The following is a 72,089-nucleotide window of genomic DNA, read 5'->3' on the forward strand; positions in this document are numbered from 1 at the left end:
GTGTGGGGACTAAATTTTTGCCCAGCGAGACACAGAGGTCGTTGCAGTGATGCCTTGGCTTCGAGTGTTTTTTCCGCAAATTTGTCGATGCTTGCGAGCCGGATAGGGAGGTCGTTGGTCTTGCCATAGTAGACACCATTGTGATCATAGTTTGGGTGGAAGTCGGGCTACACATTGATAAGAAAAATGTGATCGTCATGCATGCAGACCGCTACAGTAGCGTTCCATGCAATTTGCTTGACGAATTCAAAGTTTTCCTGTGACTAGACTGTGATCGTGATGCCGAGTCTAGTCAATGGATTAGATGACGAGGAGGTAGATAATCCATATCTCTTCACAAGCTACCAAGGCACATGAATGTCCGATCATTTACCTACTGCGTGGACCTAGCCTGCTACAAGCTCCAAGTGCTAGTACCCCTCTGGCCAACCACTTCTACTGCTAGTCATGGAGACGGAGCGACCCAAAGTGCTCGCCTCTCTCGCCGCACTTCTACTGCTGCTGCTGCTGATGGTCGACGCGCTCACGCCGGAGACCGGAGTACAAGCGAGGGCACTCCTCGCCTGGAAAGCCAGCCTCAGCAGCCAGAGTCAGCAGGCCCTGAGGTCCTGGGAGAACACGTCGGCGCTCTGCAGCTGGCACGGCGTCAGCTGCACGGTGCACCAGGGCCGGCCCGTGATCAGCGGCATCACCCTGAGGGAGATGCAGCTTAGAGGGACGTTGGAGTTGCTCAACTTCACGATGTTAACGACGCTGACAAGTCTCGACCTCTCTCACAACTACCTCTCCGAGGGCATCCCTCCGGGCATCGAGACTTTGGAGGAGCTCCAAAGTCTGCTACTGCAAGGCAATCAGATAAGAGGCTCGGTACCACTAGATAAAATAAGTAGCAATCTTGTGACCCTCAACTTGTCAATCAATCATTTAGTTGGTCACATCCCTTCTGAAATAGGCCACCTAACTCACTTAGTCACATTAGATCTGTCTAGCAATAATCTTTCCGGCTCAATCCCAAGCAACATCGGTGGTTTGACAAAACTCGTCACCTTGAACCTTTGCCAAAATAAACTTTCAGGGCAAATTCCACAAGAATTAGGTTACCAAGTGAACTTAGAGGTCTTGGATCTTAGTGAAAACACACTCTCAGGTTCCATCCCAGACATCTTAGGGAATTTGACAAAACTCAACAGCTTGTACCTTTGGGACAACAAACTTTTCGGACAAATTCCACAGGAATTAGGTTACCTTGTGAACTTAGAGGGTTTGTCTCTTCAAAAAAACATACTCTCAGGTTCCATTCCAAGAAATTTATGTAATTTGACCAAGCTCACTTTCTTACGCCTTTGGGAGAACAGACTTTCTGGTCAAATTCCGCAAGAATTAGGTAACCTTGTGAAGTTAGAGAATTTGGCTCTTCAAGATAACTCACTCTCTGGTTCTATCCCAATAACCATAGGGAATTTGACAAACCTCACTCTCTTGTACCTTTACAAGAACCAACTTTCAGGACCGATACCTCAAGGAATTGTCAAGTTATTGAGTCTGGTTAAGTTGGACTTCGCTTTTAACAACCTATCAGGTGCCTTGCCATTCAACCTTTGTGTGGGAGGTCAGCTACAACATTTCTCTGCTACTAGCAACAACTTGGTTGGACCCTTACCATCAAGCTTGCTAAGTTGTAAGAGCCTAGTAAGGGTTCGACTTGAACGAAATAACCTTGAAGGAGATATCACCGGGATGGGAGCTTATCCAAATCTTCTCTATATTGATGTCAGTTCAAATAAATTGTTCGGCAGATTATCTCATCTTTGGGGTGAGTGCTACAAACTTACTGTGTTACGTGCATCAAACAACCACTACTAGAAAAACCCCTACTAATGGCGCACCTAATATGGCCATTAATGGCGCATCTGTGGTGCGCCATTAACAGCACGCCATTAGTAATTTTTACTAATGGCGCACCACCTGGTGCGCCATTAGTATCTGGTATACTAATGACGCACCGCGGGTGCGCCATTAGTATAGGCCAGCGTGCGCCATTAGTATGCCTCCCAGGGGCCATGTATACCCAGGTGCTTTGGCATACTAATGGCGCACCACCACTGGATGCGCCATTAGTAACCGCGGCATACTAATGGCGCACAACCCTGTGATGCGCCATTAGTATGCACTGTCATACTAATGGCGCACTGTCATGTGATGCGCCATTAGTATGAATATTAGGTTTTTTTATTTTTTTATTTTCTGTTTTTTGCACAGGTTACAAAATGTATAATTTGACAAAATATAGACAGCACACATCAACAACAGATTCATCGAATACAATAGAAGATTAGTCTTTGAATACAATTCATCATATTAGTCTCCGAATACAATTCATCATATTAGTCTCCGAATTAAAAAGACCGAACAAAGATAGAACATTATATTACAAGTCTCGAGACCGCGAGTAGCGAGTTTGTCTTCACATTACAAGTCGATATCGATCATCTAAACTGCCATCACATAGAAGAGAGCTGCGGTCATCACGATGAGCATCATCACGATGAAACTCGTCTTCATCCGGTTCCTCCAACGCTCCCTTCCCTCTCCCGCTAGATAGCGGGCGTATCTAGATTCGGCCTCGGCCCTAGTGGTGTACCCTTTGTAACTGTTACCGCTGAATCGATGAACCTGTCTCCGACACTCCTCCCAGTCATCGTAGACTCCGGGAACCTTACCCTTGTACACGACATACGTCGGCATCGCTATGCACTAGCCAAACGAAACGTTAGTACCAATTCACAGACAATACATAAGCAATATATAATTATGCAACAGAACGATCGGAAGAGAAAAGCAAGACATTAATAGCATCGATTACATCTAAGTTGAACGACTTTCGAAACCAAAGAGACATACTACAAGTTCATTAAAGTTTAATTACAACATGAACCAATCGATGTTTCAGAACTAGACAACTCGACTCAAGGGACCGGAGCGTGGATGAAGCCGCCGTCTATCGTGGGAGTCATGAAAGAACGGGCGTTGTCATCCTGCATTTGTAGCATTGTGTCGATGTCACTGTTGGACGGTTGATTTCTGAGGTAGAACTGCCCCGAGGTACGAAGGACATCTTGATGGATGATTTCCGCAAACTCCGACTGGATGCGAAAGAATTCTTGTCGGAGATCCGCGTCCTGGATTGCCGACACGCTCGCGGCCCAATCTTTGAGTTTACTCGGTAGCAGAAGTTGATGATGGTCCCGTACGATCGCCCGCATGTGATGGATGGCGTAGTAGGCACCCTTCTGACCGCCAGGCGGCTGCTTGACGCAGCAGAATGTCGTATTGTGGGAGAACACGTGCTTGCCGTACTTACGAATAGGCCTGGTGAAGGTGCCTCCAGATTGGGCATAGCCGGGGAGAACATCATCAAGAACCTTCTTGACATTTGTGTAGTCTACGTTCGACTGACGGTCCGGGTCGAAATACGTGGCCATGAAATATTTGGGGCTTAGGAGGATGAGCGTGCAACATGTGTCATTGCAGAAAACACGGAATGTTAAAAGAAAAACGATCGAAATGTAAGAATTCATATGTTACGGGCCGGTTGAGGGGAGGACTTACTCGGGAAAGTAAGGCACGAGAAAGTTATCCTTATCTTGGTTTGCCAGAATGACGCCTTCGAGGTAAGAACTCGCGACTTGCCGGTCCCCAGCGCTGCCCAAGATCTTGGCACGCATGTAGAAGGGGTCGACTATCACGATGTCCGGGGTCTTGTCGCGAATGATGCGCATCTCCATACTCAGCGAAAATAGCCGAACGAAGGTGTAGTGCAGCGGATGAAGGTTCAACATAGCGTGGATGTCATCAAAACGCAGGACGATCGTACGCCCGATGGAGTTATCCACAAAGCCCTTGCCCTCTGGCACCTTGGCCGCGAAAACCGGGTATGCCACATCCTTCTCCCTAAGACGCCGCTTCTCCAAAGCAAGAACACTGTCATGCAGACTCCGCATAGCACCGGTTGCAGCATTGAGCATATTTGTCGGTAGCATCGCCCTACCCGCCACATGCACCCTCCTCGAGATATCCTGCGGTGAAGGTGGCCCGTCCTGAGCACGGATCGTACTCAGTGCCGGCTGGCTCGCACCCTTCTTAGTCTTTCTTTTGCGTGCCTTCTTCTTCTCCTGTAATGGGACCGAGTTCTGCTCACAGACCGCCTTCTTGAGTGTGTTGGGGCTGATAATATTTCGCACCTCGCCTATGTGAGGCTCGGTGAAGTCGGCAGCTGGAGGCGTCTCCTGAGAGCTGAACGCCAGACGGCGCCTGTTGCAACTTGGCTTCTCCGCGGGACGAGCTAGATCGCACACGTCTTTTGTTGGGTTTGGTTCTTGAGAAGGAGGCCCCATGAAGTCGCCATCGTACCCATGCTCGGCAAAGTACTGATCGACGTTGCCAAATGTATCATCGTCGTTGTCGTCGTCGTTCTGATCCTGTGCCATATGCATGTTTGGATCCAGTGGCATAGGGATGTCCGGCACCGTTACGGCGGTCTTGCCATGGGGCCGACTTGGCGCCGGCACGACTGGCGGTGTTGTCTTTGGGGTGGTGTCCCCCGCCCCCAAACGAATCTGGCTCTTCGGCCAAAGCAGGGGCCAGCTCAGGCAGGCGCTGAGGGTCATCACGTCTTCATCGTCGGCCCCGACGGGTCGAATCGGAGGTAACAAGTCGTCGCAGCCTCGCAGCACCCGAACCAGTTGAACCCTAAACAAGTTGGGTGGCATCTGGGTACCGTGGAACAAGGGGTTGCCCGGTTGAACGATTTTTCCCTTGGCGACATCGACCAACTCGTTGTTCACGAAGTGGAGGAGAGTGCACGGAACGTCGGCGGCGCCCTGCGAAAACATGTAGGGCGTCAGGGATGCCCAGTCAAAGGCAAGGAGATGAAGTCCTCGGCCGAGAGAGGCTTAATTAGTTACCGTGATGATGGCGTCGAGCTCGGCTAATGTCGAGGCACCGCCAACGGCGGGCGTGCAGTTGACGGAGGGGCCGCTTGCTGAAGAGGTGCCGGCCGGCGTACACCCGGGTGCATTAAGCTCCCATGCCGGCGTCGGAGACACCAATGCCGCCTCCGCCGGAGGCACCAATGGCCCCGCCATCGCATTATGCGAGTTGCTGGCCGTGATGCTAGGAATCGGGGGCGGCCCTTGTTGGCCGCCCGCAATCCACGCACTCAACCCCGAGATCAAGGTAGGCACAAGGGCGGTGATCGTCGCTCCGAGTCGTTGTTCCACTTGCTCTTGGACAATCTCCGGAATCCGCGCCACCTGTGCCTTGAGTTCTTGAACCTCTCGCGCCTGGCTTTCCGAGCTGGTCTTTTTCTCCTTCCGCACACCAGCGGTATAGTATGACCCCCATTTTGTCGACAAGCCTTTGCCGGCCACACGACCAGCTGACGTCGGCTTACTGAGCTTATCCTTGTTCTTCATTACATTCAACCCCCTATTTAGAGTGGTGTCCCAAGGGTTGCTCTTAGTCGACCCCGCGCTACTGCTTTCAGTCGCCTGCGGAAGGAATGTGAACCATTTAGAAATTTGGCTTCATTAATTAGAATGCAACCATATGGAGCTAATTACGCGGGGGTGTATTCCTTACCAGAACAAGCTCAAGCTGCCTGGTCTTCGGATCCGTGGTAAGCTCCTTTGTTTTCGGGTCCTTCTTGTACCGGGCCCTAACAAAGTTCCTGGTCTGCTTGTCACCGTATTTATCGAAGAGGGGCGGTAGGCCTTGCTCGGCACGGTCCGCCTCCTCCTTGTCCCATATAGGCTCCGCCACTCTGTAACCGCCAGGACCGAGTGTGTGTTCCCCTATGTTCAGCTCCCGCATTTGTTTCCCCCACTCACTTGATTGGGAGCTTGCGGTGCTCGAGCAATTGATCTTGAAGTCGTCGTAGTCATCTTTGGTGATCGAAGGATTTTTCTCCTTGATCTTCTGATAACTCTCACCTTTCTCGATCATTCTCTTCACATTGCTTTTCCAAGTAGACAGGGCCTTGCTCATCTTCGTGAGGGCAGCATTGTTCACTTTATTCCCTTTGAGGCTTGTGTTTTCAAATTCAGCGGGGAACTTGTATCGTTCGTGCAGCTTCGTGAAGAGGAGGTTGCGCAAATTCCCTCGGTCAGGATGCCTCAGGTTCTCGGTGTTGATCGAGACGGTGCTCCGGACAATGCACCCGAGCTGAAGCGAGTACCCCTTGACTATTCGTTCGGGCGCCGTTGGATTCCCGTTGGAGTCCACTTCAGTAACTTCCTCCTTGAGGGTGCGGAGCACGATCGGGCGCCGGTCCTTCCGTTGCCTCTTCGGTTGGCTGCCATCTGTGCGTGCGCCGCCATCATCAGTGGTGGCATCCTCGGCGGCACCATCAGTGGTGGCATCAGTGTGGTCATCCTCAGCGGCACCATCCGTGGTCTCAGGATCGGTGGGGAAGGCGGCGGCCTCATACAAGTGAGGTTGTTCCTCCATCTCCTGGGACAGCTCCCAGAATGCCTTGCCGCCCGAACCCCCGGCCTCATCGTTGTGGGCCATGTTTCTCTCTAAATAGAAACAAAGTTTGGTCAAAAAGTTGGTTATTGTCAAGGAACAAGATCATGGTCTCATCATTTAGGGTTTGTCGACACCGAGGCATCCTAAAATCTAAGCTTTTATCATTGAGGGTTTTTCGACGCCGAGGCACCCTAAAAGCCTAACCTTTCATCATGTCGGTTTTTATCGACACCGAGGCACCCTAAAAGCCATGCATTAGTCACAAGTACGCCGGGGCACTTGATCCTACTTAATTAACTACTAAGATACCCCGGCCCATGCATTAGTCACAAGTACCCCATATGTCCTATTTTTAGCAAAGTCATGCTAAAATTCACGGAAAATTTCAGCATGACCTTTGCTGAAAATAGGACATATGGAGTACCCGAATTTGCCGGAACGGAAGTTAATCGACATTCCGGCAAACTCAAGGGCCTCTCGGGGTACCTGCAATATCATCACGACATGATGGTCGGAGACAAAACCCAGCAAACTAGCACCACAATGTGCCTCTACTTTCATATGGATGAAAAGGCCACAATGTGCCTCTACTAGCATCACAAAAAACCCTTTGAGTTAGAAGATGGTATCCTCCATTTTGTACATCTTTGCAACCGCACGGAGCTAATTTTCTCCATGCATGAAACATGACATATGAACATCAGTATGCATTGATTTATGAAAGAGACAGCCTAGCATGGGCAGCAAGAGCCACTCAGGCTAGCCAAGGAGACTGCCCATGAAACCACACCCCAAGGTAGAAGCCATCATTCATTACAAATTTGAATATATGATATTCCAAAAAATAATCTGTCTACAAAATGAGATACATTCCGTTTGAACTACCAAGTTACACAAAGAAAATGCACCTAAGCACCAAGAGGAACTGTTACAACTCCATAAGGTATATCCAAGTCACTGCTACTCATATTCAAAAAACCTAACTCCAATATATCAGAAAGATTGTAAAACATTATATCTCCCTGCTGACACGAACTGAAAGCGTAACAAAAATACCTATTATTCTAGGCAGCTGCGTTGCTAGTGATTCGGTGTCGTCGCAACTGGATCCCTCCCACTCGACCTGCGATCTTCTACAAGGAAAAAGTAGCAGCTCAGTCAACCACCATATAATTATACAAGGAAAAAATGCTACTTGGCACAAGTGTAAACGAGAAGCTTGAGGTAGCAGCAGATTGAAGTGATAAAGTGCAAAGGAGAAGCTTGAGCTAGTAAACAATTTCTGAATGTTATAAAGTGGGGAAAGTAAAATAAAATTCATGACTAGTCATGGCACTAGAAAAGAGATGAGATTTCACAAAACCAGAGCCAAGCATAGTCCAGAATGTCAAATTTTCAGTTAGTTAATTATTACTCTGTGGCATTGCCATACTTAGCCAAGAGTCCCCATTTCTTATATTCTGTGAGATGCAGTCATCTTTTACTCCAGTTCTTATAGTATTTTGGAGTACATTGCCTGTTATGCTGCTTGCAAGGTTAGCATAGGTTCAGAAATGGGGACTAAAAAACAGTAGTGATTTTAACAGTAGTGATTTTACACCCAGTTCAACAGTGATCTGATCCAGTTTAATCTGATCCAGTTAAAGTCTCCAAATGGAGTACTACAGCTCCTGCACCTGCTTCTATTACGTTTGTCTTGATAAGGAAGATTATGTTTCCATGTATAGTTCTAAAGGACTACCAGAACACAAAGGCACCTGCTTCCATGTATAGTTCTAATGTGAATTTTATTTTCTACTTGTAGCCTTGTAATCTTAATTTAAATAAATATAACAGGGGGTGTGGGGCTTTGCCCTACTGCGCAACTCAAAACAAATGAACTGAATCGCATGAACATAAGGCATAAGATAAATTTATCCCCATGGAAATAGAAAACATTTTGAAAAAATCACCAATTTCACAGACCATTACAGTTGTATCAACATCACAAGTAAACAACAATTTGTTTTCGTATTTTGAGCTTTGGACAGAGTTCTAATACATGAATAAAAAGTGGTATATTATAGTATTTCACAAAGTTTCTGGAACTTGTTGAGAAGAAATCATGCACACGGAGTGACATATATTAACACTAAAAATGACTAAATATATACTAATCAGCCAGCTTAACTGGCAGGATTTTCCCCAATTTTTTTGACAGAGCAGACACGAACACTAAAACAAGTTCAACACTGCAGAATGGAAATCGCATATTTTTTGACAAAGAATTCTGCATCTAATCAACTACTCTAGGTATGTACGTACATGGCAGACAAAAACACCTAGCAATAGCAACAAGAGAACATAGTTTCGTCCCTTAGGAAAAAAACACGCCAGAGCATGAGAGATGGAGAGAGCAGAGAGAGAGAGAGAGGGGGGGATGATACCTTGACGAGCTCCCCTGATGGCGTGGGTAGTAGGGTCGGGGCAGCGTCCCGGGAAGAACTAGGCACACGCGGTCCGAGGTGCATGCAGCCTGCGCGCGAGAGGAACCAGCATCATCAGGGAACCTTGACGGCGGCACAATCGAATCGAACAAAGGGGGAGGGGGAGGAGAAGAGGACCTTGCGAGACCTTCAATGGCGGGGTCGTGGCAGAGAAGAAGCACGCGAGCAGCGGCGTGGTCGATGGGAGCAGCTCGAGCAGAGGTGGCGGCGGATCTGGCCAGCGTCGAGGGCGGAGGGGCGGCGGCGTCGGGAGAGGAGAGGGGAAGGGGATCGAGGGCGAGGGCGAGGGAGAGAGAGGGGATCGAGGGCGAGGGCTCGGGCAAGGGAGAGAGAGGGGATCGAGGGCGAGGGCGAGGGCGAGGGAGAGAGAGGGGATCAGAAGTAGGGGGGCACAATACTAATGGCGCACCACCCCTCGGTGCGCCATAAGTATATACATGCTAATGGCGCACCTCGACCTGGTGCGCCATTAGTATTTTTTCGAGCCAACAGGTTATCTCCCACATGACCTTATCCACATCAACTCCCCTCTACTAGCTTGACTGGTCAGGTGCCCGTTCTCACACCAGGAGGTCCTGGGTTCGATTCCTAGGCTCCACAAAAAAAAAATTATGCATTTAAAATGTTGTTTGATACTTTTTTGTGTTTAAATATGTTCAAACTTGTTTAAATCATAACAGTAATTTTTTTTATAAGACAGTAATAATTTTTTTTAAAAATATCATCAAACAGTAATGCCAGTGGAGCGGGGGAGGGTGCGGGGGGTCTGTGGCGGCGGTTGAGTAGGGGAGGGGTGCGGGGGGTCGGCGGCGGCGGTTGAGTAGGGGAATCGAGGGTGCGGGGGGTCGGCGGCGGCGGCCGGTGGACCGGGGGGTGCTCGGCGGCGAGGGGGACCGGATCTGGCGAGGTGGGATAGCGATCAAGATGGAGGGGGATCGAGATCGAGTGTCCTTGAAATTTAAAAATATTCATGATAGTTCAAAAAGTGCCCATGAAATACAATCGAGAAATGAAGGCTACGATTTAAATACAATCGATCTTAGCTAGCTATCTGTTAACAATCTTCTTGCCCTTCTTTTTCGCAAATGGAGTTCTTCTGTGGAACGGACGTCCTTTAGGTAGGGTGGTCCTGCTTCTTCTTGTGGTGTATGCTGCTACTTCATCATCGTCGTCATGTTCGATCCTCGGGTCGCCGTACTTGTCAAAGTCTTGCTCATTGGCTACTCCATCCATTCCGATGATCTTCCTTTTGCCTCTCCTCACGACAACACGACTGGTCTTTGACGGGTCGGTAATGAAGAAGCATTGGTCCACTTGGGAAGCCAGTACCCATGGCTCATTTTTCGCGGTGACGTTTGCGCCCGCGGTCTTGGATTTGGCTTCGGGTATAACCATGGTGGTGAAATACCGGTCTTCTTTTAGGACGCTCTTGGCCCATCTGACACGGAACATCGGGACCTTCTCTCCAGCGTAGCTCAGCTCCCAGATCTCCTCGATCCTTCCGTAGTATCTGTCCTTGTCGTTACCGGTGTAGGATTCCATCGTTACCCCGGAGTTCTGATAACCATCGCTCTTCATGTCCTTGGCCTCGGTGTAGAATGTGTAGCCGTTGATATCGTACACCTCATAGGTCATCAGGTTGTGCTCGGCGCCCTGTGACAAGGCGAATATGAGTTGTTCTTCCGCGGAAGAATCCTCATGTAAAGGGTACGACAGAAGCTTCTGCTTGAACCAACGCGTGAAACATGAGTTGTGCTCTTTGAGTATATCTCTGTCCGTCCTCTGTTGGCCTCGGTCATTGTACGTCTTCTTAATAAAGGTTTTGTGCTCTACCACCCAAGGATCGACCACGTCTATGTGTTGTAGCGCGACTAGGTTTGCTCTTTCAAAGTCAGCGAGTCGACCCTCGAAGTCGACATGCATTTCGCGGCGACCCTCACGGTGACCCCATCCAGCGAGCCTGCCGAGGTGCCTGTTGACGGGCAGACCAACGGGGTTCTCGATGCCTAGATAATTCGTGCAGTAGGAGATGCACTCTTCGGTCAGAAAGCCCCTGGCTATGCTTCCCTCTGGACGTGACATGTTGCGAACGTATCCTTTGATGACACCATTCCTCCTTTCGAACGGCATCATGCTGTGCAGGAACGTCGGCCCGAGTTGGATGATATCCTCCACTATATGGACCAGCAGATGCACCATAACGTCGAAGAATGCGGGCGGGAAGTACATCTTAAGCTCGCATAGTATCACCACGATCTCTTCCTGTAGCCTTCTGAGTTGCCTCACGCCAATCGACTTCCGAGAGATGACGTCGAAGAAGTTGCATAGGCCAAATAGCGTTTCACGGACGTGCGCGTCCATGATCCCACGGATTGCAACTGGAAGTATCTGCGTCATCAGCACGTGACAGTCGTGAGACTTCATCCCGCTGAACTTCTGCTTCACTGGGTCTAGGTATCTGCTTATCTTCCCCGCGTAACCGTAAGGAAGTTTTACAACGAGGAGGCAGGTGAAAAACTGCTCGATCTCCTCCTGACTTAGAGTGAAGCACGCGGGAGGGTAGTCATTTCCGGTCTTCTTGGCTTTTTTGCCTTTGCGACAACTTTCTGTGTCCTACTTCGCCTCATCATCATCATCATCATCATCATCATCATCATCATCATCATATATAGCGTGAAGCTCCTGCCTGATGCCCATTGATTTCAAGTCTGCCCTTGCTTTCGGCCCATCTTTGGTCCTCTCTGGCATGTTGAGCAGGGTACCAAGCAGACTCTCGCACACGTTCTTCGTGATATGCATGACATCAAGGCTGTCAGGCACACGGTGGATCTTCCAGTACGGCAAGTCCCAGAAAACAGACCTCGTTTTCCATACCTTCAGCAGCGGCTCTGGCGCCTTTTGCTTCTTTCCCGGCAGTGGGCAGTCTTTCCAATTTTTCAACAGCTTGTCTATTTCCTCGCCGCTCCTCGTACACGGGCGTTTTCGGGGTTCGGTTTCACCATCGAACAGATCCTTGCGTTTCCTCCACGGGTCATCGTCGCGAAGCCACCTTCGATGTCCCATGAACACGGTTTTCGAAGACCCGGGATCTCTATCTAGCTGGCGATACGTTGTGTCATCCATGCACCTTACGCATCCAGAAAATCCGTGGACTACCTGCCCCGCAAGATATCCGTAACCGAGATAGTCGTGCACCGTCGTGAGCAGTGCGGCTCTCATAGGGAAATATTCTTTCTCTGCGGCGTCCCACGTATTGGCTGGCGTTTTTCACAGCGTGTCAATCTCCTCTTTCAGCAGCCCCAGATACAGATTGATGTCGTTCCCTGGTTGTTTCGGCCCTTCAATTAGCATACTCATGTGAATGTACTTACTCTTCATGCACAACCAGGGGGGAAGGTTGTACATCCACACGAACACAGGCCAGGTGCTATGTGTGCTTCTTTGGCTGCCAAACGGATTGACTCCATCGGTGCTCGCGCCCAGCATGATGTTCCTTGGATCGTTCCCAAATTCTGGGTATTCGAAGTTCAACGCTTGCCACTGGCTCGCATCCTTAGGGTGACTCAGCATCTTGTCTTTTTTATCTATCTCCGGATCATTTGCGTCATCTTCTTCCTTCTTCTCCTCCCTATCCGCGTGCCAACGCAAGAGCTTTGCTACCTTAGGGTCCGCGAAATACCGCTGTAGACGAGGAGTGATCGGAAAGTACCACACCACTTTTCGAGGAGCTTTCTTCCTCTTCTTGTATCGAGTGACACCGCACACCGGACATATGGTAGACTCCGCGTGCTCGTCCCGATAAATGATGCAATTGTTCATGCACACATGGTATTTGACATGCGGTAAATCCAGAGGACACACGATTTTCTTCGCCTCCTCCAAACTGGTCGGGCACTTGTTCCCCTTGGGAAGACGTTCGTGCCAGAATGACATGTTCTCGTCGAAGCATGCGTCGGTCATTTTGTGTTTTACCTTCATCTCCAGAGCCATGAGCGTTACTTTCAGGCGGGTATCCTCGGGCCTGCATCCTTCATACAATGGAGTAACCGCGTCTAACTCAAGTTGATCCATCTTGGCTTTCTCTCGGGCGGCAGCTCTTGCGTTATCCGTCTGCTTGAGAAGCAGCTCTTGAATATGAGGGTCCTGCACCCAGCCCATCGATGGTCCAGCGTCGTCTGCTCCGCCGGCATCATCATCATGTCCTGCATCTTCTACATGATGACTGTGTACAGCATCACCGTCGTGATCATCTCCTGGGGATTCTTCGTCTTCTCGCCCCCCCCCCCCCCCCCGAGCCGCGGTGGTTGTCTTGTTGCCCTTCCTCATTTCTTGCCCGGCCCCCATGGACGACTTCGTAGTCATCTTCATCACCTTGCCACCGATAGCCATCCATGAAACCACGCAAGAGCAGGTGGTCCCGCACCTGCCCGGAATCCGGGTCCGCAATAAGGCTATTCAGCTTGCATCTTCGACACGGACATCTTATCTCCGTCTCGTTCTTTTGAAGCATCTCGGCCTTCGCGGACCACAAAAACCTATTCACGATGCCTTCGGTCATCGTGCGGACCATGGTCGCCTGCGGGGTAGAGCAAAACGATATTTTAGAACCAAGAAAAAATTTGGCATGACTTTCCCTAAAAATAGGACCAAAAAGAATGCTTAATGCCAAAATTCTCGCCGAAACGGAAATGAATCAACATTCCGGCAAAATATTGGCAACTATCGCATTTCAAATACCGGTACACCTCCAAACACAAACACATATGCAACACCACAAACATATGCAACACCACGAACATACATAGATCTAGCTAGGCCATAAAAAGTGCATGTGCACATTGTTGTAGGGAGAACAACATAAATATAGCTTCCCCCCTTACTTACCTAGCAAAACAAGGTAACTTAACCACTTAATTTGAATGAATCTATGGTGGAAATGAGGTGAAAAAGAGGAGGCACCCGAGACAAGGAGGAGGCGGTGGAGAGAATGAAGTGGGGAGAAAGTGAGTGTGGGAGGAGAGGCTGTCCAAAATATCTTGTTGCTGCCCACTTACTAATAGCGCACCAGCAACAAATGCGCCATTAGTAATCCAGGTTACTAATGGCGCACCCCCTGGTGGTGCGCCATTAGAACTTTTGCAAAAAAGGAATAAAAGCAATAATAAAAAAATAACATTAGTGGCGCACCTTCTGGCTGGTGCGCCATTACTAGTTACAACTAGTAATGGCGCACCACCAGGGGATGCGCCATTAGTATGTTTGGACAGGCGCACTAGTTCAAAAAAAAAAATTGGTACTAATGGCGCACCGTGGTCAAGGTGCGCCATTAGTAGTTTCAACACGAATGGCGCATCAGAAGGTGGTGCGCCATTAGTATATACTAATGGCGCACCACTTGTCTGGTGCGCCATTAGTGTCATTTCCATCTATAGCCCTTTTCCTAGTAGTGAACAATATAACTGGAGTAATACCATCAAGTATAGGGAAATTAACTCAGCTGGGGATACTTGATGTTTCATCAAACAAGCTTGAAGGACAGATTCCAAGAGAAATAGGCGATCTAACGATGTTGTTTAACCTGAGCCTTTCTGGTAACTTGCTCCAGGGAAATATGCCACAAGAAATTGGATCGCTGAACAACTTGGAGTATCTAGATTTCTCATCAAACAACCTAACTGGGCAAATACCAAGATCAATTGAGCATTGCCTAAAGATTCACTTTCTAAAGTTGAGCCACAATCACCTAAATGGTACAATTCCTATTGAACTTGGGATGTTAGTAAACCTACAAGAGATGTTGGATCTAAGTGACAATTCAATTGCTGGCTCTATTCCAAGTCTGTTAGCTGATCTTGGTATGCTTGAAGCCTTGAATCTTTCTCACAATGCACTGAACGATAGCATACCACCATCATTTCGGAGCATGACCAGCCTCCTATCCATGGATGTGTCATACAACAAACTAGAAGGGTTAGTGCCACATACTAGATTTTTCGAGAAAGCTCCAACCAAATGGTTCAGGAATAATAAGAAATTGTGTGGTGTTGTGAAAGGTTTGCCCCCTTGTGACCTTCCTCGAAGTAGTAAACAAGGGAAAAAGTCTGGTGCTAATTTACTAGTTATTATTCCAGTTGTTATATCTTTTGTGTTTGTCATTACACTAGTAATAACATGGCATTGCAAAAGGAAGAAAAATAAGATAGAAACAACAAATGAAGTACAACAGACCATGATTTTCACCATATGGAACTTTGATGGGGAAGATGTGTACAAGAAAATTGTTGATGCCACAAACACCTTCAGCAAAGATTTTTGCATCGGATCTGGAGGGAATGGATTTGTCTATAGGGCTTAGTTAGCAACAGGTGAATTATTTGCAGTGAAGAAGATCCATGTGGCAGAAGACGATAAGCAATTTAACCGTGAAATACACTCGTTGATGCACATTCGACACCGCAACATTGCAAAGTTATTTGGTTACTGCTCTGCAACTCAGGGGAGATTCCTTGTATATGAATACATGGGCAGAGGGAGCTTAGCAGCATCTTTAAATTGTCTGGAAACTGCAGTTGAAATGGATTGGACGAGGAGATTAAATATTGTTAGGGATGTCGCTCATGCTTTGTCATACATGCATCACGGTTGCTTCGTGACGATAGTCCACAGAGATATAAAGAGCAGCAATGTTTTGCTTGATCCTGAATTTAAGGCTTGCATCTCGGATTTTGGTCTAGCAAAAATACTAGATGTGAATGGATCAAACTGCACAAATCTTGCCGGGACCAAAGGATATCTTGCCCCAAGTAAAGTTATATCATTATGTTGGTACTTTTAGATAAACATACTAGAAGAGTTTTTATTGATCAATGCACTTAGATGATAGAGGTAGCAAAACTGACGCTCGAATGTTGATATTTCTTCAGAGCCAACAAGGGTGACCGAGAAGTGTGATGTTTACAGCTTCGGAGTGCTGGTCCTAGAGTTGTTCATGGGACATCACCCAGGTGATTTCCTTTCATCCATTGTCGACAAAACTACATTACTTCGCAATTTGCTGGACACACGGCTCCCACTCCCGGGAACTGAGATCGCAAGTGAGATGTTTCAAATGATCGTCGTCGCTATTCGGTGCATAGAGCCAGATCCATCACACCGTCCAACGATGCAACAAGTACTCAAGGTGTTGTCAACAGTTGAACAGTCACCTGCTGATCATCTTGATTATCTCCAAACCAGCATTGTCATCCCTGCCTGCTGGTCATGAATGTTCATGTGGCTAGCACATTGCTGTTTCTTTCCTTATGATTACATATCCTCTATGGTTGGTAATTTGTTTTCTTCCTTAATTACCCTCATGCCCTGTAGCTATTGTTTCGCAATTAGCTATTAGATATGAATATTTGTATACAAGACAGAGCTCCTGCTATTTCTTCAAAATCATTAATGAATAATCCATTCACATCCTTGTGTCGGATGCCTCCTTTTGGATCCTACGAACATTATAAGATTCTCAAGCCATGGGCTGCTGCCTCTCACTTGGGGCTTATGAACAAGAATAAGATGGGTACAATGAAGCACCATATGGAACAGAGCGGACGCCGTTGTTGCCATGTGGCGGAGATGATTTGACGAGTTCATATGCTCGGCAAAACAGAGGGCTTTGGTGAACAGTAACAAAAAAATCGCCGTGGGTGGGGCGCTGTCTAGGCCGCCGCACCGCGCCACAGCGGTACAGCCTCATGACAATCCTGTGGTGTTGCCATTAAGCACTGTACCGAAGAGTTCGTCATTTGGTCCGATAACTTGTCCCTTCCAAAAAATTTCTACTACGTTGTATTCAGATGATTGCTACAGTAGTTCATAAATGGGTTGATGCAGTCCTTGATACATAGAGATAAACTGATTCTGTGAGCTGATATACACACATGGGCGTCTCTCCGGAGCAGAGTAGCGCGCGCGCACACACACACAGAGATGCCGGAGAGAGACCGAGAGAGATGCCGGAGCAGATAGTTCTGCCTGGCGTCATGGACATCCCGTCGCAGAGCTGGAGTGGAATTGTCTCGGCTTGGTCTCTAAGAGGCTGTTCGGTAACCCGCCAGCTCCAAAAATCCCAGGATCCACGGAGTAGCTATTTCCTCGCTCCGCTGTTTTTACCTGCCGCTCCGGCTGCTCCGGGAGCGGAGTTGTGTGGAGCGGAGGGGCTCTGAACAGGCCCTAAGTGTTGGGTCTGTACCTAGCTAACTAGCTAGCTAGGGTTTCTTATGCCGTAGATTCGGCGCTGAAGATCGAAATATCGCACAGTTTAGTGTGCATTCTATTGTACTTGCTAAAAAGAAAGAAAGGATATATATATATATTTTTTGAAAAGGAGGAATACCCCCGGTCTCTGCATCTGGTCGATGCATACGGCCACTTTATTAATTATTAGCACAAAACCTTACAAAGTCGTACAACAGTAAGACCAAAGCCACCATCTTCGCAACCTCTGTCGCTACTCCTATCTAACTGATGAAGGGGCGCTGATGGTCTGGGCCTAATACCAAACAGACCTCGCAGCCAAACCTAACATCTAAGACCTGAGGTCCCAACCTGGACGCCTGCCGGGTATGGGCACCCACCAGTCCGGCGTGCTCCTCAACCAGGCCGCCCGCCGGGTATGAGGCCGCCACAACCACCTACCACATATCCATCTTCAGAACTGTACTGTTGTAACGGCCTTGCCCGGTCTCGCTGCCGCCGACGCCACCACGACGCCAGACAGCGTCGACCTCCTGCGCGTGTCCGTCACCACACATCTGACGCCAAGCCTCCGCTGCTCCATGCCGCCAAGAGCCGCCGCCAAGAATATGTAGAACGAAACACCGCTCCACCGAAGGGAGGCAGCACACCCCCACCCCTCACCTGCAGACCCTTCCATCCGATCCCGATGTCCTTGGCGTCGCCTCCAGGAAGGTTACGGTGCACAGGGCGCCGCCGACGCCCGATCCGCATCGGATCTTGGGCTTTCACCCGGACATGGGTTGGAGAGGAGAGATGGTGCCCTCAGCAACGCCCCCAAGGAGGAAAGCGGCGCCAAAAATCGGCGTCGCCGCTGCCGGTCAGCCTAAGGCAGCCAAGGTTTCCCCCCGGACACCGATCTGCTCCATCAGAACACACCGGAGGTGGATCCGGCAAGATCCAAACCGAACCGGGGACTGGGAAGGGATGCATGGAAGGGAGAGGGGCAATACCTCCAGATCTGGCACGCCTACTGCTCGCCGTCCTCACGGCCGAACGCACAGGCACGCCGCATGCCACCAGATGCGCCGCACCAGATCGAAGATGGCCAGCCTCAGCGCCGCCCCCCACTCTCCCGACGAGGGAGAGGAGGAAACAGCGCCGCCGCCGAGCCCGGGGCCGCCGCCCCGGCTTGCCCGCGCCTGGCCAGACGCAGCCGCCGCCGGATGCAGGCCTTCGTCCAGGGCCGAAGACTTGCGGCGCGCGACGAGGGTGCCCCGCCACCGCCGTCCGCCGAGTGGGCTTTGTCCGTCGGCCTCCTCCGGCGGTGGCGGGTGGAGCGATGGAGTAAAGGGGAGCGGGGGCGACGGTGGCTAGGTCGCCCGAGTCGCCCCCCAGGGAGCGACGTGAGCGATCAGATCCCTGTATTGTGTATGTGTGTTCCTCTCCCAAGAAAGGATATATATCAGTCGCCATTAGCATGTCTGTCCATCTGCCCCGTGGTTGGAGCATTGGATGAGGAGGCAAATATTCAGAGTTCAGAAAACATAGCAAAAGCAGAGGATTCTTACTACATGCAAATATTCAAGTTCAGAAAAACAGAGGAAGTTCAGGGTATGTCCCTGGAGCCCCTCGGCTTGAAAGAGAGACAGAATTACAAGCATGATCATCAAGGGTTCTCCTGCAGGCTGGGATGCTGGAAGGAAAGTCACGGTCGACATTCCTGTTCAGGATTGTTCAGATTCTAAACACATAAATTCATAAACAAGCACATTCGGTTTGGCTTATCATACTTCCTGCATGGGCCTCCTCTGGAACTCAGAATTTTCTGCTCAAGGATTCCTTCTGTCTGATGATTCTTCAGATTTGGTTCACCAATCTGAGCCTTCTTTTGCAGGCTGCGCGTGCTTTTTGAAAACATGTTTACTATTTGGATTCTGCAGCGCGTGTGGAAAATGTTGTTGCAAAGCTGACACTTTGTTTTCGGAATAAATGAGGGGATGATCCCAGTCATCAAAGACGCAGCTGCATTGGCCACTTTGATCGTTACGGAAATTACATGTTGTACAGTGCAGGTAGACACACTTGTGCCGCTTATTTTGAATGAAATGAAAATGGAGTAACGGTCGGCGTTTGGGCCGGGATACGAGATTTGAAGGCAGGGAGGCTGAAGAAGAATATCGTAGTCATGGTTGAAGATGCTTGCAGATTCGTCAGGTAGTAACCCAATTTTCCAAGTTAGCGCTAGATATACATCCATTTAAGGGACAAATTTGGGATAAACTTTTTGGGACGGAGGGAGTATCAAACAAGAAAGGTAATGTAGTTTTAGCATGACGAAACATGCAGGTAGTGATATGATTCATATCAAACTAGAAAGATAAGCTAGTTTTAATATGACGAAATATGCAGGCATTTTGTGCCTGACATTGACGCTAGTGCTCACTGTCAACTTTTGGCTTTGGCAAGTATTGCTTGCACATTCGCTATGCACACTCATAGTTTTGTAACATGTTGTTGGTTGTCACGTCAGTAACTAGAACCTGACTTGTAGAGTTGATGTGTATTGTTTAGTGCCTGGCATATCATTACCGGAATCGAATTGTTAGCCTAGTGCCAAATAAGGACGAAAAACACTTGGCAAAGGACTCGGCATACACACTTCCAGCAAAGGGCTCCCTGCTGACTTTTTTTTTTTGGCCACGCATTTGCTGAGTGTCAAAACCCAGTACACGACATAAAAAAAAGACCAGACAGAACGGAGCAGATAGGCAGCGTTGTTGCCACGTGGCACAGATGATTTGCCAAGTTCATATGCTGGGCAAAAGAGAAGGCTTTGTAACATGGTGAACAACAACAACAAAAATCGCCATCAAGCCGGCTGGTTTGCATATTTTTTTTTTGAGAAACGACGGATAGTTTACATTGGTTTGTGCTCAGCCTTGCGTGGTGTGTGCTGCGTGTGGCTGTTGACATATATAAACTGAGCTATGTGTTTGATTGATGAAACAAGAAATAGTATTATTACTATCATGAGTGCTTTGTTAATTATATGGTAATTTGTGATTTTGCCGAAGACGGTATATAATCCAGAGGTGCTGCCATTAAGTACTGTACTGAAGAGTTTGAGGAATCCAGCAGCCGTCATTTGGATCGGTAACTTTGTTCCCTGCCAATCCTGAGGTATATAATCCTGAGGTGTGGCAAGTATTCAGATTTCAGAAAACAGAGCAAAAGCAGAGGAAGCTAACTAGATGCAAATATTCAGAGTTGAGAAAAACAGAGGAAATCAGAGGAAGTTCAGCTTATGCCGCTGGAGCTCAATATAGTTTGCAACCCAGGACCTTGGTTCGGAAGACAGACTTAATTAACAGCGTCATCATCAAGGGATCTCCCAAAGGTCACATTCCTGTTGAGGATTGTACAGATCCTGAATACATAAATTCAGAAACAAGCACATTACTTTCTGCCTGTGCCTCCTCTGGAAGTCTGAATTTTCTGCTACAGGATTCCTTTTGTGTGATGTTTCTTCGGATTTGGTTCGCCAATCTGAGCCTTTTCTCTGGCAGGCTGTGTGTGCTTTTTGAAAACATGTTAAGTATTTGGATTCTGCAGCACGTGTGGAAAATGTTGTTTTTTCGATAATCAGGGGATCCCCCCCCCCCCCCCCCCCCCCCCGCGTTCCATTTCATATAGAGAGAAACCATCAGCGTACAAGTTCGAGCAGGTCCAAAGCAAAACTCAAACCAGTTCAGGTTCAAGCAGAGAAACACCTATCCATCTACTGCTACTCCAAGTTATTACAACCCAGCTAAAAGAACTCAGGCCCGCTGATCAGGACAGTATGAAAGGCTCATGACAAACGGGAGTACAGGCGTACATCCGCACACCAGCAAGACTAGCACGAAAGAGGTTGCCACCCGATGTTGACCACGTGAATACTATCAGCTTCCTCCGGGTGTTGCAGTTGGTACTCAAGAGTAGCCGTCCCTCCTTGAGCAGCCTGTCCCACCACCTTTCTCCATAGCCCTTCCTCTCCATTTGAGCCTTCAAACCATTTGCGACAGATCAGCCCGGCTCCAGCATCAAGGGTTTCTTCAGTCGCTCCCAAATCAGGGCTTGAAACTCTTGCATTTTCCCCCTGGAGATCTTGAAACGGCTTGGTCCAATCCCTGAGATAACGGTACACCAGCCCCAACACCTGTTTCAGAGAAATCCAAGAACGTCTATTAAAAACAATGGAATTTCTAAAATTCCACAGCCCCCCAGGACTGCAGAGCTCACAACATTCAACTGCTTGTGTTTTTTAGCACACAGCCAGAACTTAGCTACAGACTCAAAATCAGTAACCGAAATATCGAAGACAGCCTTCACCTCATCCCAAATAAGCCTAGCTACCAAACAGTCAAGAAACAAATGATGTACAGTTTCAATTTCCTTACAAAGGACACACTCCAGGGGCTTTGCAATGCCTCTTCTCCTAAGATTATCACAAGTCATAATCTTGTATTGAGAAAAAAGCCAAAGAAAGCCTTGCACCCTAGGTGGTATTTTAACACTCCAGACAGCAGGCAAATAAATTGGATGAACACCTCTAAAGTTAATAATAGCATAAAGAGATTTAGAAGAGTAAATCCCATTAGATTCATATTTCCAAATTAAGGAGTCTTTCTCCTGGCTAAACTTAGTCAGAGAGAGAATATCTACTAACTCAAACCATTGTGACATCAGTTCATCTGAGAAGGTCCTTCTAAAGGTGCATTTGAGCTCCTGACCATCCCAGATTTCTGCAACGGTTTTGTTCCTCTCGTTCACTAGAACGTACAGATCCCAATATTGGGTGGCTAAAGGAGCATTCCCATACCAGGTATCTTCCCAAAATCTAACTAAGCTGCCATCACCTATCTGCCATTTAAATCCTATCTTCACAGCTTGCAAAGTCCACAAAAAGCTTTTCCAAAACTAGGAAGGATGTGGATCATGACAGCAAAGGATATTTGGGCTTTTGGTATTATATTTGTTATCAACAATCTTCCTCCACATGGACCCCTCTCCAGCTATGTACCTTTTAACCCAAGATCCAATGAGGCAAAGATTCATATCTTGGAGATTTGGTATCCCCATGCCCCCAAACTCCTTCTTCATACAAATAGAAGGCCAGTTAGCTAAGTGGATTTTGTGGGCACCATCAGTGTCACTCCACAAGCAATTAGCCATATGAGAATTAATCAAATTCAAAGCCCATTTGGGGAATTTAAAAAAGGAAAGTAAATAAACAGGAATACTAGCTAAGCAAGTTTTAATGAGTATAATCTTCCCTAGATATGAAAGCAACTTTCCCCTCCAACCTGCTATCCTAGCTAGGATCTTATCAATCAGGAATTGCAGGTCCTCTCTACTCAATTTATCGAAATGAAGAGGTATACCCAAATATTTGATAGGAAAGGATCCTTCTACACATTGAAAAATATCAATGAATCCCTCCAACTCCCTAGAATCAACATTGATAGGAACCAGAGCACTTTTATGGTAATTGATTCTCATGCCTGAAACCTGCTCAAAACAGGTGAGAATCCATTTAAGATTTAAAGCTACTCTACTATCATTCTCTAGAAATAACAGGGTGTCATCAGCATAATGTAAACACATGATTCCACCAGGGACCAGTTCAGGGCAAAGCCCTCTAATTAACCCAGACTGGGAACCCTTAATTAACATTTTAGAAAAAACATCTACAACCAGATTGAAGAGCAGTGGGGCCATCGGGTCCCCTTGTCTCAACCCCTTACCAGTCAGGAAGAAGTTACTTTCCTCCCCATTTAGTTTGACTCCAACAGAGCCACCCTGGGAAATGCTTTTAATCCAACCTATCCACCTATTTCCGAATCCCCTCAAAGCTAACATCTCATAAAGGAATTCTAGATTAACTTTGTCATAAGCCTTCTCATAATCAATTTTGAAAACTAGCCCCTGTCTGCCAGAAGAGTGTACTGCATGCACTACCTCATGTGCAGACACCACACTCTCCAAAATATACCTCCCTCTCACAAAGGCAGACTGGACATCAGAAATAAGCCTACCAATCACCCCAGCAAGCCTAATTGTGAGAACTTTAGTAAAGATCTTAAACACACAATTAAGCAGACTAATAGGCCTAAATTTATTCATAGTTCTGGCCTAATTTTCCTTAGGGATTAGAGTAATCATCGCAAAGTTAAGTCTAAAAAGGTCTAGGTTACCATCAAACAAAAAATCAAACATACTAACAAGGTCATCCTTCACAATATCCCAGAAGTTTTGAAAAAACATAAAAGGTAGCCCATCAGGGCCAGGTGCTCCATCTGAATAAGAGCTAAACACAACATTTTTAATCTCATCCTCTGAGAGCCTAGCATTTTCCTCAGAGGTCACTTTCTCCTCACTACTATAGAAATCATCCTGCAGATGAATATCTGGTTTAGGCTCCCAACCAAACAGAGTTTTATAGTAATCTACAGCTATTTTCTTCATCCCCTCACTATCACTAACTGGGCCATCTTCCCCATCCAGAACATGTATCATTTTTTCCTCCTCCTTTGATTAGTTACTGCCTGAAAATAAGCAGTATTCCTATCACCTTCTAGAATATCCCTATCTCTGGATCTTTGCCTAGCTTTAATCTCTTCAATTTCCCACACATGTTGCAACTCTTTCAGGATGTATCCCATCCTTACTTTATCCTCATTAGAAACCACACTAGTTCAGCCCTGATATCCAGAGCATCATACTCCTCCATAAGATCTTTCTTCTCTCTCCTCAGAGCAGCTTCTAGATTTCTACTCCATCCTTTGGCAAGTTTCCTAAAGGCCCTAACTTTGTGTTGCTAGACATCCACAGGATTAGTGCTATTACATCTACTAGACCAAGCTTTACTCACTAACTCTCTAAAGTCAGGCCTAGTCAACCACCACTTCTCAAATTTGAAACTACAACTTTTATGCACCACATTGGAACCAGATTCCCATACTACTGGAGTATGATCACTACCAACCCTAGGTAGCACTCTAGCATTAGCCAGGGGGTAAGCAACGTCAAACTCAGTAGTGCAGAAAATTCTGTCTATCTTAGACATAATCAAATTATCTTGGTTATTCCCCCAAGTATATGACCTACCTGACATGTTGATCTCCACCAGAGACCACATATCAGTCCAAGAATTAAAATTATCAGCCCATCTAAAGTTAATATTGCCATTATTCTTATCCTCTATAGATCTAACCAGGTTAAAGTCACCCCCAATAATGGCAGGGCCAGACCAATCTAAAAACAAATTATGTAATTCAGAAAGAAAAGCAGACTTGTCTTCCTCATAACAAGGACCATAGACTGTAGTAATTCTAGACAATAAATCCTTATTCCTATCCTTAACTATCACACTAACAGAGAAAAGCTTAATGTCCCAACTAATAATATCAAAGCAATCTAAATCTACTCCCACTAAAATGCCTCCAGCAGAGCCATTAGAGGGCAAAAGATTCCACTCAAAATTCCTGCAACCTAGCAAATTCTTAAGGTAATTCCTAGAAAAACTACTCTGCTTAGTTTCCTGAAAACCCACATAAGCAGGTTTTAAAGGACAAATCATATCCTCAATACACTTCTTTCTCCCAGGGGCCATAATGCCCCTAGCATTCCAGAAGATGTATCTCATTGGAATCTCTTTCTGGGGTGCTTGCCCCATCTACTCTTCACAGGAGTCCAACCTAACTCCTCATCTACAGTGGGGTCAAAGTCTACATTGTTACTACTCTCAGTATTTTCATAACCATCATTAGACCTACTAAAGGAATTACAAGACTAAGAAGACAAGTCCTCTCCAATTTTAACACCAACTTTACCAGACATACCAACTAATTCATCTACAGGAAGAACACATAAGGGGTTTTTTGAAGCAATACCTCTCATAGTAGGGATTTCAAGGTTTTGTTTCATCTTTAGTAGCTGAGCTTTTTCAATGGTATTTTGACTACCAAGAACTCTAGTACTCTTCCTGGCAGCCTGCACTGGCCCCCAGTTCTTCTGCTTCGTCCTTTTCTGAACCCCCTGTTCCTCAGGCACCTTTTTCTCTTGAAGCACCTCATTATCACCAAGAGAGTGAAAAGTGGGCATAATATCCTCAGGGAGGCTATCAGCCTGGGTCATCACACCAACCTCTTGGGTAGCAATTTCCAGATCTTCCAGTTCCCCAGCCATCTCATTCAATTGCTGCATTTCAGAGAAAATGAAGGTAGTGGCTTCCATTTCAGGATTTTCCATAGGCATCACAAAAGAGATATCCAAACCCACATCACAAACTTGAGCCTGAACCTCCCCAAAACATATGTTAAACTCACTACTAGCATTACCATCAATAGACCTTTTCTGGAAATCAGCTCCACTGCCATTTCCTCTTCCAGATAAGGACCCTCCATTACTTCCAGAAGCAGAATCATTAGCAGTGTTATTCTGATTTGCCAAGCCATCAGTATCCATATCTTTCTGGTTTCTTGGATCCTCTCTATTATCATCACCTCCTCCATTAACCTCAGCATCCTTGCTAACTAGATCCACTATAGGAACTTCCACAGTCATCCTCACCTTAAATGTTTTTCCTCCAATGCAAAACACTCTTTCAGTAGGGATTTTGGTGGGGTCCCTACACTGAACTTTAACTCTAACACATTCAAACAGAGACTGAAACATCCCCTGCCAGTCCAAGTCAATCAACAGCCCAAAAGCTGAGGTGCATTGATCTAAGACAGACCACTCACACCATCTTGGAAGCAACCCTCTAACCTGGACCCAAACTTCCTTGAGATCTTCCATGCCCTTTAATTCTTCTTTCCACACCTCCACATTCACAGTGATATCTGGATTTGTCAGCCCAAAGCAAGGGTATCCAGCTACTTGCTCCACTGAAATATGTGGTGGAAATTTAACTACATAGGACCATCTTCCCAAAGCCCTCACTTGCCAAGGCCAGTTGGTCTTGTAAATTTCAGAGAACTCTTTGATCAACTCCTCCTTAGATAACTCTCCATCCTCCACATACACAATACCACAATTCCTCATACTCCCCAGAGCATTTGAACCCAGATCAGGAGCTTCTACATGGTAAAATCCCAAGCCTGGGGCAGCACTGCCAATGTACTTAGCCACCTGATGTGGCCTCCTCTTGACTGGACAAGTCTCAACCTGATGTGCAGTGGCCTTGCATATGAAGCATTTCTTCGGCTATTCACATGCGGCCTGATGATGTCCTGGGTCACCACAATTGAAGCATGTCACTTGCGCATATTCTGTGAACTCCCTGCTACTCACCCCCTGCACTTGAGCCTGAACCTTATTTCCACCTGCTCCTTTATCCAAGTTCCTCTTCAACTTATCTTTCCCTGCCACACCACCCTGACCCTGAAGTGCCTGCTGCTTGCCACTTCCCTGTTTCCTCAGCTGAGAATCAGATGCCTGCGGCCTCATCTGACCCTGGGCCCCTGGCTGCTCCCGTTGCTGCCCTTGCTGAAGAACCATGGGAGGGGTCGGGTAGGGGGTAGCCTCCTGCAAACATCCACGGCGGAGGAGCCCCAGGGAAGCCAAAGAACGGTGGTGGATACCCAAATTGCTGCATCCCCCCCCCCCCGGCTCTGGCATCGGCCCCTGTTGCTGCTGCGAAGAAGCTGGGCGAGCACCTCGCCCCCTCCCCCTACCTCTGCCGTTAGCCATCGCGACCTTCTCCTGGATCTCAGCAAAATTCAGCCGCGGTCCTCTTCCCCACGGCGAGCTGCTACAGCTAAAATTGACACGGTTGTTGGACTGACAGTCTTCTTCACTCGCAGGGAAACAATCTACCACAGAGAAATTTCTGGCCTCAAACTGCTTTTTCTGGATCCAGACTGGTATCTCATCCTCCTTAGGGTCCAGCCTCGCACCCAAGCATCGCCCCGGATCTGGATCTGGAGGAAGGGGGGAAGTGGGGAAAGTGGGAGAGGAGGGGAACATGGAGATCCCCACAGCTGACCAAAGTAGCCCGCATCCACCTCCTCCTCCTCCTCGTTGACCACCGAGGCCAACTCCTCCACCGGAATCCCCACCTGCCCGGGCCCCTCAACAGCCCTTTCTGCGCAGATTTTGAACCCGCCCCCTGCCGTGAGCATCAGCAGTGGGGAAGCGGCTCTGCGCCCGAATGGGCCAGCAAGAAACCTGGGACACCGGCGACGTCTGATCTCCTCCGCACCAACGACGTTACACTATCTAGCTCGAATCATGCCTGAACAACCTCCACTTCGCCCTCTGAGCACGGGAAGTAGAAGATGCCTCCTCCGAAGCCCACTCCAGAATCAGATCTGGCGTGAGTGGCTGCCCCCTCGCAAACAGTCGATCTCGCTCCTCCTGATTTGTCCGCGACATGGCTCACAGCACCAGATGCATACGAGCTTCTCTCACCAGCCCCGACGTGATCTCTGCATTCCACGCTGCCCGGGTCGCCGCAGTCCACGCCCGCCTCTCCCCTTCCTGCAACCTCGCCACCTCCGCCATCAGCCGCTGGATCTCCCGATCTGAGGCCACTCCGTCTCCTCCAGGCGACGCCATCACCGGTGCAAAGCACTAAGGACGATGCGGGGCTCGACGGTGACCTCAGCGCCACCTGCAGTCCCGCGCTGCACGGCCCGGTCCGCCTCGGGGAGGAGAACCCAACCACGAGAGGGGAGCCGCGGGTGTCGATGCAGCGAGCCGCCGGCGGCGAGCGGTGTGGTGGTGTCGGTGGTGTGGAGGCGGGGAGGAGGGGTGGGAGCGGGAGCATGAGGAGGGGTGGGAGCCTAATCAGAGAGGCCGGGTGTCATCCTTCTTTTCTGGAAAATGTTGTTGCAGTGGCTGACCCTTGTTTTTGGAATAAATGAGGGGATGATCCATTCCCAGTCGTCAAAGACGCAGCTGCATTGGCCATGTCAGATCTTGCCACTTTGATCGTTACGGAAATTACTTCACTCGCTTGGATTATGCTTTGAGGAACGGCCTTCTAGAACAGATTGCCGAAGCACTGTTTGGGACAACAGTTGCAGAACAGGTTCTCTGGTGAAGTGTTCCCAAAAACAGAGGCTGGTAGGTATAGTCCTTGCAGTTGCTGATAGGTACTTCATGCACATCTATTGCCATTATTAATCAGATGTTGAACTGAGAACATACAAATTTTGTACCTTTGGAGAACCTTGATTCTGCTAGTGATATTTTTATTTTCACAATTGGATAGCCTAGTGGGTCTGTTTGGAGCTGGATGTCAGCCAAGTTCTTCAAACAATCCATTTGGACTGACAAGGATCCCTTATGGATTGGTAAGGGAAGCTGAAGTTGCAAATATCATCATATATAAAGGTTCTCATAATATATTTTGTGCATGTCCAAATATTGGTTGCGAATAAGAAGAATTTTGACCTCACCAAGGCTTTGACCTTGGTGGCAGAGTTCCAGCCTATAAGAATAGACAGTGTGTACATCCTTGTTTGTGGATATATCATCATGATTCATCTACCTAGAACCTTACAGTTGAGAGAAGTTACATCTCTAGTAGATATCCTAATTCATTCACGTCCACTTTTTCATTCTCTTGTTATATCTTTGGTGGCTCCATGAAAACATTTGTCATATGAGTGTGTGTCCTATCTCTTTGCATCTTAATGCACTAATTCTTGGTGAAGATTGCATCTTAATGCTCCCCATATGCTTTTTGCTAGTGGTGGGCTAAATTGTTTTTTTACTTGTGCTTGCTTGCAATAGTTTCATGTTTTAATTGATTTTGGGGGAGTGATGATCATATTTTTGTGTACTTTGTATTCAAATACAAAAACTCTAAATAGTGCACAAATCATGGGGACCTTCTCTATTTTCTTTAGACCACTCCTTAGCCCAAATCATAATATCTTTTATCCATTTGGTTTGTTGGATCTTTTCATTGCTTGCTTCACTTTTGTTATGCCTTTGTGTCATATCATCCTGTAACAATCTTTGGATCCTCAATATAGTTTGTCTTCCTCCTACTATTCATCATTGAATATGCGTATTTTATTGCACTCATATTTTGAGAAGTACACACTTTTGGGAGGAACACCTATTATATTCGCGTTATAAGTTGTTCGCCAATTTTGACAATCTGGGGGACAAGTTTGGAGAGTTTAGAGGGCTTTTGGTTTCATACTTTTGTTTTATTCCGAAGCATGCATTTGAATCTCATACTCATGCATTATTGGTTGTTGCTTTGCATGGTTGTGCTTAAATTCCTTATGTAAACTCTCCTGAAATTTATTGTCATTAATTTACCAAAATGGGGAGATTGAAAGATCATGGTGCCCCATGTTTGATTTTGGTAATTGATGACAATCACTATGGACTATTGGTTTTCTTTTTTTTGCGGGAAAACTTCTTATCTATTTATCTTCAATCATGGCAGTACAACGAACACCAGAAATAATAAAAATTATATCGAGACCTATAGACCACCTAGCTATGAAAGCAACTACTGAAGCAAGCCGAAGGCGCCGCCGTCATCGCCTCTCCTTCACAGGAGTGGGGACAGTTAGGAAGTCGTCCCCATAGGACCAGTGCACGAGAACAACACCTACCGCCCATGAAGAATAACATAGATCGGGAAGATCCAAACCGAAGAGACACGAACGTAGGCGAACAACAATGAGATCCGAGCAAATCCACCGAAGATAGATTCGCCGGAGACACACCTCCACACCCCACGAATGATGCCAAGTGCATTTCCAGAATGGGGGCTAGGTGGGAAGACATTTATTCCATCTCCAGGGAGCGTCGTTGTATCTCCTTCCTGAGCAAGACATAAACCCTAACAAAACTGAAAGAAATGACTGAAAGTGGAGCCCTCCCGCTGGCCCTTGCCAGGATCCACTGCGCCTCCATGGCCCTAGAGCCACTGGAGATGAGGTGGACCTGCGGCGGCGCCTGCGAGAGGCAGGAACCCTAGCTTTTGTTTTGGAAGAGGAGGAGCGGTTGCGTGGGCTTGGTGATGTGGACTAATGGTTTTCTTGAGTTATATATGAACAATTACTTAGATATGCAGACATTTTTTAAAGTACAGTTTTTAAGTACATGAACATTACCCCGCGAAAAAAGTACATGAACATTTATTTCATTGTGAACAATTTTTTTTCTAAATTTCAAGTAGTATGATTTTTTATTATAAAAATACTTGAAAATTTTTATCTACCTCTTTTTATAAAATATAATTATGATGTTTCAAGTTATATGATGAACATAGTAATACACGTTGGACTTCAACATATGCACCATACAAGGTGAAGATTTTTTTAATTAAAATAATTTTTAGTACATGTTCACCATTTAATACTATTAGATGAATATTTATTTATTGAACATGAGCATTTGTCAATACATGATAAGCATTTCGATAAATACACAATAAAGAGTTTTCCATGCATGATGAACATTTTTAATACACAATCAACCTTTTAAATTATATTTTTTTGATAAATATATAGTTTTTTAATAGATGATGTTTCACAATATATGGTGAACATATTAACATATATTGGATACAAATGCACCATGAGTATTTTTAAATACATACTGAATTTTTTTAATTATACATTATTATTTTTTAAATTCGTGTTGACCAATTAATGTTACAGGATGAATATACACGAGGAGAATTTTATAATATACATTGAATATTTTTAAAATGCATTGTTAACTTTTATCAATTACTCCTTCCATTTCTAAATATAAGTTATTTAAGAGATTTCAATATGAACTACATCCGGAGCAAAATGAGTGAATCTACACTCTAAAATATGTATATATACATCCGCATTGAGATTTCACAAACACATTGTTTTTTTAATATATGATAATCATTTTTACAAATAATGTTATATATTTTGAAAATGAAGGAGAACTGTCTGAAAATTCGCGGATATTTTTTGGTCATACAAGAACATTGTCTTTAAAATACAAGAATATATCTCGTTGGTATGATTCTTTTTTGTTATACCAAAATAATTTTTCAAATAGACATGATATTTTTATATCCGCGAATAGTTTTTGAAATACATGGATATTTTACTTTTAAAACAGTTGATATTTGTTTAGTTTACCCAGAAAATATAAACGAAACAAAAATGTTAAAAAAAGAAGAAGATTAGGCGCTGCTGGGCCTAGCGCAGTGGGCTAATGGCTTCCATCGGAACTCCTATCCCGTCAGCACTCACCCGCGATGAGGCCGCCGCCGCCATCGGCTGCGGCCCGGCACGGCTCTCTCGCGCCCGGCGTCGCCGTGCTCTGCTGCGAGGTCGCCTCACCCGATGCTCTCGCCAGTCGCCACGCCGGCAAGAGCGAGGCCCACGTCGCCGCCGACCTCAGGAGGCTCCTAACTGGGTCCTCTAATCTTGCTGCCGGATCCGGAGAGATTGTTCATCGCGCGGCGGCGGGAGGCGAATGTGCTGGCCGAGCTCAACGCTCCCGTCAGGCTGCGAAAGTGGGAGAAAGGAGGGAGGAGGAGGCTTTGATGCCGCTGTCCGGCAACACCCATGGAGAATGCTGCTGGGTCTGCTCTTCCCTTGAATGCTACTGGGTCTGCTTCAGAGCTCTAGGAAAGGCAAATGCGATTGACAGGATAAGTTTTGATTTAAGCCTTGCATTTTTTTATTACACTGGTGTGATAATGTGATATATGAAGCTGTATTCAAGGGTGCCACACAGGTTGGGATTTCTTATTCACATATCTCCCGAGTCAGCGTTTCTATTGTACATTGTAATTGATGTAATGCACATTGATTTATGCCCGAAATCTGTCATTTCATTTATCATCTGAAACCATACCCCAAATCATCTTTTTCCAACACAGGGAAGGGACACTTCCATTTGATCCATGTTGTGCTAACTCATTTGCTTCGCTGCAGGTCGGGTTCATTGCGGCTCGTAGCCGTTACGACAGCCTTGTGGGTAGCATCGTTCCTGGCAAGAAAGTCCCTGCTGTTGGTGTCAGCCTTGGAATCCAAGGAGTCTTCATGATCATGCAGGAGGAAAAGAAGAATCAGGTATTTTTTTTCTCAATGCCCCTGTCATTATTGAGTTGCAGTAGCACATCCAAAATGAACTGGGCTTCTTGAATCACAGGTGGTACGTGCAACCGAATGATCAATGTGTATGCAGAACAATAGACTGCTGATGCGCTGTATATGTTTCAGTTCCAGCAGATCATGTCGACACGCTATGCACGCGGTGGCAGCAACTATGTTATGTTTCTTGGCAGCAGATCATATTGACACTTTGCATCATTCTTTCGCTCGGTCGGCCGAGACAAGGTACCCTGTTCTCCCCCCCTTCCCCTGGTTTGTTCTTCAGTTCAACAACCATTTCCGCTGAGCTGTCTGAAACCTTACATTTTGGATGTATACACGGCCAAAAAATAAAAAACTTTCACTGGTAATATCAAACTTATATGTGTTTGAAACTTTCTATGATATAAAATATAATGATTTTTGTTGTCAATATCCAAAGTTGTATGCTGGACTAAAAATTGGCTTTTTATAAACACAAAACATGCCTTGTTGGCTACAGTATGGTCTCATACAAGAAATCTTCAAGCATTACAACGCAAGTTAAAAAAGATCAATAATGGAAGTAAGATTACAATAGAAGTACAAATTACAGGAATGAGTAACGGATTTAGCAGTACCACATACGCACACATTACAAGAATCAATAATGGATTATGTCTGTTTATTTAGCCCTCAAGAAGGCGACGCGGATTTGAAGGAACAGCCTCCACTTAATTATACAATACGTACCAGATGATTTGTTGGTCAACCAAAAGACAATGTGACATCTTCCAACCTTCTTCACTCGGTGATTATCTTTGGCCACTTATCCGCGTACTTTTTGTCCAAATACTTAGGGGTGTCCTTCAAATCTTCTACCAAGAACTTTGTTATTTCATCTGCTTGATTACCAACACTGAGATGCACCTCTTGGAGGCTTTTAAGAGTCTCGATGCCGTAAATCCCTTCAAAGGCTTCGAATCGCATATCAATCCTCTCCAGTGCTGGCATTACCTCTTTTCCTGTAACTGCAAAGCTCAGCCGTGGCACCAGAGTTGCAAAGAAGCGAAGCAGCTTTAGACTCTTGAATCCTCCAGGTGGAACAATGATCTCCCTATCAGTAAGCTGTTTATTTTCCTCAAGGATGTCCACTATGTCCCTATCATCCTTGGCTACGCTGAGCGTAAAGGTGAGAGTAAACAATTTTGGTAGGTCCTGAATGAGCTGAAATGTACGAGTCTGAAGAACTGTCACAGAAAGGGTCAGCTTGTAGAGGTTCTCGAGATTTTCGATCCACTTTGGGGGTTTTTCCATCTTGCCAGACAGCTCCAGGCCAATGATGTATCTTGGAGGAGCAGACATGGTGTCCAAGGAGTTAATAAAATCAGAGTTCTCATCATTGATTACAAGAGTCTGCAGACCACAGCTGCAGAGGTACTCGATGGCGGAGCGTAACTGTGTGAAGGTCTGACAACCCTCCCGTTTATTGAGCTTGTAGATGGCAAGCTTCCTTAGCCCTGTCAGCTGATGAAGGCTTGCTACAGCTGATGAGTCCTCGTCGATCTCAATCCCTGACAGTATACGGAGTGCTTTCATCGGCTCCTTATTTTTCTCATCGGGCAACTTCAATGCCTTCCGTGGGTTTTTACTCCCTCCAAGCATGCTACGGAGCCGTTTGAGGTGGCCAAAAGCTTTGGGCAGCACCTGAACATTGGTCTCCCTTATGTCAAGAGTTTCCAAATACTGGAGCTTCTCAATCTTTGACGGAATCTCAGAAACCTCTGTTCGACGGAGGCTCAAATATTTCAGCACAAGCATTTTGCATATGCCATTTAGATGTTTATCTGTCAAACCCTTCCAACCCTCGAGGTCTAGCACTTGTATTATTCCATTATTGAACGAATGGAAAGGGAGCCGTCGGGCCTGGCTTCCAAACACTGTCAGTGACCGCACTTGAGACAAGTTCATGCCTTTTGTTGTATTCTCTTGCTTGGAACCACTGCTTTGCATGGAAAGTCGACGGACTTTGTTGCTAGGAGTTGGCAACAGCCAATGGCCACCAACAACAGTAATAAAATTCTCTTCGCTCGACTTGGACACGATATATTCGAGAATCATGTCATGAACTTTAAAGTATTTGACCTTCCCATTGCTGCTGTGATCCACTGGACGTATTATCTTCCTGCTCACGAGCTGATTGAAGTATGTTTCTGCGACTTCCTCTGCACTCAGCCCATGCTTCTCAGTAACGAAACATTCAGATATCCATCGCCGGGTCAGACGCTTCCTACTAATTTTCGAGCCCTTGGGGAAAATGCTCAAGTACAGTGAGCAGGTCTTGAGATCCGCTGGCAAATCATTGTAGCAATAATCAAGTATCCTTGTGACCCCATCCAAAGTAAGGGGAGCCACCTGCTCGGGAAATAATGACCTGCAAATGTTACTCCAATGAGCATTACTTTTTTTTGGGTTGCAGGCCACAAGGCCAGCCATGGTGACTATGGCCAAAGGAAGCCCCCCACAATATTTCCATATATCCATATGGACCTCTTCTTTCTCCCTTCCTTTGCAGCTTTGTTGATCCGAAACACTAGCTGAATGCAGGTGATTTATTCCATCCCGCTCAGAGGACTCAGTATCAACAGATTGAGATCTTGTATCCTTTCTTTCGTTTTCTTTGCTGCTTTGCGCAACAGAAATATGATCATTAAACAGTTCTTTGGCATCGGCAACAACTTCCCCTTCGGAGGACCCAGGACCAACAGCTTGTGATCTTGTGTCCTTTCTTTCACTTTCTTCGCTGCTTTGAGATTCAGAAACACCCTGACAAAATAGACTTTTGGATTCGGCATCACTTAGACGATTGACTGCATGCAGATAATCAGTTCCATCTCTTCCTGAGCACGCCGCACCAACAGCTTGAAATCTTGTAGTTACTATTACTCTGTTATCTGTTGCACTATCATGTGGCAACCAGTTTCTAATGGCCCCCCATGTTTCTACAGACCATATATCATCAATCAAAAGGAGATACCTGCCAAGAAAACGGAAATGAAATACAAGTGAGAAGAAACGTGCTAGCTTATTTAAGTTCATACAGGTGCGACAAATACAAGATCTGTGTCACATATTCCTTTAAAAAAAACTAAGATGATATTTTACCTAGAAATGTTAATCTGAAATTTACCTCTAGTGTAACAGTGTAGACATCCATGTATTAAATTCTAAAGATAGACATTCCTGATGCATGGTCTTTTTGGTGAGGTCAATTTATTACATAAGAGAACTAGGGAGATGAGAGTTGGCGGTGGGCGATTACATTGTGGCTCAGGCTTTAGGTTGTTCGCCCTTTATGCCAGGCTTTTGCTTAACTGCTCTTATTGTAATTAATTGCGCGTTTCTGTGCCCTTAATGAGAAAGTTCAGGTGGGCTTAGGCCACCCATACTGGATCTTGTCAAAAACAAAATTCCTCTCAACAGTCCAAGAGTAACCCTATATGTATTCAAATTCAACAGACTCAACAACTGGCACTAAATTTGATATTGGTTACAACTTGAAGTTCAGTTATGAAAGTTGCACAACTATTAATCTTTTGTGTACAGTTAGCAAGATTCCAGTAGTTACATAACTTTGTATCTATTATTTCTAAAAAAAAAAATCCATTTTCCAGTCACCATTGTACATACTTATGAATCAAATTGCCATTCTAAACAGTATGACTTTATCACGGCTTTACTACAATCCTTGGTGCTACTTTTTTTCTTTTATATTTCTAATCAGATTTACGTTTTGTAGAGTTCATTCAATTTTTGGAAAGTTAGGAAAAGCAATTTACAACTACAATGGTTACTAATTTAGGAAAAAGCAAAACAATGGTTTGGAGGTACCTCCTTCCAAGCAGGCGGTTTCTGAGTTCTCCAATAAGTTGGTCACGGTTCATTGTTTGTATCTTACTTTGTGTGCTGCCATCGTCGCTTTGTTGCCTGTGACTAAATAGCAGTGGCACAACTCGCCTCACCGAGCTTTTAATGTCTGCCACTAGGTTTTTCTTCTCCGACCTTCCTGTGTTGCTGCCCTCCTGCACCTCCTCTTTTGGCTTGATTTGACTGTCTGTTGGCTTGATTTGCCCAAGAATATCCCTGAGGACTTCATCTTCGTCGAAGTTCTGAGACACTGTGACTGACGCCCGACAGACAAACTCATTCCTTGAATGTCGGTACAGTGCTGTGGCAATGGTGGTCTTTCCCACGCCGCCGAATCCGACCAAGGACGCAACAGCTGGAGAGCCTTTATCATGTCTGGCTTTGGTTAGCCAATCCCGAAGTTTATCCATATCTGCTTCTGCTCCGACGGGATTCTCCGTGCGGATGAGCTGACGGCTCTCCACCATATGCTCAGCAATGCCATATGTAACATCATGGAGGGCTCCCACTCTAGAGATTGCGCTTGGGTTGTCCACTCCATATCTGCTGCGCCGCTCAGCAATATGTTGTGCCCGGAGCTTGAGCTCAGCAATCTTGGAAGCAATGTCGCGGCGAGGCCAGTATGTCCACATCTCGTAGATTATTGTCATGATGAAGGAGCATCTTGCATCGCTGAGGGAGTCATTAGGGAGGCGATGAGCAAAGTCATCGACGCAGTCTTCCATGTCGTATGCCATGTCACGGATCTGCTTCATCCAGCTCTTGAGCCGGCGATCGTGGTCGTCCAGGGCAGAGCTGAGGTCGGCAAGAAAGGCCTGCATGGTGGCGAGCTCATCGTTGATGTACTGGATGTCTCCGCGGACGCCACGGATCAGAGTGTACTCTTGGGCAAGGAGGCCGCCCAACTTGCCTAGGAGAGACCTCATGGTGGCTTCCGAAGCACCAACTACAAACTCCATCTTCTCTTTCCGTGTGCTCTTCACTAGTACAATCTGTCCCTCTTGTTGTTGCAGGTGAAGACAGTTCACTTCCACGGCATGCTCAGCTCAGGAAGTTGCTGATCTATGAAAGGAACAGAAAAAAAAAAGGATAAGGTCAGCATGCAGGAATCGTGGCTAGAAAAATAATTAAATACAAAAAGGCTCCACATGTATAATCAGATCGTGGAACCATTCTTGTGAATATCAATTTGTCCCCAATCAAGGAACCTATACAAACAAACGCTATACACATCACTGCTAGATACTACACCCATTTTTTGTATGCATATAGCACGGCTTACATAATTGGCTAACCACAATATTATTATTTTTTGAAAGGTCACAGGTCAAACTGCCCACCTGAACATTTAGTTTACCAAAACAGCAAAGCAGAAGCTTACATGTTTCGCGACACCACAGCCAGGAGGTTGTCGAGCACCGAAGGTACAGCGGGCAAAGCATGCCAAAACAACAGCAGCTAGATGGAAGACGAAAATATCAGGGCCTAGCGCAACACCACCTCCAAAGCACGATGTTAGCGGCAATGTTGAGCCACCAGCTGGAGGTGATCACGTAAAATACCTGAACACTATTAAGGTATCCCCGTAAGTGAAAAGAAAACCAACAATACCTAAAGTTTCTCATCCCTTGTCTATGCTTGCATATAATGCTGAGGAAACTGTGGACGTTATGTCAGGGGCATTTTCCAATTTGTATTTCTATTTTGATATGTCACAGTGCTAATTAATTGTGTAAAAAACATGCTCAACAATGTTGGTAGGTTGGCAACATCAACTTCCATGGCAAGGGAGCAAAATGCTACCAGACAACAGAAAACAGGAAGAAGAGGAAGGAGCAGAAATGGAGGCAGAGGAGGCACCTGCAAACATGCTCAACAATGATGGTTCTCCTCAGCTCAGGAAGTTGTTCATCTATGAAAAAAAAACATAAGGGTCACAATGAATAGTGGCTAGAAACATATTAAATCCAAAAAGCATCTACACGTATAATCAGATCATGCAACAATTCTTGTGAATATCAATTTCTCCCCAATCAAGGAACCTATACAAATAGAAGTTTTACTTATAGTCCACCCAATATCATGGCTTACAGAGTGAACACTGGTATGTTAGCCCCCAAAATACAATGCAAACTAGCAATACCTCAAGTTTCTCAGCCCTTGTCTATGCTTGCATATAACGTTGAGGAAACTGCGGTGTGGACATTATGTACTTCAAGAATTTACTTCATGGCATTTTCCAATTTGTATTTCTATTTTGATATGTCACAGTGCAAATTAATTGTGTAAAAACATGGTCAACAATGTTAGTAGGTTGCAACATCATCTGCAATCGCAAGGGAATAAACAGCTACTACCAGACAAGAGAAAACGGGAAGAAGTGGAAGGAGTGGAGATGGAGGCACCTGCCAACTAGACAATAAGTCGGCCTGAGCAGTCACCGGGCAGGGGCCACCGTCAAAGGCATCAGCTGCACAGGCAGGCGGAAGCAGGTGCGGTGTACTCCTCGCAAACTCTTGATCTTCTCCAAGAAAGTTGAGATCAAACATATACAGGGTTCATTTACATTGTCACCACCTCAGGAATTGTGGATCTATAAAAGAAAAAGGGGAAATATGGTAAAGGCAGTCAACAATTATGGTGAGAAAATAATTTAGATCAAGTCTAGACACATACTCCCTCTTTAAAGAAACATAAGAGCGTTTGATCACTACTTTAGTGATCTATAAACGCTCTTATATTTCTTTATGGAGGGAGTATTAGTCAGGACAAGAAACAATTCTTGTGTTCCCCAACCAAATACCCTATGAATATATGGCAATCGGTACTCTGCTTGTGGTGAAAGTGTACTCAATATTCACTGATAGATGCTAGATCTTCTAGTACATCCTGCATTACGACTGGAAGATCTGGTCGGCTAACCACAAGATGGACAGCATTTCGTCACCCCCCAAATTGAAACCAGAATCAACTGGTCCTCAAAAAAGAAAAAGAAAAACAGAATCAACAAAATTCAGGACTAGCATCTTTTGTCCATGCCACTGCTTGTACAGCTATGAAATTAATGTTAAGGAAATTCTAGATATTGGATAGTTCCACAATTCCAATTTTGTTGGCAAGCAAACAAGAGGCTATGTATGCCCCGGATTACTTTTGATCTATCTTCCCTCCACACACACAGGGGGGAGGGGAGTAAAGATGGGCACCTGCGACTGTCAGCGGCCGCCGTCGAAGCCGTCGGCGGTGGAGGGCTATGGACGGCACGGCGTGGTGTCTCCCTCTCTCTCCCGGGCAGGCGGATGGAAGGAAGGACTGGTGGCAACTGAGATCGGCTTAGCGTCTGCATTGGATTGGTAATTAGATATGCCGGGTACAGCAATAATGCCACACCTATGGACCCATCAGCTCGTGTCGACCATCGGACGATTGCCTCCAGTTTAGTTTTAATGTTTCAATGTTCGTATGTTTAAAGTTTGCCATGTTCGGATGTTAGTGAGTTTGAGTCGAAGTTTCTAGTTGAAAAAAAAAATGAAGTTTCAATGCTTCAATGCCCTATTTTCGGAAACTGTTGGAGGCATGACTTTTTAATCCCCCAAACATGTACTTTTTCGTATCCTAAAATTTGCAGCAGCTGCTTTTTATTCCCTAAAATAAAGCAGCCGTTGAAGATGCTCTTACGGCATCTCCATCGCCGACTCTCAAACCGTCCGCAACTATTCAGACCGCGGGGTCCGAATGTGTTTTGCCATCCAACGCGAATCAGTATCGGTCCGCCTACCGGCCCAGATGTGTTTTTTTTCCGCAAACCAGAAACAAACTTGGGACTTTACGGATCGCTGCCACGCCCGCGTCTAACAGCCATGGCCCATGCAAAAATACCTCCCTCGCGCGTGCCCATCCCCGCCCTGAATGGTTAGCGCCGCTCAGAGCATCGGTGCCGCATTCACGTTGGTTCAGAGTGATGTGACCCCTCACTGGCGTGCCGCCCACGCCGCTTCTTGGTGCACGCGACCGCTCCGCTTCAAAAAATATCCCCTTGTTCCGCCTCCCTGCATTAAACATGCGTAGTTGCCGAGGAACCTACTACGACGCCACCCGTCTGCCGCCCACCATGAACCACCCCGCCCCTTGCCCTACCATCAACCCGCTATTTAAACTCTAGCCCTAGCCATAGCCGCATCCATCTTCCTCCGCTCCCTTTCTCCTCTCCGCACCCTGCCTGCCATGGCCTCCTTGAGCTCAAAGCCATATGGGACAACCTCTCATCTGAGCAGAAGACGGAGATCACCGCCATTGCTGCTGGATGCACCAATGGAAGAGGCGGCCGATGATGAGCCGCACCCCCATCCTCTCCGGCCAATGCCGACATCACCATGGGTGAGGCCTGCGCTCACTACACAGAGATGGTATTGGAAGAGCGGCGGGCCGCGTTTTGGTACGCGTAGGCCGACCAGGAGTACAACCTCTGCCTCCTCGACAAGCACTGGCGCACAGAGGAGGAACTCACCGTCGGCCCGGCCATCGCGCTGGACATGGACGTGGGTGAGGGCGAGCAGAAGGCATTGCTCGAATCCTTCCGCGTCGCCTGCGAAATCTGCCACGACCACTGGCAGTACCGTGTCTGGCAGGCGGAGTTAGAAGCCGCCTTCAAGGAGATCGACAGGGCGGTGGGTGAAGTCTACGTCAAGAGTGAGGACGAGGACGACGTCGCCAGCTCCCCTGCGCCCGTCGGCACGAAGATGGTGCCAACACGTCCGCGGGCGCCATCGGCAGCAAGGAAGAGTGGAGCATGGAAGGTCGATGGCGCTTGGGTGCCGGGAAGGCCAACACTCCTCCTCTCCTAATGAAGCCAAGCTTGGCGGGCTTATCATCGTCGACCAATTAGCCGCAAGCAAGCTGTGAAGGCAGAGCTTCATTTTTCGAGGCTCATGGCCGTTCGGACATGAGGAACGGGTGCCAACGGACATTTTAGACTAAGTATAGAGTCCGGTCTAATTTAAATATATCGAAGACCATCCGGTTTTATGTAAAAAAATTCAAATATGAATGAATATCATCCGGTTGTTTAAACATGCATTAATTTTGTTCAATTTCATTATATTCGACTGAAATGCAACGGGACATATGCAGGTAACTTTGGATGGTCAGTTTCCGCGTCTATGTCCACATACTGATGCTTCTGTGGATGGAAGCAGTGTTGAGATGCCCTTAATAGTACACCACATACGTTGGACATCACATCACATATACACTTGGTCCACCAAAAGCTGTGCGACCATGTGACGAGAGACTGTTCATGCTTGCTATACAGTGGGCTGGATGTCATGATAATTAATGATGATATGATAGAATTATTAGGATGGAGGGTTCAATCGTACATGTGGCACAGGAGTAGGAATAGGTCTCAATCAAATAAATGTGCCACCACTGATAAAAGGACGCAACGTTCACACCAGGACATGGACTTACCTTTTTGTGTGTGCACAGCAGTCCAGAGAAACGGACCGCATTCATACTACTACCTCCATCTAGGTGAATAAATCATTCGCGTAGTTTTAGGTCATCGATTTGAGCAATTAAATATGTGTTATATGTTATGAAAAGTACATCCCTAGATTTCTACAAGGATGTAGTTTCTAAATATATATTTTTGTCACATATAATACATATTTAGATAGTTAAATCGTCAATCTAGAACTACGCGAATGACTTATTCACCGAGACGGAGGTAGTACCTGCTTGAGAGCCGAGCGGCCCTCGCGTCGCCCACGCAGGGCGACTCGAGGGGAACCCCAGCCGCCGCCGGCCCTCCTCCCGGCCACCCGCGCGTCGCCGTCGCCGGAGGGCCGGCCGGCGAAGCCGCGCCGGACCCAGGGATGGCGGCGGCGAGGCCGTTCTCCCCCCTCCCGCTTTGCCCCACGCCCTTTTCCTCCACCGCTCCTCCAGATCCATCCCTGTCAGCTCCGGCGGCTTCCCCCGGCGGCGGGAGCGCCCTCCCCAGGCGGTGTTTTCCTCGCCAGCTGCTGGTGCGATGGGTCTCCCTCCGGATGCGGCTCCCCCCTGTTGCGTTGGTTCGGTCTGCCCCATTTGGATCTGGGCCACGGCCGGTGGTGCGGCTCTCCGGCCAGCTTGCCGTGGCGGCCGGGCGCACCCTCCTTGCTGCGTCCACCCTCTACCCCGACCCCCACCACTCGTCCCTCTACCGTTGCCGGTCTCTGGTGGTCGCGCTTCAGCACCAGATCTGGCGTGTTCGGATGGCCTCGTCAACCGGCTCTCCGTGCTCTCTCGTTGCGGCCTCACGCTGCCCGCGGTGCACCTCGGCCTCGGCTCTGCGTGCTGCAGCCCGGTGTGTTGCTGCTTCTTTGGCCCTCTGTTGCTTGCTTCACAGCTCATGGCTGCCTAGCGCTACGGTGGTGGTTGGCCGACTTGCTCCGGTTGCGAGGTGGAGGAGGCGCTGCCGGGTGAAAACTTCATCGTCGATGACGGCTACAGCCGCCATTTTCCCTTCTTGAAGGCGTCGAGATTGGCATTGTTCCCCAACCCCCCAAGCTTCTCAGATCCCGGGAGAAATCTCGGACTCGGGGTTCTCCGTGTCAGATGGTGTCGACGTCTCTACGTCGTTTCCTCCTTGGGGGCATCTTCTTGGATTTCTTCTGCTTCGGGTGGACTCACCTCTTGTTGCTTCATCTCCACCCCGGCTCTGATCCTGGCTGGCCATTGTTCTTGGCGACTCGAGTGGAGCTTGCTTGGACATCCCGGGGGGCCTCGACGACACGCTGCCCTTCGACCTCGGCGGCAGTACACCGGTGTTGCGCCCTTCGGTCTCGGTGGCGCGTTGCCTTCTCGGCTTCGCCGGCGGCGCCGCTCGAACTCGGCTATCCGACGCTCTTCGTTCGCGCCAGTGATGCTTCTCGGTATGCTTCTTCTTCGGTGTCTCCTTTCCATCAGGGTTGTGCTTCATGGTGGCCCGGACGACGTTCGCGGGGACATCCTGGGGTGGCCTTGGCAGCACACTGCCCTTCGACCTCGGCGGCGGTACACCGGTGCCACGCCCTTCGGTCTCGGTGGTGCGTTGTCTTTTGGCTTCGCCGGCGCACACCGGTGTTGCCGCATGAACTCGGCTATCCCACGCCCTTTGTTCATGCCAGTGATGTAACATTGTGAGTTGTGGTCTGGTGCCCGCATGTTTCTCCCTAGGCCTTGTTGTGGTTCATTGTCAGAGGTGGAACAAGCTGCTCAACGGAGCTCGCTACTCGAGATGTCGGTCTCCAGGGGTTTCGGTTTGGTACTGGCCAGCCTTCCCCTCCATTTTGTTTCTTTCTTCTAGTTTTGGGCTTTCTCTTGCCTTCCCTGTAATTTTCTTTTGCGCCTTTGGGCGCTTACTTGTATCTGTATTGACTGCCAAGTCACCTTCGAGTTGGAATATAACAAGCGGTGGGGTTTTCGGCCCCCCTGTCAATCTCGAAAAAAAAAGTCCAGAGAAACATGATGACGGTCATTACAGTTTCACTTTCACGTAATTTTTGTGTGTCTATATATTTTCTATCACCTAGGGGTAGTTACCCCATATTAGTTTTGTATGTTGTATGTGGTATGAGAGTACTATATATATGACCACTTCACAAAATTTATCCGCCCAGTAACCCTCAAAACGTATTATATATGCTATAAATCGTCCATCGAGAAACTTAATCTACCCATTGAAACTGTTCGTTTTTAGATAGTAAAAGGAGGACAGGGGCACCAGGTGACTCCGATTGCGATTTGAATCGGGCCTGCGTGGTGGTCCCTCGTGCTACGGCCGGCGATAGCCTCGGCCTCTGCGGTGACTGGGGCTAGTTTCCCGGTCGTCTACTCTGTCCATGTGGAGGCCCGCGCGGGTGCCCTTCGCATGGGGGGATGTCGACGACGAAGAGGAGGGACGTGGCCGAGTGGAGGTCGAGGTCTCCCTCGCCCCGCCATGCTTTGGGGACTTCCTAGCAGCGGCAAGGCCTATGCATGGTCGGTTGGCGTCGAGCCGTCTGTCTTTGGTGGCCGCTCGATGCCGTGTCCCGGCGAGCTCGCACCCGGGGGTCGCCCATCGGCTGGCGGGGTCCCAGGCGGGGGGCACCTTGCTAGATGGCACATCAACGGTCACCCGACGGAGAGAGTGAGATCCCATGGACCGGGGCAGATAGGGCCGAGCTCCTGCATGGGCCGAATATGGCCATCTCAGTGGCCTGGGCGAGACTGGCCCATGGTAGGGCTCCGCGCTGGGTCGCGCCTGTTGTTGGGCCGTGAGGCCGGCTGGACCCGTTTGGACTGCTTGCTTGGGAGAATCGTGAGTGGAGCCTCTTACCGGTCTGACCCAGATCTTTGGATCTGGATCTGATGCAGAGCATCCTCGCTAGCGGGCGGTTGCCCTGTCTCTAGGGCTGAGGTTCATGACCTCGGCAAGGTTGCTCGCTCCATCCACATTGCCCAGCCGCTGTTGCCCCTTCTTCACTGGTACGCAACAACGCTCATGGCGAGAGAGTCCGGCGACGGCGCCCCCCCTTACCCGAAGTGCACCCTGGGCGCGGTGTCCTCCACGCGCGACCGCGCTCCCATTCTCCCCGTCACCTGGAATCAAGTCGGGCTCCCCCCGTCTTAACCCCCCCCCCCCCCCCCCCCCCTTTCGGCTGGATGCCCGTGACTACACAACGGCCTTGGCGCGGCCAACCACCCCTCTCCGGGCTCATTCACAGCCCATTCCCCTCCCCCTCCTTCCCGGGCGATCGAGCATGACTACTGCCTACCACTCCCTGGCTTGGCCGGCGATCGGTGTAGGATGGAGAAGGAGCACCTCCGCATCAAGGACCAGGACCGGGAAGAAGCCCTTCACCGGGAGCTAGAGGCGAGGCCGCCCCATGATCATCCGTCAGAGCTGCACTGACCGAGGGCGGGATGGCTCGGGCGAGCATGGGGATCATAGGACACGTGCCCCTGCCCGAGATGGTTCATGGCGGCGTCCGTCTACTGATGCACGAGATGCCAGGGGGTCGCTGGCGGAGCGTAACTAGCGTAGCGATCCACAGTTGTCTCGTTACTTGCCCCTAAGGCGGATTCCCAAGGCACTGTGTCTCCCAAAGTACGCTAGGAAGAAGAAGTCCAAAAAGAATTGAGTTGGTGGGGGGGGGGGGACTCCTCTGGTGCCGTGGACAATCTGGAGGTTCTGGTTGGTCTTGTAGCTGGTGAGGTCACGGATGGTGGCTTGTCTGTTCCTCTGGCAGCTCGGTTGGAGGTGCGGCCGAGGTCACGTGAAGCCCAGTTGTGCATCAACTATGGCATTACGGAACATTTTTGCTGTGAGTCCCGGCGCCGCCTCGGTGCCTGCTCACTTTGGAGTACCTGGGGCACATAGTCGATGGGGGCTTCTACTATGTCAGCAAGCCCCTATCGGCGCCTATCACCAGTCCACACCTTGCCACCATCATGGTGGTGCCAGACCAGGATCCTGCCCCATTAGTTGAGATCACCGCCAAGGAGCTCCGTCATTTTATTGGTAGTATTCGAGGTGTGACCTTCACTTGGGAGGTCCGAGAGACCTCCCCATCAATCTTCTCAGTGTCGTTCCCCTCCGTGGAGTTGCTTTGATTGTGCACCCGCTTTGAAGAGATCCCGATTTGCCTGCACAAGGTCATGATCTCCGTGAAGGAGGCATCTTCGATGCCCAAGCAAGAGTTCTCTGTCGCGCTCCTGGATCTCCATTTCGAGGCTTCTGACAAAGGCCAAGCTGGATTACATTCTCAAGATGGTCTCCAAGCCGGTGGGCAAGATGCTGGCGGTTGATGTGGGTTCGCTGGAGGGTGAGGGCCCTGCTCGCATCCAAATTCTCTGCCCGGACCCAGTGTGAATTGATTGTCTCATCCTTCCCTTATACTTCGACACTACGGGGGCGAGACCAACTTTCAAGCGGGACACGGATGACTCGGAGGTCGTGCTGGAGGGTCTTCCCAACGCCCCTCCCCCTGGCACACCCGAGCCTCGGGAATGGTGGGGATGACTATGCCTCTTCCGAGGAGTCCTCCGGACTAGGGGGGCAGCCAGGAGTCGCCCTCTCGCCCCCCGGCCGACACCTCGGCCCAACCTCCTTCGGGGCAGGCATCTTTGCCCACTGCCTCGCTCGTGCTCGGGCCTATGCTGGCATCTTCTCCAGTCAACCCAAAGGCCAGGCCCACCTCTCCCGCGGCGAGCCTGGTTGTGGGTTCGCCTCTCTCCCCAAGCTGAGGCCGTGGAGGAGGACTCTCCGAGTGTCCGGATGGACGGACATGCCCCGTCGTCCCTTGCTCCTACTCGCTGACACGGATGCGGGAACCGGCCATCCAACGCCATCCGCATACATCAAGTCAGGTTTCCACAACCAGACAAAATTCAATCTAACGAAATTCATCAAAGTTCGGATAGAAAATAACACAAATCATCCATACATAGCATGCAAATAATTCTAGTACAACTATAGTTCGAATTCAATGAGATTAGCCGGATGTTCACTATGTTTTTCATGAACGGATCATGTCGTCTCACACATGCTGCTACTTCAGCTTCATCCAACAAATGTTCGGAAATGGTCGTTCCTCTTTCCTATGGTACATCAGGGCAGAGCGTACGGGCTACACAATGTGTAGAGCAACTAAGTGATTCAATCAACATGTTGAGCAAGAAGAAGCAAAACATACAATCTCCTCCTCCGTCGTGCGCAATGGCTACCTTGCCTCCAGCTGAGCAACCGCATCACAAAACTTGGTGAAGGTGGTTTGGACGGCATACCATCAATATGATAACGACTTTGCATTGCGTTGTTGGATGATGTGCATGTCATAGGGCCTAATGTGTTTTTCGCGCGTGAAACGAACCATGCACGCGCTGCTAGAAGAGCCCCCCCCCCTTTGCTCCCGCCTATGAAATCTGCGGATACGGCCAACCAAGCCTCACACAACAACTCATCCTCCATGGTCGAGTACCCTGCCATCCTTCGTACTCTAAAAAAGGATATGGCATTCGAAAATAAGCTCAATTGCATTTGAAGGAACACTTGCTGGGCATGGTGCGTGCCATTGACATCGTCGATAGGGGGCGGAGTGTACTGGTTACTGAAAGTGCAACTATCCCTAGGTGGTTTTGGTAATTCATAACAACATATAGCTCATTGAGCTAATGCTATTCCAAGACTATTATTTCAGGAAAGCTCAATGAATGGCATGGCATGGATGATGAAAGTGGATCCCTCAAAATACTAAGGACAAAGGATTGGCTCAAGCTCAAAAGCTCAAGACTCCTCATTTTATATTTTAGTGATCCAAGATCACATTGAGTCTATAGGAAAAGCCAACACTATCAAGGAGGGATGAGGTGTTGCTTAATGAGCCTCTTGCTTCATGTGCTTAGTGATATGCTCCAAAACCCTCAGCTACTTTCTCACATCCACATATGACCTAAACCCAAAGCCAAAATCGGTCACACCGATTCTTCCTATCCGGCGCCACCGAGTTTGAAAGTCATAGCCACTGCCACAAACCCTAAGCAAATCGGTTCCATCGATAGGGATCTCGGTCTCACCGGGATGGGATTGTAATCTCTCTGTTTCCCTTTGTAACGTTTCGGTCTAACCGAAGTGAGCGATCGGTCCCACCGAGATTGCAATGTAAATTCTCTGTTTCCCTTTTGTAACATTTCGTTCTCACCGAAAAGAGCAAATCGGTCCCACCGAGTTTACCTGACCAACTCTCTGGAAAGCTTATTACCAAAATCGGTCTCACCGAGTTTGTGTAATTGGTCTTACCGGGATTACGTTATGCCCTAACCCTAACCGAATCGGTCCTACCGAGTTGCATGTCAGTCCCACCGAAAATCCTAACGGTCACTAGGTTTACTAAATCGGTCCGACCGAGTCTGTTGAATCGGTCCCACCGAGTTTGGTAAATTGTGTGTAACGGTTAGATTTTGTGTGGAGGCTATATATACCCCTCCACCTCCTCTTCATTTGTAGAGAGAGCCATCAGACTAAACCTACACTTCCAATTTACCATTTCTGAGAGAGAACCACCTACTCATGTGTTGAGGCCAATATATTCCATTCCTACCATATGAATCTTGATCTCTAGCCTTCCCCATGTTGCTTTTCACTCAAATTTTCTTTCCACCAGATTCAAATCCTATGAGAGAGAGTTGAGTGTTGGGGATACTATCATTTGAAGCACAAGAGCAAGGAGTTCATCATCAACGCACCATTTGTTACTTCTTGGAGAGTGGTGTCTCCTAGATTGTGGAGTTGAACCAAGGAGTTTGTAAGGGCAAGGAGATCGCCTACTTCGTGAAGATCTACCGCTAGTGAGGCAAGTCCTTCGTGGGCGATGGCCATGGTGGGATAGACAAGGTTGCTTCTTTGTGGACCCTTCGTGGGTGGAGCCCTTCGTGGACTCGCGCAACCGTTACCCTTCGTGGGTTGAAGTCCCCATCAACGTGGCTGTACGATAGCACCACCTATCGGAACCACGCCAAAAACATCCGTGTCTCCAATTGCGTTTGAATCCTCCAAACCCTTCCCTTTACTTTCTTGCAAGTTGCATGCTTTAATTTCCGCTGCCTATATACTCTTTGCATGCTTGCTTGAATTGTGTGATGATTGCTTGACTTGTCCTAAGATAGCTAAAATATGCCAAACTCTAAAATTGGGAAAAGATTAAGTTTTTATTTGGTCAAGTAGTCTAATCACCCCCGCTCTAGACATACTTCAAGGTCCTACAAGTGGTATCAGAGCTTTGGTCTCCATTTGCTTTGATTCCCATAGCTTTTGGTGGTCATAGCCTTGGTTTCACAACCTAGGAGAGTATGGCGTCTAGCGAGGGAAATTATCACCGTAGAGGTCCTTACTTTGATGGTACTAATTTTGCTAGTTGGAAGCATAAGATGAAAATGCATATTCTCGGACATAACCCCGCCGTTTGGGCAATTATTTGTATTGGCTTGCAAGGTGAATTCTTTGATGGGAGAGAGCCAAACCGTGAAGCTAATGCGGAAGAATTGAAGATGCTGCATACAACGCTCAAGCTTGTGATATCATCTTCAATGGATTATGCCCCGAAGAATTCAACAAAATCAGCCGTCTTGAGAATGCAAAGGAAATTTGGGATACTTTGATTGATATGCATGAAGGTACCGACTCCGTCAAGGAATCCAAGTTGGATGTGCTCCAAAGTCATCTTGACAAGTTCAAAATGAAGGATGGTGAAGGTGTCGCTGAAATGTACTCTAGGCTTGCACTTTTCACAAATGAGATTGCCGGCTTAGGGAGTGAAGAGATGACCGACAAATTCATCATCAAGAAGATCCTAAGAGCATTGGATGGAAAGTATGATACCGTGTGCACATTGATCCAAATGATGCCAAACTACAAAGATCTCAAGCCAACGGAAGTCATTGGAAGAATTGTTGCTCATGAGATGTCACTCAAGGATAAGGAGGAACTTCACAACAAGTCAAGTGGTGCTTACAAAGCCTCAAGTGAAGTCCCCACATCATCAAGTGAGAAACAAACCTTCAATGAAGAATTGAGCTTAATGGTGAAGAACTTCAACAAATTCTACAAGAGTAGAAGCAAAGAAAGAAGCTCCAAGTCAAGGTCTTACAATGACAAGAGATCTTCTAGCCGAGAGCGAAATTGCTACAATTGTGGGAGACCCGGACACTATTCCAATGAGTGTACGACACCCTACAAAAGAAGAGAAGATTCTCCAAGAAGAAGAAGAAGCAAAAGAGAAGAATCACCATCGAGAGAGAGGAGGGGTAGAGATGATCGTTATGAACGAAGACCCTCATGGGGAAGCAAGGATTCGGAAAGGAAGGACAAGTCATCAAGGAGCTACACAAAACGAAGACATCAAGCTCATGTTGGTGAATGGGTATCCGGCTCCGACTCCGACAATCACTCCGAGAGAAGCTATCACTCCGACTCCGAATATACTCAAGATGAAGGTGTTGCCGGTCTAGCACTTGTGTCAACCAACTCCTACGACATATTTGATTCACCAAATGAAGGAATTGGAAGATGCTTCATGGCCAAAGGTCCAAAGGTAACACATCCTGAGTATGTTGATTTCGATAGTGATGAAGATGACTTGCTTGTGGATGATGATTTACTTGTTGACAACTCTAGTGATGGATACTATGATGAAACGTCAATTAATCATGCTAATCAAGATAAAACGAATGATGATGATAAGGAGAAGATTGAGCTTCTAACTAAAGAACTAAACACTCTTAAGTTAGCTCATGAAACTATCTTCGAAGATCATCGAGAACTTTTAAGGACTCATGAGAAGTTACGCTTTGAAAAGCTCAATCTTGAGCAAGAGCATGAGTTCTTAAAGGCAATCAATGATGATCTCCGTAAGAAAAGTTCAAGAGCTTAGTCTTCTTTTGGGGTATGAAGAAATGAAACGTATAACTGAGGGTATTCCAAAATTTAATCTTAATAGATTTCTTGATTTTGATCTAGAGGATATTTATGTGTTTTGTGTGGAGAATTGCATTGAAAATCCTTATATTGCCAATTACATAAAGAAAAGAAAGCAAATAGAAGATGATGAGAATACTAATGAAAGGGAAGAGACCTCCCAATCTCCTCCTATTATTTCTTATGATGAATCAGGTAACGAGGAGGAGCTTTCCATTCAACCAATCTCATCAATAAGGAGCTCAAAGAGGAAGGTTGAACCCACACATAATGTGAAGAAGAAAAAGAAAAGGAGCAACAAAGGTAGAAAGGTATCCCTCCCAAATGATATTGCTCCTACTACTCATTGTAATGATGATAATTGCTATACTATTGGTGCTATCAGTATTTTTAACGATGAGAGTGATTATGCTTATGATATGAAAGGGCCCAAGCTTGGGGAAGCTATGTTTGATGAGGATGAAATATTTGAGAATATATTTTATGAAATTAATGTTTGTCCCAAGCTTGGGGATGCTATGTTTATTGAAGATGATATTTTTAGCACCCCAAGTTTTGATATGCAAAGTTGTTATGATGATAGCATGCCTCCTACCTATGATGATTATATTGACGAAAGTGGGTTCGGAAGAGTGTCAACTTTAGGAAGTAGTGATCCCACTATTTTGGAGGATTTTTAATTTTATTGTGATGAATATGAAAGTGGATTTGGAAGAGTGTCAACTTTATTTAGTGATTCCACTATCTTGGGAGAGGTTTCAATCGATTATGATGAGAACGAAGTTGTTACTTATGATGATTATTGTGATGAAACTTATGCTATAAAAAGTAGTGATGATTATATTTATAAAACTTGTCATGATTATGATTACCCTTTTTCTGAACATTACTCTTTTAATGTGGAAACAATTTTTAGTGTTCAAGTCTTTTATGATACTCCCACTATTCCGAATGAGAAGAATTTTGCTTATGTGGAGAGTAGTAAATCTTCTATGCTAGTAGATCATGAAAAGAATGATTTAGGTGCTGATTATATTGTTGAATTCATTCATCATGCTACTGAAAATTATTATGAGGGAGGAATATATGCTTGTAGGAATTGCAATAATATCAAGTTTCCTCTCTATGTGCTTAAATTTTTGAAGTTATGCTTGTTTTGTCTTCCTATGCTTGTTAATTATTGTTCCCATAAGTTGTTTGCTCACAAAATCCCTATGCATAGGAAGTGGGTTAGACTTAAATGTGCTAGTCATATTCTTCATGATGCTCTCTTTATGTTTCAATTCTTATCTTTTATGTGAGCATCATTGAAATCATCATGCCTAGCTAGGGGCGTTAAACGTTAGCGCTTGTTAGGAGGCAACCCAATTTTATTTTAGTTTCTTGCTTTTTGGTTCTGCTTAGTAATAAATAATCCATCTAGCTTCTGATTAGATGTGTTTTCATGTTTTAATTAGTGTTTGTGCCAAGTAGAAGCTTTGGGAAGACTTGGGTGAAGCCTTTATGATCATGCTGCAAAAAAACAGAAACTTTAGCGCTCACGAGATTAGCTTCAAATTTTTACTGGAGAGTGCTATTTAGTTGATTCTTTTTTCAGATGATTACTAGACCAATTCCTCAGGTCCACCAATTTATTTTAGAATTTTTGGAGTTCCAGAAGTTTGCATTAGTTACAGATTACTACAGACTGTTCTGTTTTTGACAGATTCTGTTTTTCGTGTGTTGTTTGCTTATTCTGATGAATCTATGGCTAGTAAAATAGTTTATAAACCATAGAGAAGTTGGAATACAGTAGGTTTAACACCAATATAAATAAATAATGAGTTCATTACAGTACCTTGAAGTGGTGTTTTGTTTTCTTTCGCTCACGGAGCTTACGAGTTTTCTGTTAAGTTTTGTGTTGTGAAGTTTTCAAGTTTTGGGTAAAGATTCGATGGACTATGGAATAAGGAGTGGCAAGAGCCTAAGATTGGGGATGTCCAAGGCACCCCAAGGTAATATTCAAGGACAACCAAGAGCCTAAGCTTGGGGATGCCCCGGATGGCATCCCCTCTTTCGTCTTCGTTCATCGGTAACTTTACTTGGAGCTATATTTTTATTCACCACATGATATGTGTTTTTCTTGGAGCGTCATTCTATTTTGTTAGTTTTTGCTTGCTGTTATTTATAATAATGTTTTGCATCTTTAGTTTCAATAAAAAAGTCAAGGATAGCCTTTGCCATGCTTATTTTGCTACTATACATGTTGCTGTTTGAAAACAGAAAGTTTACCGCTGTTGCAAACATTCCCTAGAAAAGTGAGAGAGTGGCATAATGTTGAATCTTTTTGCATATTGAGCTATGATAAATTTATTACAGTGGGAATTTTAGTTCATAATTTTTGGAGTCAGGGAAGTATTGATACTCTTGCATTCTTTACAGACTGTACTATTTTGGCAGATTGCTGTTATGGTTGCATTGTTTGCATATGTTTGCTTGTTTAATGATTCTATTTGAGGATAGGAGTGTTAAATATGCAGAGGAATTTACTATGAAATGTTGAATAATAATTTTAGTGATTTGTCACAGTAGAAAATGATAAGGTTTTGCATTGGTTTATAGTAACCTATCTCACGAGTTCTTGTTGAGTTTGTTGTGGATGAAGCTTTTGAGAAATAGAGAAACCATGTTTTGAGAGGAATTAACGAGACACAAAAGTTCAAGCTTGGGGATGCCCGAGGCACCCTAAGATAATATTTCAAGAAGTCTCAAGCATCTAAGCTTGGGGATGCCCCAGTAGGCATCCCACCTTTCTTCTTCAACAACTATCAGTTAGTATCGGTTGAGCCTAAGTTTTTGCTTCTTCACATGAGTTGTTGTATCCTTGCAATGTCATTTTATTTTGTTTTGCTTGATGTTTGAATACAATACCAAGATCTGAAATTCTTAAATGAGAGAGAGTCTTCGCATAGTTACATAATTATTTAGCTACTCATTGATCTTCACTTATATCTTTTTGGAGTAGTTTGTCATTTACTCGTGTGCTTCACTTATATCCTATGAGTAAATTGTTGAATGAGTTGATTCTCATAAATCTGAAATTATATATGCCTCATTTGCTTATCCCATGGGGAGTAATGACTTCACATCTAAGAAGTAGAGGTTGTAAATTTATTGGAGGTTAGCAAGCATTGTATTGGTCATTTGAACAATTTCATGAAAGAATATTGAAGGAAGAGAGATTTCATATATAAATATACTATTGTAGACATCTTTTATAGTTGGGAGCACTCATTAAGTATGACATGCTAAAGAGTTGATGTTGGACAAGGAAGACAATGTAATGGGTTATGTTTTCCGACATCTCAGTTAAAGTATATTGTCATGGATCATTCAAACATGTTGAGCTTGCCTTTCCCCCTCATTGTAGCCAAAAATTCCTTGCACCAAGTAGAGATACTACTTGTGCTTCCAAATATCCTTAAACCCCGTTTTGCCATGAGAGTCCACCATACCTACCTATGGATTGAGTAAGATCCTTCAAGTAAGTTGTCTTCGGTGCAAGCAATAAAAATTGCTCTCTAAATATGCATGACTTATTAGTGCGGAGAAAATAAGCTTTGTACGATCTTGTTATGGAAGCAATAAAAGCGACGGACTGCATAATAAAGGTCCATATACAAGGGGCAATATAAAGTGACGGTCTTTCGCATTAAGATTTTGTGCATCCAACCCTAAAAGCGCATGACAACCTCTGCTTCCCTCTGCGAAGGGCCTATAACTTTATGTCTTTTACTTTATGCAAGAGTAAAGGTGATCTTCACCTTTCCCTTTTTCATTTTATCCTTTGGCAAGCACTTTGTGTTGGGGTGATCCTGATATATATATATATATATATATATATATATCCAATTGGATGTAAGTTAGCATGAACTATTATTGTTGAAATCACCCAAAGGTGAATACATTGGGAGGCAACACTATAAGCCCCTATCTTTCTCGGTGTCCGATTGAAACTCCATAACCATTAGTATTGCGTGAGTGTTAGCAATTGTAGAAGACTATATGATAGTTGAGTATGTGGAGTTTGATATTCCTGAAAATAAGATGAATTGCAATTGTTTGAATGACTGAGAATGAAGTTTTCTAGTTTTCAAGAAAGTTTATGGTCTATGCTTTCACATGTGAATTGCTTGTTACTTTACCGTGAGAAGTTTTATGAGATGAACTACTGTTATGACATATTATCATGCTAGAAAAGGTGATTGAAATTATCATTGATCAAACTTGTGCACCTTCTAGCATTCACACTTCATAAATTCTTTCTTTTATCATTTACCTACTCGAGGACGAGTAGGAATTAAGCTTGTTGATGCTGATACGTCTCCAACGTGTCTATAATTTATTAAGCATTCATGCTATATTACTATGTGTTTTGAATGATTATGGGCTTTATTATACACTTTTATATTACTTTTGGGACTAAGCTATTAACCGGAGGCCCAACCCATATTGTTGTTTTATTGCCTGTTTCGGTATTTCGAGGAAAAGGAATATCAAACGTAGTCCAAACGGAATGAAACCCTCGGCATCATGATTTTTTGGAAGAATACCATCCTGGAGGCTTGGAGATCAAGTCAGAAGATACTCGTGGATCCCAGGAGATAGGGGGCGCCCCCGCCCCCTACAGGGCGCGCCCCCTGTCTCGTGGACCCCTCGAGCACCCCCCGACGGACTTCTTTCGCCTATATAACCCTACGTACCATAAAACCATCGAATATCAAGATAGATCGGGAGTTCCGCCGCTGCAAGCCTCTGTAGCCATCAAAAACCTCTCGAGAGTCTGTTTCGGCACCCTGCCGAAGGGGGAACCCATCACCGGTGGCATCTTCATCATCCCGGCGCTCTCCATGATGAGGAGGGAGTAGTTCACCCTTGGGGCTGAGGGTATGTACCAGTAGCTATGTGTTTGATCTCTCTCTCTCTCTCACTCTCTCGTGTTCTCTCTCGTGTTCCCTCCATGACACGATCTTGATGCATCGCGAGCTTTGCTATTATAGTTGGATCTTATGATGTTTGTCCCCCTCTACTCTCTTGTGATGAAGTGAGTTTCCCTCTTGAAGTTATCTTATCGGATTGTGTCTTTTATGAGAACACTTGATGTATGTCTTGTCGTGTTTATCTGTGGTGACAATGGGATATCACGTGCTACTTGATGTATGTTTTGGTGACCAACTTGCGGGTTCCGCCCATGAACCTATGCATAGGGGTTGGCACACATTTTCTTGACTCTCCGGTAGAAACTTTGGGGCACTCTTTGAAGTACTTTGTGTTGGTTGGATGAATCTGAGATTGTGTGATGCATATCGTATAATCATGCCCACGGATACTTGAGGTGACAATGGAGTATCTAGGTGACATCAGGGTTTTGGTTGATTTGTGTCTTAAGGTGTTATTCTAGTACGAACTCTTTAATAGATCGATCCGAAAGAATAACTTTGAGGTGGTTTTGTTGGGGAACGTTGCAGAAAATTAAAACTTTTCCTACGGTTTCACCAAGATCCATCTATGAGTTCATCTAAGCAACGAGTCTAGGGAGAGAGTTTGCATCTACATACCACTTGTAGATCGCGTGCGGAAGCTTGCAAGGTGATGATGTAGTCGTACTCGACGTGATCCAAATCACCGATGACCTGCGCCGAACGGACGGCACCTCCGCGTTCAACACACGTACGGAACAGCCACGTCTCCTCCTTCTTGATCCAGCAAGGAAGGGAGGAGAGGTTGAGGGAGATGGCACCAGCAGCAGCACGACGGCGTGGTGTTGATGGAGCTGCAGTACTCCGGCAGAGCTTCGCTAAGCACTATGGAGGTGGAGGAGGTGTTGGGGAGGGAGAAGGAGGCAACCAAAGGCCAGGGCGTTCAGGTATGAAGTCCCTCCTCTCCCCCACTATATATAGGGGTGCCAAGGGGGGGTGGCCGGCCCTAGGAGATCAAATCTCCTAGGGGGTGCGGCGGCCAAGGGGGGTTTTCCCTCCCCCCAAGGCACCTAGGAGGTGCCTTACCCTCCTAGGACTCTTGCCCCCTTGAACCCTAGGCGCATGGGCCTATGTGGGGCTGGTGCCCTTGGCCCATTAGGCCAAGGCGCACCCCCTTACAGCCCATGTGGCCCCCCGGGACAGGTGGACCCACCCGGTGGACCCCCGGGACCCTTCCGGTGGTCCCGGTACAATACCGATAACCCCGAAACTTGTCCCGATGCCCGAAACAGGACTTCCCATATATAAATCTTTACCTCCGGACCATTCCGGAACTCCTCGTGACGTCCGGGATCTCATCCGGGACTCCGAACAACATTCGGGTTACTGCATATACATATCCCTATAACCCTAGCGTAACTGAACCTTAAGTGTGTAGACCCTACGGGTTCGGGAGACATGCAGACATGACCGAGACTCTCTTAGTCAATAACCATCAGCGGGATCTGGATACCCATGATGGCTCCCACATGCTCCTCGATGTTGTCATCGGATGAACCACTATGTCGAGGATTCGATCAAACCCTGTATGCAATTCCCTTTGTCAATCGGTACGTTACTTGCCCGAGACTCGATCGTCGGTATCCCAATACCTTGTTCAGTCTCGTTACCGGCAAGTCACTTTACTCGTACCGTAATGCATGATCCCGTGTCCAACACCTTGGTCACATTGAGCTCAATATGATGATGCATTACCGAGTGGGCCCAGAGATACCTCTCCGTCATACGGAGTGACAAATCCCAGTCTCGATCCGTGTCAACCCAACAGCTACTTTCGGAGATACCTGTAATGCACCTTTATAGTCACCCAGTTACGTTGTGACGTTTGGTACACCCAAGGCACTCTTACGGTATCCGGGAGTTACACGATCTCATGGTCGAAGGAAGAGATACTTGACACTTGCAAAGCTCTAGCAAAACGAACTACACGATCTTTTATGCTATGCTTAGGATTGGGTCTTGTCCATCACATCATTCTCCTAATGATGTGATCCCGTTATCAACGACATCCAATGTCCATAGTCAGGAAACCATGACTATCTGTTGATCACAACGAGCTGGTCAACTAGAGGCTTACCAGGGACATAGTGTGGTCTAAGTATTCACACGTGTATTACGATTTCCGGATAATACAGTTATAGCATGAATACAAGACAATTATCATGAACAATGAAATATAATAATACTTTTATTATTGCCTCTAGGGCATATTTCCAACAGTCTCCCACTTGCACTAGAGTCACTAATCTAGTTACATTGTGATGAATCGAACACCCATAGAGTTCTGGTGTTGATCATGTTTTGCACGCGAGAGAGGTTTAGTCAGCGGATCTGCGACATTCAGATCCGTGTGCACTTTGCAAATCTCTATGTCTCCATCTTGAACATTTTCACGGATGGAGTTGAAACGACGCTTGATGTGCCTGGTCTTCTTGTGAAACCTGGGCTCCTTTGCGAGGGCAATAGCTCCAGTGTTGTCACAGAAGAGTTTGATCGGCCCCGACGCATTGGGTATGACTCCTAGGTCGGTGATGAACTCCTTCACCCAAATCGCTTCATGTGCTGCCTCCGAGGCTGCCATGTACTCCGCTTCACACGTAGATCCCGCCACGACGCTCTGCTTGCAGCTGCACCAGCTTACTGCTCCACCATTCAACATATACACGTATCCGGTTTGTGACTTAGAGTCATCCGGATCTGAGTCGAAGCTAGCGTCGACGTAACCCTTTACGACGAGCTCTTCGTCTCCTCCATAAACGAGAAACATGTCCTTTGTCCTTTTCAGGTACTTCAGGATATTCTTGACCGCTGTCCAGTGTTCCTTGCCGGGATTACTTTGGTATCTTGCTACCAAACTTACGGCAAGGTTTACATCGGGTCTGGTACACAGCATGGCATACATAATAGATCCTATGGCTGAAGCATAGGGGATGACACTCATCTCTTCTTTATCTTTTGCCGTGGTCGGTGACTGAGCTGAGCTCAGTCTCATACCTTGTAACATAGGCAAGAACCCCTTCTTGGACTGATCCATTCTGAATCTCTTCAAAATCTTATCAAGGTATGTACTTTGTGAAAGACCTATGAGGCGTCTCGATCTATCTCTATAGATCTTGATGCCTAATATATAAGCAGCTTCTCCAAGGTCCTTCATTGAAAAACACTTATTCAAGTAGGCCTTAATGCTGTCCAGAAATTCTATATTATTTCCCATCAGGAGTATGTCATCTACATATAATATGAGAAATGCTACAGAGCTCCCACTCACTTTCTTGTAAACGCAGGCTTCTCCATAAGTCTGCATAAACCCAAACGCTTTGATCATCTCATCAAAGCGAATGTTCCAACTCCGAGATGCTTGCACCAGTCCATAAATGGATCGCTGGAGCTTGCATACTTTGTTAGCGTTCTGAGGATCGACAAAACCTTCCGGCTGCATCATATACAGTTCTTCCTTAAGATGCCCGTTAAGGAATGCTGTTTTGACGTCCATCTGCCATATCTCATAATCATAGTATGCGGCAATTGCTAACATGATTCGGACGGACTTTAGCTTCGCTACGGGAGAGAATGTCTCGTCGTAGTCAATCCCTTGAACCTGTCGATAACCCTTAGCGACAAGTCGAGCTTTATAGATGGTAACATTACCATCCGCGTCCGTCTTCTTCTTAAAGATCCATTTGTTTTCTATCGCTCGCCGATCATCGGGCAAGTCTGTCAAAGTCCATACTTTGTTTTCATACATGGATTCTATCTCGGATTTCATGGCTTCAAGCCATTTGTTGGAATCCGGGCCCGTCATTGCTTCTTCATAGTTCGAAGGTTCATTGTTGTCTAACAACATGATTTCCAGGACAGGGTTGCCGTACCACTCTGGTGCGGAACGTGTCCTTGTGGACCTACGAAGTTCAGCAGTAACTTGATCCGAAGTACCTTGATCATTATCATGGTTTTCCTCTTCAGTTGGTGTGGGCATCACAGGAATGGTTTCCTGTGCTGCGTCACTATCCCGCTCAAGAGGTAGTACTTCATCGAGTTCTACTTTCCTCCCACTTACTTCTTTCGAGAGAAACTCTTTTTCCAGAAAGCATCCGTTCTTGGCAACAAAGATCTTGCCTTCGGATCTTAAGTAGAAGGTATACCCTATAGTTTCCTTAGGGTATCCTATGAATACGCATTTTTCCGACTTGGGTTCGAGCTTTTCAGGTTGAAGTTTCTTGACATAAGCTTCGCATCCCCAAACTTTTAGAAACGACAGCTTAGGTTTCTTTCCAAACCATAATTCATACGGTGTCGTCTCAACGGATTTAGACGGTGCCCTATTTAAAGTGAATGTAGCTGTCTCTAGAGCGTATCCCCAAAATGATAGCGGTAAATCGGTAAGAGACATCATAGACCGCACCATATCCAATAGAGTGCGATTACGACGTTCGGACACACCGTTTCGCTGAGGTGTTCCAGGCGGCGTGAGCTGTGAAACGATTCCACATTTCTTTAAGTGTGTACCAAATTCGTGACTTAAGTATTCTCCTCCACGATCTGATCGTAAGAATTTTATCTTTCGGTCACGTTGATTCTCCACCTCATTCTGAAATTCCTTGAACTTTTCAAAGGTCTCAGACTTGTGTTTCATTAAGTAGACATACCCATATCTACTCAAGTCATCTGTGAGAGTGAGAACATAACGATATCCTCCGCGAGCCTCAACGCTCATTGGACCGCACACATCGGTATGTATGATTTCCAACAAGTTGGTTGCTCGCTCCATTGTTCCGGAGAACGGAGTCTTGGTCATTTTGCCTAAGAGGCATGGTTCGCACGTGTCAAACGATTCATAATCAAGAGACTCTAAAAGTCCATCGGCATGGAGCTTCTTCATGCGCTTGACACCAATGTGACCAAGGCGGCAGTGCCACAAGTATGTGGGACTATCGTTATCAACTTTAAATCTTTTGGCATCTACACTATGAACATGTGTAATATTACGCTCGAGATTCATTAAGAATAAACCATTGACCATCGGAGCATGACCATAAAACATATCTCTCATATAAATCGAACAACCATTATTCTCAGACTTAAATGAGTAGCCATCTCGTATTAAACGAGATCCAGATACAATGTTCATGCTCAAACTTGGCACTAAATAACAATTATTAAGGTTCAAAACTAATCCCGTAGGTAAATGTAGAGGCAGCGTGCCGACGGCGATCACATCGACTCTGGAACCATTCCCGACGCGCATCGTCACCTCGTCCTTCGCCAGTCTCCGTTTATTCCGCAGCTCCTGCTGTGAGTTACAAATATGAGCAACGGCACCGGTATCAAATACCCAGGAGTTACTACGAGTACTGGTAAGGTACACATCAATCACATGTATATCAAATATACCTTTGGTGTTGCCGGCCTTCTTATCCGCTAAGTATTTGGGGCAGTTCCGCTTCCAGTGACCCTTCCCCTTGCAATAAAAGCACTCAGTCTCAGGCTTGGGTCCATTCTTTGACTTCTTCCCGGTAACTGGCTTACCAGGCGCGGCAACATCTTTGCCGTCCTTCTTGAAGTTCTTCTTACCCTTGCCCTTCTTGAACTTAGTGGTCTTATTGACCATCAACACTTGATGTTCTTTCTTGATTTCAGCCTCTGCTGACTTCAGCATCGAGAACACTTCAGGAATGGTCTTTTCCATTCCCTGCATGTTGTAGTTCATCACAAAGCTCTTGTAGCTTGGTGGGAGCGACTGGAGGATTCTGTCAATGACCGCCTCATCTGGGAGGTTAATGTTCAGCTGGGTCATACGGTTGTGCAACCCAGACATCTTCAGGATGTGCTCACTGACAGAACTGTTTTCCTCCATCTTACAACTGTAGAACTTGTCGGAGACATCATATCTCTCGACCCGGGCATGAGCTTGGAAAACTAGTTTCAGCTCTTCGAACATCTCATATGCTCCGTGATGCTCAAAACGCTTTTGGAGCCCCGGTTCTAAGCTGTAAAGCATGCCGCACTGAACGAGGGAGTAATCATCAGCGCGAGACTGCCAAGCATTCATAATGTCTTGGTTCTCTGGGACGGGAGCGTCACCTAGCGGTCCTTCTAGGACATATTGTTTCCTGGCAGCTATGAGGATGATCCTCAGGTTCCGGACCCAGTCCGTATAGTTGCTGCCATCATCTTTCAGCTTGGTTTTCTCTAGGAACGCGTTGAAGTTCATGTTGACATTAGCGTTGGCCATTGATCTACAAGACATATTTGCAAAGGTTTTAGACTAAGTTCATGATAATAAAGTTCTAATCAAATTATGAACTCCCACTTAGATTAGACATCCCTTTAGTCATCTAAGTGTTACACGATCCGAGTCGACTAGCCCGTGTCCGATCATCACGTGAGACGGACTAGTCATCGTCGGTGAACATTTTCATGTTGATCGTATCTTCCATACGACTCGTGTTCGACCTTTCGGTCTCCGTGTTCCGAGGCCATGTCTGCACATGCTAGGCTCGTCAAGTTAACCCTAAGTGTTTTCGCTGTGTAAAACTGTCTTACACCCGTTGTATGTGAACGTAAGAATCCATCACACCCGATCATCACGTGGTGCTTAGAAACGACGAACTGTAGCAACGGTGCACAGTTAGGGGAGAACACTTCTTGAAATTTTATAAGGGATCATCTTATTTACTACCGTCGTCCTAAGTAAACAAGATGCATAATACATAATAAACATCACATGCAATTATATAGTTGTGACATGATATGGCCAATATCATATAGCTCCATTGATCTTCATCTTCGGGGCTCCATGATCATCTTGTCACCGGCTTGACACCATGATCTCCATCATCATGATCTCCATCATCGTGTCTTCATGAAGTTGTCACGCCAACGACTACTTCTACTTCTATGACTAACGTTTAGCAATAAAGTAAAGTAGTTTACATGACGTTATTCAATGACACGCAGGTCATACAAAAAATAATGACAACTCCTATGGCTCCTGCCGGTTGTCATACTCATCGACATGCAAGTCGTGAATCCTATTACAAAGAACATGATCTCATACATCACAATTCATCATTCATCACAACTTCTGGCCATATCACATCACATGATCAATCGCTGCAAAAACAAGTTAGACGTCCTCTAATTGTTGTTGCATCTTTTACGTGGCTGCAATTGGGTTCTAGCAAGAACGTTTTCTTACCTACGAATCACCACAACGTGATTTTGTCAACTTCTATTTACCCTTCATAAGGGCCCTGTTCATCGATTCCGCTCCAACTAAGGTGGGAGAGACAGACACCCGCCAGCCACCTTATGCAACTTGTGCATGTCAGTCGGTGGAACCGGTCTCACGTAAGTGTACGTGTAAGGTTGGTCCGGGCCGCTTCATCCCACAATACCGTTGAGCAAGAAAAGACTAGTAGAGGCAAGTAAGATGACAAAATCCACGCCCACAACAAAGTTGTGTTCTACTCGTGCAAAGAGAACTACGCATAGACCTAGCTCATGATGCCACTGTTGGGGAACGTTGCAGAAAATTAAAATTTTTCCTACGGTTTCACCAAGATCCATCTATGAGTTCATCTAAGCAACGAGTCTAGGGAGAGAGTTTGCATCTACATACCACTTGTAGATCGCGTGCGGAAGCTTGCAAGGTGATGATGTAGTCGTACTCGACGTGATCCAAATCACCGATGACCTGCGCCGAACGGACGGCACCTCCGCGTTCAACACACGTACGGAACAGCCACGTCTCCTCCTTCTTGATCCAGCAAGGAAGGGAGGAGAGGTTGAGGGAGATGGCACCAGCAGCAGCACGACGGCGTGGTGTTGATGGAGCTGCAGTACTCCGGCAGAGCTTCGCTAAGCACTATGGAGGTGGAGGAGGTGTTGGGGAGGGAGAAGGAGGCAACCAAAGGCCAGGGCGTTCAGGTATGAAGTCCCTCCTCTCCCCCACTATATATAGGGGTGCCAAGGGGGGGTGGCCGGCCCTAGGAGATCCAATCTCCTAGGGGGTGCGGCGGCCAAGGGGGGTTTTCCCTCCCCCCAAGGCACCTAGGAGGTGCCTTACCCTCCTAGGACTCTTGCCCCCTTGAACCCTAGGCGCATGGGCCTATGTGGGGCTGGTGCCCTTGGCCCATTAGGCCAAGGCGCACCCCCTTACAGCCCATGTGGCCCCCCGGGACAGGTGGACCCACCCGGTGGACCCCCGGGACCCTTCCGGTGGTCCCGGTACAATACCGATAACCCCGAAACTTGTCCCGATGCCCGAAACAGGACTTCCCATATATAAATCTTTACCTCCGGACCATTCCGGAACTCCTCGTGACGTCCGGGATCTCATCCGGGACTCCGAACAACATTCGGGTTACTGCATATACATATCCCTATAACCCTAGCGTAACTGAACCTTAAGTGTGTAGACCCTACGGGTTCGGGAGACATGCAGACATGACCGAGACTCTCTTAGTCAATAACCATCAGCGGGATCTGGATACCCATGATGGCTCCCACATGCTCCTCGATGTTGTCATCGGATGAACCACTATGTCGAGGATTCGATCAAACCCTGTATGCAATTCCCTTTGTCAATCGGTACGTTACTTGCCCGAGACTCGATCGTCGGTATCCCAATACCTTGTTCAGTCTCGTTACCGGCAAGTCACTTTACTCGTACCGTAATGCATGATCCCGTGTCCAACACCTTGGTCACATTGAGCTCAATATGATGATGCATTACCGAGTGGGCCCAGAGATACCTCTCCGTCATACGGAGTGACAAATCCCAGTCTCGATCCGTGTCAACCCAACAGCTACTTTCGGAGATACCTGTAATGCACCTTTATAGTCACCCAGTTACGTTGTGACGTTTGGTACACCCAAGGCACTCTTACGGTATCCGGGAGTTACACGATCTCATGGTCGAAGGAAGAGATACTTGACACTTGCAAAGCTCTAGCAAAACGAACTACACGATCTTTTATGCTATGCTTAGGATTGGGTCTTGTCCATCACATCATTCTCCTAATGATGTGATCCCGTTATCAACGACATCCAATGTCCATAGTCAGGAAACCATGACTATCTGTTGATCACAACGAGCTGGTCAACTAGAGGCTTACCAGGGACATAGTGTGGTCTAAGTATTCACACGTGTATTACGATTTCCGGATAATACAGTTATAGCATGAATACAAGACAATTATCATGAACATTGAAATATAATAATACTTTTATTATTGCCTCTAGGGCATATTTCCAACAGGTTTCGTACCCTACCATAATCTCTACGTTTGTTCTCCGCTATTGGTGGGTTTGGAGTGACCCTTTGTTGCATGTTGAGGGATTGTTATATGATCTATCTATGTTATTATTGTTGAGAGAACTTGCACTAGTGAAAGTATGAACCCTAGGCCTTGTTTCCTATCATTGCAATACCGTTTACGCTCACTTTTATCATTAGTTACCTTGCTGTTTTTATTATTTCAGATTGCAAAAACCTATATCTACCATCCATATTGCACTTGTATCACCATCTCTTCGCCGAACTAGTGCACCTATACAATTTACCATCGTATTGGGTGTGTTGGGGACACAAGAGACTCTTTGTTATTTGGTTGCAGGGTTGTTTGAGAGAGACCATCTTCATCCTACACCTCCCACGGATTGATAAACCTTAGGTCATCTACTTGAGGGAAATTTGCTACTGTCCTACAAACCTCTGCACTTGGAGGCCCAACGACGTCTACAAGGAGAAGGTTGCGTAGTAGACATCAGACGTCGCGCCATCCGGCCTCCTCTTGCGGTGGGAGAACGAATACTCCTGTGGCTCCGGCTGGCTCTGCACCCTCACGAACGGCACACCATACTCGATCGATTCCTTATCCTCTGGGTGCTCGACCTTCGACCTGTACGCCCGCCACCTCTGCCTGACTATCACCTCGGGTGAATCTGTCTGCTCCATCACCCATAGGAGATACTCGATGAACTCGGAGGACTGCGGCGTGACTGCCGCCGAGGAGTACATGTACATCGCCGCCCACATCGCCACCGTCTCGCTCTTTCGCATACATTGCCACATGGCCCGCACCGTCCTCGAAACCTCCCACTCATTGTCAAACCAACTAAGGATCTCCTTCAACCTGGCTAACTTTGCCTTGTCGCCACCGGCGATCTCCCTGATTCGCTGCTGCATCCTCTCCATAGATGTCTTTCTGAGTGGTCTGGTGCTAGCTTTGGAAGATGGGAGGAGAGACGGTGGTCTTGCAATAGAGAAGAGGGAGAGGAGAGGAGGTGGTTTTGGAATGGAGATGATGGAGAGGAGAGGAGGTGGTTTTGCAATGGAGAGAAGATCAGAAGAGGGAGAGGCGAGATGGTGGTTTTGGAATGGAGATGACGGAGAGGAGAGGAGGTGGTTTTGGAATGGAGATGATGGAGAGGAGAGGAGGTGGTTTTGCAATGGAGAAGATCAGAAGAGGGAGAGGTGAGACGGTGGTTTTGGAATGGAGATGATGGAGAGGAGAGGAGGTGGTTTTGCAATGGCGAAGAGGGATAGGAGCATGCGGCAGCGATTTAGGATTGGGCGAGAGGGCCGGCGCGCTGTGACTGGATCAAAATCAAAATCAATTTACCCTTCAATTAAGAAAGCGACCCCACATTAACTAGTCTCCCTTTTATTCTGGGTCATAATTGACCATGATTTTCGCACATAAAATATATGTTATACGTTGCAAAAATAATATAATTTGAAAGTACATTCAGATACGAACCAAACGATACAATTTTTGGTGACATGCATTCACATTTTGCTTGTCAAATACAGTACGTGGTCAAACTTTGACTCAGAATACGTAAAACAACAAAAAAAATATTTCCAAGACCAGCGCCGCTCTTCTGCTCTTCTCCTCTTAAACCACCACCGCTCTTCTCATGTTCCAATCTAAATCCAGCGCCGCTCCTCTCCTCTTCCATTTCAAAAACCACCGCCCCTCCTCTCCTGTTCCAGTCCAAAACCAGCGTCGCTCCTCTCCCATTCTAATCCAAAACCAGCGCTGCTCCTCTCCTCTTCCATTCAAAAACCACCGTCGGCGAGTGAAGGTGCTGTGGAGAAGTAGATCGATGGAGGAGTACAACCGATACGTGAGGATCGCAGACGGCGACCCTGTGAAGCTAGCTAGGATGTTGGAGATACAGTCTTGGTTTGACAACAAGGACCAACTAGCGGCGACGGCGACATCCATGGCCAAATATCTGCAACAGAGCGAAAAGGCGGCGATACTCCCGGAGGGAGTCGCGCCGGAGTACATAGAGCTGCTCCTCTGGGCCATGGAGCAAACAGATTCACCGAATCCGATCGTGAGGGAGCGGTGGTGGGAGTATCTATCCTAGACGGAGCATTCACCAGAGATTGAAGGATCGAGCATCTACAGGGTGCCGTTTGTAAGGGTGTCCTGCCAGAGCGAGACGGTGGAGTCTTCATCGACTGAACCCAACTGCAAGAGGAGAAAAGCAGTTGGCCCGACGACGGTTCCCCGCTGTCGTCTCCCTCGCTGTTCACATCGTCTCACGGGGCGGCTGTCTGCCACCGAGGAATAGGAGGGGGCTGCCCCCCCCCCCCCAGCCCAATAGCCGGGCAGGTTGTGAATTGTCAGGAGGAGCTAAGGGTTGTCAGTATTTGCAGATTGTGAATTATGTTTTGTGTTGTGTATTTTAAGAGTACTTTCAGATATGAATGTCTTTTGAATTTCAGATTTGCAGTATTGAGCATATGAAGAATTTTATGAATTCTAGAGATCTATTTTTAGCACTTAAAAAAATGTAGTTTCATAGGAGTATAAAAGTGCAGACGAGAAGAAACTGCAAGTTTCAGTTTCAGATAAGAAACTGCAAGTTCAGTTTCAGATAAGAAACTGCAACTTTCAGAGGCAGACCATTTATATTAACACAACCTTATCAAACAGGGTTAACATCATGTTGGAAGTTTTATTCATGGTCGAAAATGGAACTACCAGCCAGTTAACATCTTGCCGATCAACATTCATGCATAGCACATCTTCATATGATGCACAGTCAAAATGCCCACACAATGTCGAGTGTGCGAAACACAAAGAAAATGAGGGACGAAGTTTTGGCAAGTGTTGGACGTGGTTTTGGGCTGCCCCGTCTAGGCTTTCAATTTTAACATGCGCAGCCCACGACCTCGGATGGGAGGGCCTGTTTGTATTTTCTTAGGGCCGTGATGTATCGACCGGCCTATGGACCTCCCATCCGAGGTTTTATTTTTGGCAGCCCAATTTATGTATTTTTTTGAAGAAAACGCAGAGGTCTGTTCTATTTTTCTATATAAGAATAGGAACGCCAGGTACAACTTATGTTTCCCTTCTAACTATATTATATATATTTAAATTATTTTATATGTTATTATATATTATTTTTATTATCATCATATATTTAACAGATACTTACATATGTAAGAAAACAATATGCCACATCTTATTAACTTATAATAATAATTTCTTAACAAATAAAATCCTGGATTGTTTTAGCACGAAAATCCTAGTGATTGTGTAGAAAAACTTGGTAAGATTTAAGGATGAATGTAATAATATCACTTATTATTTAAATATATTTATAACAAAATGCTCAGCCCTTTTTTATTTTTTGATAACATTGCTGGCCCAACCCAACATTATAATTAGAATCAGCCCAGCAAAATCATGTATTTCGAGAAAGTGCAAATGGCCTGTATTTTTTAAGGAAATAAAATAAATGGGCTGCATGGACGCTACATTAATTGTTCACCCAGCCCAGCTAATGGCTGTAATTCAAAAAAAAAGATCAAATTGACTGTAAATTCTACCGCGCAAAAAAAAGACTGTAAATTCTGAAAAAATGGGTTGAATACGTGCCACATTTTTGGAGGCTGAAATGTGGGCTAATAGGTGGAAACCAACGCAAGTCGTTGTCAATTTAGTCAACAAATGATTCTGACATGTTAGGCGTTGGATTTACATCCAACGACCGGCATCCATCTTCAATCTCTCGTCTTCTTCTCCAGCGCCGCCGGGACCACCTCCCGCCTCCTGCTGCTAGCAGCTCTGCTTAGCACGCTTCGCTATGAAGTGCTACTCTATCGTTGGCCAGGCCATCCCTCCACCCCTCCACACCTCCTGTTCTTCTCCACCGACTGCCGAACCACACCGCACTAGAACCAGTTAACCCTCGTACACCTCTCCATCTGCGACTCTACTCCCGCGTCTTCCCATCTCCAGCTCATTGTTGTCCGGGGCCTCGCCGTCGTCCACCACCTTGGATGCGCTCGGCGCGGCCTGGTCAACGTGGTTAACGAACGACACCATCAGAAGTAGACCGTGCGTGGAGAGGCTGACAGCTGGGTCCACGGCCGCACACAAGGAAATGCCTCCTTATTATGCGCAAAATAATGATTCCTCCACCTGACATCTGGGACCCACCGGAAGGGCCTCTGTATTTCGTGAAAAAAACATGTTCCCCGCTGACTTGTCGGACCCACTAGCTATCTTCCCACGGAAGGAAGTGCCTCCTTATTACGCACAAAAAAATGAATACTCCCCCTCCCAGCTGGAACCCAGCATACTGGGAGGCTGACTTGTGGGCCTACCAAGTTGACGGGGATGGAGGGCTTTGTCAACTTAGTCAATATGAACGATTGTAGCTCCTGTTACCGCACGATGTTCATCCAATGGTTGTAGTGCTTCTTCAACCTCTGGTCTTCTTGCTCCAGCCGCCCAAACCAGCGCCGATCGTGCCGTGTGCTCCTGCCTCCCGTGGCCAGCTGTGATGCCGCGGAGGCCTCACCGCCCACTACTACTCCCACCGCTGGCCAGGTCATCCCTCTACTCACCCACACCCCCTGTTATTCTGCGGTGATAGCAGCCTCACACCGCAGCCGAACCAGTGGAACCCTCGTACTCCTCTTCACGTGGGCATCCACTGCTGCGTCTTCCCCGGCTCCGAGTCGTCCCCTTCCTAGGCCTCGCCGTCGTCCACCGCCGTGGTGCTCTCGGCGCAGCGTGGTCAACGTGGTCAAGGAACGACTTCCATCGGACGTGGACTGTACGTGGAGAGGCTGACAGCTGGGACCACGGCCGCAGCAAGAAAGTGCCTCCTTATTATGCGGAAAATAATGATTCCTCCACCTGACAGCGGGGACCCACCGGACGGGCCACCGTATTTCGTGAAAAAAAGTTTCCTCCTGACTGCTGGGACCCACCAGCTACATCTTCGCACGCAAGGAAGTGCGTGCGGGAAAAAAAACGATTCACCCCCTGACTGCTGGGACCCACCAGCTACATCTTCGCACGCAAGGAAGTGCATGCGTCCGGACAAAAAAAACGATTCGCCCCCCTGACTGCTGGGACCCACCAGCTACATCTTCGCACGCAAAGGAAGTGCGTCCGGGCAAAAAAAAAACCGATTCGCCCCTCTAACTGTTGGGACCCAAGCTACATTTTCGCACGCAAGGAACTGCCTGACAGTCGGGACCCACCTGGTCGAAGCGTATGTAGCGTTGTCATTCTGGTCGCGAACGTATACGTACATATATACTGGTCGATGTAGAGGCGCGCACGTGTCGTAGTAGAGGCGCGTACGTGTCGTAGTAAAAGCGCGCACCTAGCATGTACATGTACGTACAACGGCCAGGGTGCAAGAAGAAAATACGACCACGTACGTACATACGGGCGGGGTCTCGAACGCCTACTCGCGCATACGTACATGGCTGGGTCAGAACGGAGAAACAGAGTCGTCGTCGTGTTCATGGGGAGGCAACGGAATGCGTCGTGTTCATGGGGAGGCAACGGAATGCGTCGTGTTCATCGGGAGGCAACGGAACGCGTGGGAGCCAACCGGCTTGGACGGAACAACCGATGGAAACGAGGCCTGGCGTACCGTAGAACGGAGGAAATGGCCTTCTGTTCGACCGGCCACGTTTAGAAAGGGGTCCTATTGATCGGGAGGGGTGTGGCGTACCGCAAAACGGAGGAAACGGACCTCCTACGGTCGAAATGGGAGTCCTGTTGATCGGGAGGGGTGTGGCGTACCACAAAACGGATGAAACGGACCTCCTACGGTCGAACCGGGGGTCCTGTTGATCGGGAGGGGTGTGGCGTACCGCAAAACGGACGAAATGGGCCTCCTACGGTCGAAACGGGGGTCCTGTTCATTGGGAGGGGTGTGGCGTACCGCAAAACGGGACTCCACGGGATACTGTTCATCTCCACCGTCGACCTCCTCCAGCCTCCACGGGCTACCGTCGACCTCCTCCAGCCTCCATGGGCTACCGTCGACCTCCTCCAGCCTCCACGGGCTCCTGTTCATCCAGCCTCCACCGCGCGCTACTCCACCGGCTACTGTTCAACCACCACTCCACCGTCTACTGTTCATCCAGCCCTCCACACCACGGGGTCCTGTTCAACCACTCCTCCACGGCCACTCCTCCACCGTCTACTGTTCATCCAACCCTCCACACCACGGGGTCCTGTTCATCCAGAGGCAACGCCACCGCTCACTGTTCATCCAACCCCCCCTCCCCCCCCGCGCAACACTCACTGTTCATCCAATCGATCGGCTTCAGTTAGCAGCAACAGTGAAGGAATCGCTCCATTGGGTTTAGTTAACAGCCATCGATCGATCGCTCGGGTTCAGTAACGCGTAGCCTGCAGTGCAATCGCTCGGGTTCAGTTAAAGCCCTAGGACTCGCTCGGGTTCAGTTAGAGCCAACGCCTCGCACACACGCGTGTACGTGTACGAGAGAAACACGCATCGCTCAGCCCCCGACCTCCCACCGTAACCGGCAACTCCCCGAAATTTTCCTCCCCCTCGCTTCTACCATGGTTTTTTTCTGTCATGGACGGCCCAAAGAATGTCATGCAGCTGTGCCTCCGACCCGCCCAGGACGAAAAGCCCATTTTCTGTCATGATTTTTTGTCATAGAAGTAGGAGCCCACCACATCTATGATGATACCGGGTTTTGTCACAATTATCGTCATAGAAGTGTCATATGTATGACAGAAAAAAATTCATTCGGCCCAAAATGTCACGGATGTGTCTTTTTTTTGTAGTGTATCCTCCAGTGGTTGCGCAGTAGTTTGCCTGCAAGAAACAAAAAAAGCTCACATTGATAACTTGTTCCTCAAGTCTTGCTGCTCGCGACGATTTGATAAATTCGCGTACATACCTTCCCAGGGTGCCTCGTGGCATTTCCACCATTTGGAACAGCGCCATTTTCACAGGAACTGTGCTCATCCAAGAAGACTTTGCCCTTGTAATTAAATTTCGCTCCACGCAATCTGCTCAAGAGTGGACCTTGGTA

The 72,089-nt window shown here is 46.9% G+C and overlaps 2 protein-coding genes and 1 pseudogene across 3 annotated transcripts; 1 reads left to right on the forward strand and 2 right to left on the reverse strand.

Annotated features, from left to right (window-relative positions):
* Positions 1-447: 447 nt before the first annotated feature.
* Positions 448-16,278, forward strand: LOC123088630 (MDIS1-interacting receptor like kinase 2-like; annotated as a pseudogene).
* Positions 16,279-20,915: 4,637 nt separating this feature from the next.
* On the reverse strand, positions 20,916-28,058 carry LOC123088631 (uncharacterized). Its single transcript, XM_044510840.1, has 2 exons — positions 25,172-28,058; positions 20,916-21,435 (listed from the first exon to the last, which is right to left on the reverse strand). Exons 1-2 carry the CDS (start codon positions 26,322-26,324, stop codon positions 21,347-21,349), a joined length of 1,242 nt encoding a protein of 413 aa, XP_044366775.1. The 5' UTR covers positions 26,325-28,058; the 3' UTR covers positions 20,916-21,346.
* Positions 28,059-32,796: 4,738 nt separating this feature from the next.
* Positions 32,797-39,605, reverse strand: LOC123088629 (disease resistance protein Pik-2). 2 transcript variants are annotated; one of them, XM_044510839.1, is made up of 6 exons: positions 39,457-39,605; positions 38,656-38,843; positions 38,111-38,162; positions 37,632-37,819; positions 36,215-37,312; positions 32,797-35,360 (listed from the first exon to the last, which is right to left on the reverse strand). In XM_044510839.1, the coding sequence occupies exons 5-6, from the start codon at positions 37,207-37,209 to the stop codon at positions 33,128-33,130; spliced, it is 3,228 nt and encodes a 1,075-aa protein (XP_044366774.1). In that variant the 5' UTR covers positions 37,210-37,312; positions 37,632-37,819; positions 38,111-38,162; positions 38,656-38,843; positions 39,457-39,605; the 3' UTR covers positions 32,797-33,127. The 2 variants fall into 2 exon arrangements, with proteins under 2 accessions (XP_044366774.1, XP_044366773.1); XM_044510838.1 differs by lacking the exon at positions 37,632-37,819.
* Between the last annotated feature and the right edge of the window lie 32,484 nt (positions 39,606-72,089).

The sequence above is a fragment of the Triticum aestivum genome, chromosome 4A, assembly GCF_018294505.1.
Source record: "Triticum aestivum cultivar Chinese Spring chromosome 4A, IWGSC CS RefSeq v2.1, whole genome shotgun sequence".
Lineage (NCBI taxonomy): Eukaryota > Viridiplantae > Streptophyta > Magnoliopsida > Poales > Poaceae > Triticum > Triticum aestivum.

What these genes read in the sequence shown, in the direction of transcription:
- LOC123088631 (XM_044510840.1), bottom strand. Translation starts at nt 26,324, where the DNA reads ATGAGGAATTGTGGTATTGTGTATGTGGAGGATGGAGAGTTATCTAAG. An exon ending in TGAAATCCCTACTATGAGAG is followed by an intron (nt 21,436 to 25,171) that starts GTATTGCTTCAA and finishes TCTCTGAAACAG; the next exon opens with GTGTTGGGGCTGGTGTACCG.
- LOC123088629 (XM_044510838.1), bottom strand. Translation starts at nt 37,209, where the DNA reads ATGGAGTTTGTAGTTGGTGCTTCGGAAGCCACCATGAGGTCTCTCCTA. An exon ending in AACCGCCTGCTTGGAAGGAG is followed by an intron (nt 35,361 to 36,214) that starts GTACCTCCAAAC and finishes TTTTCTTGGCAG; the next exon opens with GTATCTCCTTTTGATTGATG.